At 42.6% G+C, this 67,796-nt stretch overlaps 1 protein-coding gene across 6 annotated transcripts; it reads right to left on the bottom strand.

The window, feature by feature from the left end:
• Positions 1-8,277: 8,277 nt before the first annotated feature.
• On the bottom strand, positions 8,278-55,397 carry KATNAL1 (katanin catalytic subunit A1 like 1). 6 transcript variants are annotated; one of them, XM_061628480.1, is made up of 13 exons: positions 54,745-54,929; positions 54,164-54,342; positions 50,092-50,205; positions 48,430-48,605; positions 47,627-47,787; positions 45,338-45,503; positions 37,999-38,126; positions 34,094-34,199; positions 27,776-27,934; positions 25,218-25,344; positions 23,522-23,656; positions 10,570-10,696; positions 8,278-8,636 (listed from the first exon to the last, which is right to left on the bottom strand). In XM_061628480.1, the coding sequence occupies exons 4-13, from the start codon at positions 48,589-48,591 to the stop codon at positions 8,438-8,440; spliced, it is 1,470 nt and encodes a 489-aa protein (XP_061484464.1). In that variant the 5' UTR covers positions 48,592-48,605; positions 50,092-50,205; positions 54,164-54,342; positions 54,745-54,929; the 3' UTR covers positions 8,278-8,437. The 6 variants fall into 6 exon arrangements, with proteins under 6 accessions (XP_061484464.1, XP_061484462.1, XP_061484465.1 ...); XM_061628478.1 differs by lacking the exons at positions 50,092-50,205; positions 54,745-54,929 and adding an exon at positions 55,169-55,258; XM_061628481.1 differs by lacking the exons at positions 54,164-54,342; positions 54,745-54,929 and adding an exon at positions 55,169-55,254.
• Positions 55,398-67,796: the final 12,399 nt, after the last annotated feature.

Below are 67,796 nucleotides of genomic sequence, written 5' to 3'. Positions count from 1 at the left end.
TTGAGAAAGTGGATAGAGAAAAGTTCTTCTCCCTCTCTCATAATACTAGAACTCGTGGACATTCAAAGAAGCTGAATGTTGGAAGATTCAGGACAGACAAAAGGAAGTACTTCTTTACTCAGCGCATAGTTAAACTATGGAATTTGCTCCCACAAGATGCAGTAATGGCCACCAGCTTGGACGGCTTTAAAAGAAGATTAGACCAATTCATGGAGGACAGGGCTATCAATGGCTACTAGCCGTGATGGCTGTGCTGTGCCACCCTAGTCAGAGGCAGCATGCTTCTGAAAACCAGTTGCCGGAAGCCTCAGGAGGGGAGAGTGTTCTTGCACTCGGGTCCTGCTTGCGGGCTTCCCCCAGGCACCTGGTTGGCCACTGTGAGAACAGGATGCTGGACTAGATGGGCCACTGGCCTGATCCAGCAGGCTCTTCTTATGTTATGTTCTTTAACTCTGTGATGCAGTCTGAGGTTTGGGACACTTCCAGATGCTCCTCATGCTTGTAAATTTTTCAGTGTCCACACTACATCATTGGAATCAAAATGTCAGCCCATATTTCACCGCCACCAAATCCGGATTTATCCCATCCAGGAAAAATCTGGTAAATTGAAAAAAACCCTGTTGCCAATAAGCCATTTGCGATATCTGAATGACTTCGTTACAATACTGAGCCCCCATCCAGAATCACCTTTAGCCAAGCTCATATCAGATGTTAAAGGAATCCCTCCTCTTCCATTACAGACAACAGGACATTAGATGCACTAGAAATTGTGCTGCTTTGTGCAAGCATATATATGGCAGAGCCTTTTGTGCCAGAATGACTTCCACATATTAATTCATCTTCCCCTCTCCCATGGGAGGCAAGGATTGCCCAGCTTGCTTGTGGTACCCTTCCATCCCACTTTTCTTCCTTCATGGTACTCAACGTGTCATGCACAGTCAAGGTAGCATGCACAAGATTCCTAATTGGTTTCCCATCCCGGCGTTGACCAGACTCACTCTAGGTGCCAGGTGGCTGCATCATGTACTCAATCTACAGTTCCAGGCCAGTGTAGATTAAAATGAAGGCAATATATAAGGTTTTCGCTTTTGTTCTTCCTGTGCCTTCAGTCACTACATAACAGGCACAAATCAGCTTTTCCAGTTCCTTGCATTTCTATTTTAGGAAAAGCTTCACCTGTTGAATTTCTGCCCATCAAATAGGTGTTAAATGTCTCTACAGTAAAGAACCTGGCAAGTCTAGCACTGTAGTTTACAAAGTCCAGATCTGATTATGATGTGGAGCCGAGTATTAAAGAAATCCCCATAAAGATCTGCCAAGATAATTCTGTGTTTCCAAAGATATTATGCTCATACAAGTTAGCCTCTGTATTAAATTATAGGTTGGATCAGTATGACATTTGTTTGACTACCAATGTTGATTCAGGTTGCCATGATAGAGACTGTAGCTACTGACAGCCTACTATTGCTTCCATAGCAAACTAAGGCTCATAGAACCTATTTTTCACGACCTACCTCAAAACACAACTGAATTTGTCTCAGACGTGCCAAGTCAGTTTGAATAATATTTTAATAGAAAAGCAGTGTATACATTGTATATTTTTGTTGTTGTAAACCCCTTTGAGACCTATAGGGTGAAAAAAAGGATATACCCATTTTAAAATAAACTGTTAAAATAAAATAGTGGTGGTAGCAGTGTCACTGCTAGAATTAATGCCTCAGATTGGACAAGCTGTAGCAATGAATGACAGGAAAATTGATGCACACCATGCCCTTCCTTCACCTTGAAAATACACATGCACACCCACACATACACATATAAAGAAGGGATCATTCTCTTTATTTCTTGTTGAGAGAGGAGTGTGGATGTAGCCAGGCTCGGTGGAATGGCTTAAAGTTTACAGAAGTGAAAACATAGAAATCCCCTATGGAGCGGGGGGGCAGAAGACCCCCCCCATTATAATAATCCAATGAGGACTGAGCATGGTCAGTGCCCACAGAATGATGACTACTGCTGCAAGGAGGGGTGGAATGGAGTATCCGGGGGGGGCAAAACTGACTGTCTGGAACACAGGGGAGGTGGTGGAGGCAGCATGCAGGATCAGGCTGGGAGCAGGGCTGTGTTCATTCTGATTCTGCTGTCAAGCATTCAATTAAGAGGTGCTTCCAGCTGATGTCCTTAGAATTGCCATTAGGTCAAGAAACCCCTAAGAGGTACAATGCACAAGTAGCCAATGAAGTAAGCAGACTGAGCCCTGGTCCACCACACAAGCCATTTTATGAGGCAGCTAAGATGGCAGAATGGAATATTTGACTTCAGACTACAGGTGAGGCACGCCACTGTTGATGACTTCCCTAAGCTAAAAAGAAAAACATGGCAGGAAAGCAAAGAGCGGCACGATAGAGAGAAGTTCTCGTTCGCCCACTCCCTGGTGCCCTGGTTTTTCACATGCAAGGAATGAATAAACACTGCAGTCCATTCAAAATTTGATCACCTGCCTGCAGCCCCAAGTGGCTCAGTCCTTTCTCTCTCATTCTGTCACATATATGTAAACCAAGCCCTTCAGCCACTGGCGTGGTTGTTGCACACAACAAAATGTGCTTGCAATTCCCAGCTACACCAAAGCTGCGGTTGCTGCATTTCCAACAAAATGTGTATGCTGTGTTTCTGGCTGCCACCCACAGCTCAACACTTTTACAGGAGTCAGCGCTAGGAAATGAGGAATGCAATATTGCAAGGCCCAAGCTTCAAGCACTGCAGAAGAACCAAGATAATTAGAGCAAATAGATATTTGCACACAACTCTTTAGCAGCACGCATACACATCGTCACATCAGAAAAAGCCAAGTGGTTGTGCCATATGCTGGTAACGTGTTAATTTTCATCATCTTTAATCTTTGCATGCTGAAAATAAATTCTTCAAAGTGCCCTCTAGAGGGTTGCATGTGCCAAGTTGAATTGAATAAACCAGCAAAGGGTGCTTCCAGACTGTCACTGTTTTCAGGTGGGATTCAATCACATACCAGCAAATTCAGCTTGCAGAATTAAAGTTTATTTGGAGGTCTTGTGCAACAAACCCACTTCTCCAAAAGATCAGAGTTTTCACAATAAGGAAACTGAGGGGGAAATGCACTGGATAGTGTGGGATAACAATTGATTGAGGCAACATCGTCTCACCTCCCTGCCAGGACCGGTGCCAGGCATGACTGGGCCCTTGGGCACCAGCCTGCCCCAGGCTCATGGCGCCGTAGCCCAACACCCACCATACAGGCAGTGTGGGGCTAATGAGACAGCCCACATGCTCCACCTACCTCTCGTGTCATGTGAATGACGTGTGCAAGTAGTGTGTATGCCTGCCATCAACCAAGATGGCGGCCAGGGCATTAACCCCTTAGGGAAGCCCCTGCCACCAGCTTGGGTGATGGCAGTCATGCATGCACAGCACACGTGACATTCATACTGACAGGAGAGGTAGGTGGGGTGTACGGTCAGGCTTATTGAGGCCCGTGCTGTCTGGGCTGCAGGGGCCCTCAGCCAGGATCCAACCTGGCCACCCTCTGGCACCAGCCCTGCTCCCTGCAACCAGATGAATGCTCAAGAAACAGGTCATCTGGAAGCGACCGAAAGCTAAATTTAAATGAACAGGGTTCAAAGGCCAAAGGTTCCCTACACCTGTTTAAAGGATTACATAAAAAAGATGAGAAAAGGGCTTCTGCCGGACAGCCTGGACAGCCACTGCCATGCAGAAAAGATAGTACTGGGCCAGATGGATAGACAGACTGACCTGATATAAAGGCATCTTCCTACGAGCAACACGTTGTTTCAGTGCCCTAATTGTCCTCTATTTGAAGCTGGCAAATCACAATCAATAAGGTCCCTACAGTTATCAAATATAGATCTTCCTTTTTCTCTCTCTAAATCAGAGATACCATTTGCTAACACCACATCCTCCTGGCTGGCACTCATGTACATTGCATTAATTTTCTCAACCTGGGTCCTGCAGTATTACCTGTGAATCCTTCAAGTAATTCACTTAGCTTGCACTATATTTATAAGAGTTGCTATGGTTTCCATTACATTCAGCCCATTTCAGCATACAGTTCATTTCTTATCATCATCACCACAATGACTTCCCCTTTGCTAAAATCTTGCATGCAATCATCTGTTCAGTTATAATCCATGCCACAAAACTATACCACCATACCCACAGTTAAGCAGATCTCCACTGGGCCAATAGGTATGAGAATGAACACTGGTGATGAAAAATGTAATTTCAGACAAGCAGGTCTCATGTAGGGCAATGCTTTACCTAAGCTAAAACTGACATTTTATTGATACTTCACTTTCATGCTTCTATGTGTACAAGACATAACAGACTTGGAGGGGGCCTTACAGACTCTCTAATCCAACTCCCTACCCACTGAAGGAAATCTAGAGCTAGAGCCATCCCCAACATATGGATGTCCAACCTCTGCTTGAAGAACTCCAGGAAAGGAGAGTCCACCACCCCTCTCGGTAATTGGTTCCGTTGTCAAACTGCTCTTACTATCAGAATGTTTTCCCCAAAATGTTCAATGAAAATCTATGCTTCTGCTGGAATCTGCGACTGCATCTCCTATGTTTTCTTTTGAATAGCTGAAGGCGGGAGTCCAGTTTCGATGGGGCAGTGACACCTGCAAAGAGTTAACTCCTCCCCCCAATGATGTTTTCCCAATCTAAAATCACCCCAGAAGCTGCTATTATTTTCACAGGAGAAAAAAATATATAGAGGCAAAATACAGATTTTTTCCTCTGTTTCATCACAAACAGAAGCTTCAGGGAGAGGGATTTAGATCAGGAAAAATGACAGGTGGGAAAGCTTATCCCCTTCCCCCAGTACAACAAAGAGTCTTGCAGCACCTTAGTATTTATTATTTTTTAATTCATTGAATTTATATCCTGCCTTTCCTCCTGAGGAGCCATGGGCAGCAAACATAAACAAAAAAAAGAGCAAACTAAAAACAGTTTAAGACATTCCAAAACACAATTACAGTTAAAAACATTCTAAAACACAGTTTAAAATACCTATTTATTTACTTTATTAAACTTATATCCCATTCTTCCTCTCAGTAGGCGCCCAGGGCAGCAACAGTCTAAAGCACAGTTTAAAAAGACAAGCTAGTTAATTAATTAATTACACTTACATGGGCTGGAGTTTATTTCATGAGATGCTTTATGGTATTGATAAACTTGTACGTCTTTAAGGTGTCACAAAACTGTTGTTTTTGCTGTAATAGACAAGCACAGTTACTCCTCTGGAAATTACAGAAGGTTCTTTTGCCAAGTGCACTGCTCCAATCCAAATTGGAGCCCCTCACAGCTGCTATAAAGTTAGAGAAATAAAAAGTTGGGAGATCTGATCATGGATCTCCTCCATCACCTGTTTCAGCCCTGAATTCTTACTGTCACAATGACACATTGCTAACTTTGCTGGCATCAACAAGAACATCCTATTGAATGCGGTCATGGCTTGGCACTTCAACTCACTGGGTAGCTTGGTGCAAGCTGTTTCTCTGTCCCAGTTTGCCAGCCATACAAGATTATTGTTTGAGGGGAAACTGTAGGACTGAAACCAACTCCAAATACTACTAACCAAATACTTTGTCATCAATTGTAATAATAATACAAATCAGTTAACAGCTGACATGTTACTTTTTTGGATATTATGTTTATGGAAGAACTTGAAAAAAGGTAGTCCAATGAAACAGAAAGCATGGCTGGAATTTATAATGATGTTAAATAGTTCTTGATTTCTACTGTGAACATTATATCAGTGGTTCTTACAATATTCTCTCAGGCAGAAGGCAGGGAGGCTAACAGTAGATGGAACTAGTGAGCAGACAACTAATTCTGATTTTATCCCATTCCTCCTCCCTGGTGAGTTCTACAAAGGCAACACTAAGGAGGAAGAGACTGCAATCTTCTGGACTGGTTGTAAATAAGGAGGCAGGTGGGAGGGGGTGCTGGCTGACGATAGACTGAGCTTGGTGAGGCAGTGCCCTATTCACCCTAATGGACCAGTCTTCAGTGTAGTCTCAGTACCATCAGTGTCCCTGGTACACTTTCAAGACCACACTGAAAACAGAAGAACGCTAGCAAACTGGAAGAGTTTTTTTAAAGGTTCCACTACAGACACAAGGTGAAATCCATTCCCCACTGCCCAGTTTCTTCATTAAAATTTAAACTGAAAAATATCTTGCATTTTCAGAAGCGGAATGGGAATTTCAAAGAAACTCCTGGCTCTTCCCTGTGTACATATAGCTTTTTTTTTTACTGCAGCTGCAGAAGACAAATGCTGCAGCTGATTTTTCAGAGCATTCTCCAGAGAAAATATAGCCAAGAGCAAAACAAAGTTTTAAGAAATGCTGTGTTATGGTATCTATAAAGCAGAATAAGAGTTACATCAAAGTAACTGGAAAAACTAAAGAAAATATAGTCAAATTGACAATCCTGTAATGTGTATGATGTAGTTTAATCTGGGAAGATTGTTTTTTAACTTAATATATAAAATACATTCTGTTAAACCTATTCACAGATAGTTTTATCTTTCCCATGACAGTCCTTACATTCCTTAAGTACTTTGACGCTGGTACTTGCTACCTTCCCAAAAGGAGACAGCGAGAGGAATTGTTAGAGATGATGCTGTCAACACTGAGAAGCTCCATGAGGTGCTGTGCTCCTCTTATGCTCCCAGAGCATCACTAGCAGCACGAGCACAAAAGAATCCTAAGATCTGTACACAAAACACACACCACCACATAAAAGAAAAGTGAATCATCATTAGGATATTTATTGTGATTTTCTCCATTCAAGGGTAGAGCTGCCTTTTGTTGGAAATGAATACAATGTATCATTCACAGTCTTGATCCAAAATGCCACCTTCTATGTAAAAAAAAGAAAAGAAATAACCCAGAGACAAACAGTTGCAAACGCAACCTGTGTAGCTGGCCACCTTATGGTATGGTAGGACTCTGCCATGTAAACATTGTTCCTCCTCTATTGAACCAAGTCAATCTGCAGCTCTGGACATGCCCAGCAAGTGCTATGCTGAAGAGTTGGTTATCACAATGAATAAGTAGCAACACAAGCCCTTCTAAAGCAAATGCTGCTGGGCAGATCTTGTGTCAGTAAGTCGAGCCACTGTTGTGAAACTCTTCATGTGTGCTGACCATTAGAAAGATTCTGCAGAAATAAGAACCAATTTGCCATATATGAGGAAACTGCTGAAATGTGCTGAAAAGATATAAAGCACCAGAAATAAAGAGGGGGGGAGGAGGGAGTATTCCTAGATGTCAGAGACAACAGTTCTATACCTTCAGGTTTAGTTTCCACAGTGTTCCACTTTTGTATCCTATACTGCAACAAAGATGCAACTAGCACTTACAAATAAGAAAAAGGCTCATCTGAAGCATGAACAAGGCTGAAAAAGTGCACCAGTTTAATATAGACAGCTCCGGCAAGTTAAGCCACTGTAACCTCTGATTATATCTACCCTTACCAGGCCAAAGTATCTCGAGAAAGCTAATCTTTCCTTTTGCTTACAGTGGTATAGAATGGAAAATCAAGGATGGCAGTAGATCCAGTGAAATCAATGGACTTATGCCAGTGTAAAATTGAAACAAGAACAATATTGGCCCTGAGATTTCAAACAAGGCTGTGATGCAACAGGATCTCTATGACTCCACACTTTATGCAGCAACTGTGCTTGATGCACTTACACCAATGCTGGCTGCAGCAAACATGGAAAGAATGAAAAATATATGTGCATTTCTATACAATTTCTATGCAGACTGGCCACAGGCATACATTACATATTTTAGAGACACGTGTCTCTCCTTCACATTTTATATGATTATTAGTATTCCAGCAAATACCAGTGTAGCCATGGCAACACGACTGCAGTGTAAAGTGATCCTCAGTATTTTCAACTCAGATCATACTGCTGAGCTCTCTAAATAGGAGGGAGGCAGAAGCAAAGAATAAAAACTTCAGTTCTGCATTCACAGAGGGTAGAACCCGATTCTAACTAGACTTACAATATGACTTAACACCGGGAGTATAGGACAATATGTTTTGTCATTTTCCCCCTGCACAATCCCATATCTGATTGGCAGGTAAAAGCTACGAAAGGCTACCAGGACACTGAGAGTCACTATTAAAAAGTGCAGGCAACCAGAAATATATAGGATTTCCCTTGCTACATTAATAGTTTTTAGTATTCATCCATGAAATGCCATGATCTGATTGTGTAACATTTTATTTCATTCCCTTTAAAGTGCAAAAAAAAGTTTAAAAGGGGTCCTTGTCCATAGAAAAAACTCAAGCCATAAGTTTTCTAAGTCCTTGTAACATTTTATAACTGAAAAGCTAAAATTCCTTGTGAAATGATGCCTATGTGGTTAAGCAGATCCAAATTCTGACATCCACTTCTCATATTTCTCCAGATCTGCAGCTGAAACAGATTTGGAGATTTTCTTCAGAGCTAGGTCAAAGTCACCCTTGGTAACAGGCATTTGAAGCTCTTCTTTAGATAATGCACGGATCTCTTCTGGTGATAAGCCATTAATGCGCCTCCTCATTGCCATCAAGGAAGCATCCCTGAAAAGAAAAGGAAAATTCACAAGAACTAATTACAAACAGTGTGTGCTAGGAACTCTATTGACTTTGATTACCTCTCTGTGTTGCAGGCCTCTGGCAGGAAGGCAGAAGCATTTACTCTTAGCTGCCTCATCGTTCCCCTGTGGTGAGGCAAGCTCGCACATCTCTAACATCCCCAACGTTAATGTAACGTAAAACGACACTTTAGAAGCGAAATCCACCAAGGCATCTGGTAAATGTACAGAAGATAATTAAACCTATAAAAAAAACCACCCACCACTTTTACAATGATTTATGGAGGTACGGAAGCAATTTTTCAGCTCATGAACGAAAATGCAACTCAACTGCTGCGGAGCCTTCCACCTCTGGATGCCACCTCCTCTGTACGGAGCAAAAAGGTCACAAATGGTCCAATCCAATATATGCAACTGGATATGGAGCTAAGAAGCAGGCTTCTACACTGTTCACTTGCAGCTGTTTCAGCCACAGAGCAACTGCAGGCAGAGAGGATGCAGGAAGACCCTAACTGAACTCATTAATTAGAACAAAACAGCTCAAGTGTCACATTTGCCTATAAGCTGTTATTGTGGAACAACTCTCCTTCAAACAGTGTTAGGGCCATTGCATGATCCCGGATAGTGGCTGTATCTGCTGCTGCTACCGCTGCCACTTGCACTTTCCTTCCCCAGACACTGAGGCAGGTGCCATGATGAGAAGAACCGCAACTCAGCCCTGCCACAATGCTGGAGATGGGTATATTATGATGTTTAGGAAGCTTTTGACCCAATCCCCAAAATATATCCTAGCAAAAAGGCAGGGCTCATCTGCTCAGGTTATACTCAGTGGTTGGGCTCTGTGCATTTTCACCAGAGATGGGGAACCTATCGCCTTCTGGATGTTGTTGGCCTCCAATTCTCATCATCCCTGGCCACTGGCCATTCTGGCTGGGGCTAACGGGAGCTGGACTCCCACCAACTTCTGAAGGACCACAACTTCCCCATCCCTGCCTTACCCACTGATGGTGGGTGTATGGTGTATCTGTAAGAAACACAAAAGCTTTTCGTATGGGTGCATGGACATAGGTCTCTCCCTAGGGAAACATGTCTGGCTTCTTTTTTAAAGATCTTTTGAAGGGACAGGTGGTCAGCTATTTTGATCCTGGCTGTTTCTTGTTTGTTAATTCTCCTCCTGTTGCCCTTTTATCTACTGTGGGGAAAAAGTGCACCAGAGGAATGTCATGTATATCTGCCAAAATGTCCTTTTCAGTACTTTGCAAGACTTTGAGAAGCAGTTCTGTAATTCATAGTGTAAAAAGAAACTCCCAAGCCCAAGCCCAATTTTGGCTGCAACCAAAGGTTTTGCTATTAATTTTACCGCCCCTTGATTCTCATCCTTGACAATATTTAACAATAAGGGAAGGAGTTGTCACAGTAATCTTTCACTCTTTTTCTAAAGATAATCTCTGCAATTTGAGACCAATGCTTACTTAACAAATAATTATCATTTGCAGCATTGATCATCTAAGGAAGTAATTTTCAAATTGTGTTCTGGTGAACCCCCGATTCCTTAGAAACTTATCATCAGGAGATCCCCAATGATACAGAGCGCAGAGGAATGCTGAACGTGCTTTAGGGCTGGCAGTTCACAAGGAGCAACAGAAAGACCCAAGAAGCCTAATCTGCATCTTGTGTGAACTGAGCATGTGCCTTAAAACAGTTCCTGAGATCTTCTGCAACACTTCGGGTTTCTATGGTAAAGATGCCGGTTCCTCAGCAAACCATTTGATGTGGAAAGAGTTCCCGAGAAGGAAAGTTTTAAAAGCACTGATGTAAAGATTGAGAGCTCAGCAATGTACTCAAAAAAGCATGCGGTAAGTGTCGTTTGCCTAGCAATTCCATTTTTCTTTAGCTTGCAAATGCAGGAAATAGGATACCTGCAAACATTAGTAATATCAGCACCAGAGTAGCCTTCTATCTTCTCAGCAATTTCTTCCAGGCTGATGTCAGGATCCAGTTCTACTTCCCGAAGATTAATCTTAAGCAGCTCTGCTCGGCCTTTCGCTGCAAAAATAAAGGCATTTGATTAGAGTGGGCTTGCAAACATGTAGACCAGTTTTTGCCAACCTTGTGCCCTCCAGATGTTTTGGGCTACAACTCCCATCAGCCGTAGCCAACACAGGTAGATGTAGCCTAAAACATCTGGAGGGCACCACATTGGCAAAGGCTGATATTCAATAACATTTAACCTTGTAATTTCATTTTATGGGTGGAAATTAGTAAACAAAAGACGCCTGGAAGCAATTTTGCTGATAACAATTGAATGTTAAAGAGAGTGCCACTATACTGTCAAAGAAACTGATGTGCATTTTAAAGAAAAATCAAATCTATAATTTTAGTGAATTCTGCATGAAGAGGTGTCTGTGCGCATGTACAGATATATAAGGTTATGTAGAAAGTAAAAGCCATTTTGCCATTAATTACGGAAACATCCTCATAACATTCCCCACCCCAGCCCTAGAACTTTTTAGCAAGCATTTTATCAAATGTCAACAATATCTCAGAACCACCTTTTCTGTGCGGCTATCCTTTTAATGTTGATATCAAGCTTCAAGAACATGAAATGATATTATGTCCATGCTCTTCTCTCTCTCCCTTTTCCCCACTGTGAGGTTTTGACTGCAAGGTCTTTGTGAGCAGAGAGATATCCACTTTGCCTGTGTTAACTCTGTAAGGCACCACGAACACTGACAGCACAGTATAAACAGGAAAAATAGAAAACACATGAGCTTCCTGTCCATTGAAGGGCGCCTCCGGCAAGCTTTGCTGTACTGGTACAGCAACATTCCATGCTCATGTCGCAGTTAAGAGTTCTGTACTGTGTCGGCAGTTACAAAATATTAGTGTCATGAAACGCAGAATAGTAACTCTGATCTTTTAGATGATCCATGTCCCACTATGGGTAACTTTAGACAATGCCTAAAACAGCAACAGTGGAAGTATGCATGAATCATGAGTTTTCCAACACTGGTCGCTTCCAGATGACCTGTTTATGGAGCGCTCACCCTGACTTGTTTGCACAAAGTTGGTGAGGAGATTATATAACATCAGGTCAAGCAACTGTTATCCCATGCTTTCTGAGGCATTTTTTTCTTATCAATTTCCCTACCACACAATATCTGAAGATTTTTTGGTGGTGGTGTGTTAGTTATGCAACACCACCAAAATCCACTTTAATTGTGCAACCCAAATTGCTGGGTGTGCACATGAGTCCCACCCACAAAGCAGCTACAGTCTAGAAGCGCCGCTGTTTCCAAGTCTCACGTGAAGATGAGAATGGGGGGTGGGGAGGAGAGCATCTACACCTTAGAAGATATACTTTCCTCATTGCATAGACAGAAGCAGGAATCAACAAAGACAGAAACTCTGATTAGGTACTTTCCACGCACGAGTTTAAAGTAGTTCTTGTTTCATCAGACAGAATGCTTATTCATATTACATGTCATAAGAACATAAGAACATAAGAAGAGCCTGCTGGATCAGGCCAGTAGCCCATCTAGTCCAGCATCCTGTTCTCACAGTGGCCAACCAGGTGCCTGGGGGAAGCCCGCAAGCAGGACCCGAGTGCAAGAACACTCTCCCCTCCTGAGGCTTCCGGCAACTGGTTTTCAGAAGCATGCTGCCTCTGACTAGGATGGCAGAGCACAGCCATCATGGCTAGTAGCCATTGACAGCCCTGTCCTCCATGAATTGGTCTAATCTTCTTTTAAAGCCGTCCAAGCTGGTGGCCATTACTGCATCTTGTGGGAGCAAATTCCATAGTTTAACTATGCGCTGAGTAAAGAAGTACTTCCTTTTGTCTGTCCTGAATCTTCCAATATTCAGCTTCTTTGAATGTCCACGAGTTCTAGTATTATGAGAGAGGGAGAAGAACTTTTCTCTATCCACTTTCTCAATGCCATGCATAATTTTATACACTTCTATCATGTCTCCTCTGACCCGCCTTTTCTCTAAACTAAAAAGCCCCAAATGCTGCAACCTTTCCTCGTAAGGGAGTCGCTCCATCCCCTGGATCATTCTGGTTGCCCTCTTCTGAACCTTTTCCAACTCTATAATATCCTTTTTGAGATGAGGCGACCAGAACTGTACACAGTATTCCAAATGCGGCCGCACCATAGATTTATACAACGGCATTATGATATCGGCTGTTTTATTTTCAATACCTTTCCTAATTATCGCTAGCATGGAATTTGCCTTTTTCACAGCTGCCGCACACTGGGTCGACATTTTCATCGTGCTGTCCACTACAACCCCGAGGTCTCTCTCCTGGTCGGTCACCGCCAGTTCAGACCCCATGAGCGTATATGTGAAATTAAGATTTTTTGCTCCAATATGCATAATTTTACACTTGTTTATATTGAATTGCATTTGCCATTTTTCCGCCCATTCACTCAGTTTGGAGAGGTCTTTTTGGAGCTCTTCGCAATCCCTTTTTGTTTTAACAACCCTGAACAATTTAGTGTCATCAGCAAACTTGGCCACTTCACTGCTCACTCCTAATTCTAGGTCATTAATGAACAAGTTGAAAAGTACAGGTCCCAATACCGATCCTTGAGGGACTCCACTTTCTACAGCCCTCCATTGGGAGAACTGTCCGTTTATTCCTACTCTCTGCTTTCTGCTTCTTAACCAATTTCTTATCCACAAGAGGACCTCTCCTCTTATTCCATGACTGCTAAGCTTCCTCAGAAGCCTTTGGTGAGGTACCTTGTCAAACGCTTTTTGAAAGTCCAAGTACACTATGTCCACTGGATCACCTCTATCTATATGCTTGTTGACACTCTCAAAGAATTCTAATAGGTTACTGAGACAGGACTTTCCCTTGCAGAAGCCATGCTGGCTCTGCTTCAGCAAGGCTTGTTCTTCTATGTGCTTAGTTAATCTAGCTTTAATAATACTTTCTACCAGTTTTCCAGGGACAGAAGTTAAGCTAACTGGCCTGTAATTTCCGGGATCCCCTCTGGATCCCTTTTTGAAGATTGGTGTTACATTTGCCACTTTCCAGTCCTCAGGCACGGAGGAGGACCCAAGGGACAAGTTACATATTTTAGTTAGCAGATCAGCAATTTCACATTTGAGGTCTTTGAGAACTCTCGGGTGGATGCCATCCGGGCCCGGTGATTTGTCAGTTTTTATATTGTCCATTAAGCTTAGAACTTCCTCTCTTGTTACCACTATTTGTCTCAGTTCCTCAGAATCCCTTCCTGCAAATGTTAGTTCAGGTTCAGGGATCTGCCCTATATCTTCCACTGTGAAGACAGATGGAAAGAATTCATTTAGCTTCTCTGCAATCTCCTTATCGTTCTTTAGTACACCTTTGACTCCCTTATCATCCAAGGGTCCAATCGTCTCCCTAGATGGTCTCCTGCTTTGAATGTATTTATAGAATTTTTTGTTGTTGGTTTTTATGTTCTTAGCAATGTGCTCCTCAAATTCTTTTTTAGCATCCCTTATTGTCTTCTTGCATTTCTTTTGCCAGAGTTTGTGTTCTTTTTTATTTTCTTCATTTGGACAAGACTTCCATTTTTTGAAGGAAGACTTTTTGCCTCTAAGAGCTTCCTTGACTTTGCTCGTTAACCATGCTGGCATCTTCTTGGCCCTGGCGGTACCTTTTCTGATCTGCGGTATGCACTCCAGTTGAGCTTCTAATAGAATGTTTTTAAACAACTTCCAAGCATTTTCGAGTGATGTGACCCTCTGGACTTTGTTTTTCAGCTTTCTTTTTACCAATCCCCTCATTTTTGTGAAGTTTCCTCTTTTGAAGTCAAATGTGACCGTGTTGGATTTTCTTGGCAATTGGCCATTTACATGTATGTTTAATTTAATAGCACTGTGGTCACTGCTCCCAATCGGTTCAACAACACTTACATCTTGCACCAGGTCCCGGTCCCCACTGAGGATTAAGTCCAGGGTTGCCGTCCCTCTGGTCGGTTCCATGACCAACTGGTCTAGGGAATAGTCATTTAGAATATCTAGAAACTTTGCTTCTTTGTCATGACTGGAACACATATGCAGCCAGTCTATGTCCAGGTAGTTGAAGTCACCCATTACTACCACATTTCCTAGTTTGGATGCTTCCTCAATTTCATATCTCATCTCAAGGTCTCCCTGAGCATTTTGATCAGGGGGACGATAGATCGTTCCCAGTATTAAGTCCCTCCTGGGGCATGGTATCACCACCCACAACGATTCTGTGGAGGAGTCTGCCTCTTTTGGGGTTTCGAGCTTGCTGGATTCAATGCCTTCTTTCACGTATAGAGCGACTCCGCCACCAATACGTCCTTCCCTGTCCTTCCGATATAGTTTATATCCAGGGATAACCGTATCCCACTGGTTTTCTCCATTCCACCAGGTCTCCGTTATGCTCACTATATCAATGCTCTCCTCTAAGACCAAGCACTCCAGTTCTCCCATCTTGGTTCGCAGGCTCCTAGCATTAGCGTACAGGCACTTGTAAGCAGTGTCTCTCTTCAAGTGTCTTTGGCACTTGTGGTTAGGCCTGTGGTAATTTTGCTCTTCTGAATTTATATCCTGTGCCCCTGCTCTCACAATGCCTACTTCTAGGCCTACCCCTTTTAAAATTTCATCATTTCTTTGGTTTTTATCCCAGGGGGGAGGTTTATTCCGAACCGGACCTTTCTCAGCTCCTGTCGGGTTTCCCCCCTCAGTCAGTTTAAAAGCTGCTCTGCCACCTTTTTAATTTTAAGTGCCAGCAGTCTGGTTCCATTCTGGTTCAAGTGGAGCCCGTCCCTTTTGTACAGGCCCGGCTTGTCCCAAAATGTTCCCCAGCGCCTAACAAATCCAAACGCTTCCACCCGACACCATCGTCTCATCCACGCATTGAGACTGCAAAGCTGGGCCTGTCTGGCTGGTCCTGCGCGTGGAACCAGTAGCATTTCAGAGAAAGCCATCTTGGTCTGTCTGTCTGGAATGTCTGTCTTTAACTTTTCCTTTTGCATTAACAATAAGCAGAAGTTTAGATCAATAGGAGGATAGGATTTAAATTGCCTTGCAGATATCTGTGTAGCAAAAAACCCCTGATCAGCCATAAAGTCAGGCCTCCCATTACAAGCTGGAGCTTCGATTAATCAAATTTGTATTCAACGTTTCCTCCAAGTAGCTCATGGTGGTGTATGTGGTTCTCCCCCAGCCAACCAGTCATTTTATCCTCACAACAACCTTGTGAAGCAGGTTAGGTTGAGAGATGGTGACTGGCCCAAGGTCACCCAGTGAATTTGTGGCTGTGTGGGGAACTGAACCCGAGTCTCATCATTCGTCGTTTAACACTCTGACCACCACACGTTACAGACAACACGGAGCAGCCACTCAAAGCGGAATCTCTGTGTTGAGCACTTTCCCTCTCCTCTGTAATATTTTGGAACACTCATCATGTATCATGACATCACATGGTGAGATCCCCCATTCCACCAGCAGCAACCAAGGATGTGCAGTGGGGAAACTCACATCAAAGCCATCATGAAAAGTACAAAGTGATCCTAAACATTACAGGGGAGAGAAGAAGAATGTGCCATGGAGATGCCATTATTGCCAGCAGCCCTATGCTGTGCTTAAATGTGTCATTCTGACCCTTAAGAGTTTATAAGCTTCCAGAGTCAGGTTGTACAGCTATGAAAGTCCTTCCGTTCACCAAGCTCAGTCCCAACTGCTATCACACTGTACTTTAGTGTCATCAGCAAACTTGGCCACTTCACTGCTCACTCCTAATTCTAGGTCATTAATGAACAAGTTGAAAAGTACAGGTCCCAATACCGATCCTTGAGGGACTCCACTTTCTACAGCCCTCCATTGGGAGAACTGTCCGTTTATTCCTACTCTCTGCTTTCTGCTTCTTAACCAATTTCTTATCCACAAGAGGACCTCTCCTCTTATTCCATGACTGCTAAGCTTCCTCAGAAGCCTTTGGTGAGGTACCTTGTCAAACGCTTTTTGAAAGTCCAAGTACACTATGTCCACTGGATCACCTCTATCTATATGCTTGTTGACACTCTCAAAGAATTCTAATAGGTTACTGAGACAGGACTTTCCCTTGCAGAAGCCATGCTGGCTCTGCTTCAGCAAGGCTTGTTCTTCTATGTGCTTAGTTAATCTAGCTTTAATAATACTTTCTACCAGTTTTCCAGGGACAGAAGTTAAGCTAACTGGCCTGTAATTTCCGGGATCCCCTCTGGATCCCTTTTTGAAGATTGGTGTTACATTTGCCACTTTCCAGTCCTCAGGCACGGAGGAGGACCCAAGGGACAAGTTACATATTTTAGTTAGCAGATCAGCAATTTCACATTTGAGGTCTTTGAGAACTCTCGGGTGGATGCCATCCGGGCCCGGTGATTTGTCAGTTTTTATATTGTCCATTAAGCTTAGAACTTCCTCTCTTGTTACCACTATTTGTCTCAGTTCCTCAGAATCCCTTCCTGCAAATGTTAGTTCAGGTTCAGGGATCTGCCCTATATCTTCCACTGTGAAGACAGATGGAAAGAATTCATTTAGCTTCTCTGCAATCTCCTTATCGTTCTTTAGTACACCTTTGACTCCCTTATCATCCAAGGGTCCAATCGTCTCCCTAGATGGTCTCCTGCTTTGAATGTATTTATAGAATTTTTTGTTGTTGGTTTTTATGTTCTTAGCAATGTGCTCCTCAAATTCTTTTTTAGCATCCCTTATTGTCTTCTTGCATTTCTTTTGCCAGAGTTTGTGTTCTTTTTTATTTTCTTCATTTGGACAAGACTTCCATTTTTTGAAGGAAGACTTTTTGCCTCTAAGAGCTTCCTTGACTTTGCTCGTTAACCATGCTGGCATCTTCTTGGCCCTGGCGGTACCTTTTCTGATCTGCGGTATGCACTCCAGTTGAGCTTCTAATAGAATGTTTTTAAACAACTTCCAAGCATTTTCGAGTGATGTGACCCTCTGGACTTTGTTTTTCAGCTTTCTTTTTACCAATCCCCTCATTTTTGTGAAGTTTCCTCTTTTGAAGTCAAATGTGACCGTGTTGGATTTTCTTGGCAATTGGCCATTTACATGTATGTTTAATTTAATAGCACTGTGGTCACTGCTCCCAATCGGTTCAACAACACTTACATCTTGCACCAGGTCCCGGTCCCCACTGAGGATTAAGTCCAGGGTTGCCGTCCCTCTGGTCGGTTCCATGACCAACTGGTCTAGGGAATAGTCATTTAGAATATCTAGAAACTTTGCTTCTTTGTCATGACTGGAACACATATGCAGCCAGTCTATGTCCAGGTAGTTGAAGTCACCCATTACTACCACATTTCCTAGTTTGGATGCTTCCTCAATTTCATATCTCATCTCAAGGTCTCCCTGAGCATTTTGATCAGGGGGACGATAGATCGTTCCCAGTATTAAGTCCCTCCTGGGGCATGGTATCACCACCCACAACGATTCTGTGGAGGAGTCTGCCTCTTTTGGGGTTTCGAGCTTGCTGGATTCAATGCCTTCTTTCACGTATAGAGCGACTCCGCCACCAATACGTCCTTCCCTGTCCTTCCGATATAGTTTATATCCAGGGATAACCGTATCCCACTGGTTTTCTCCATTCCACCAGGTCTCCGTTATGCTCACTATATCAATGCTCTCCTCTAAGACCAAGCACTCCAGTTCTCCCATCTTGGTTCGCAGGCTCCTAGCATTAGCGTACAGGCACTTGTAAGCAGTGTCTCTCTTCAAGTGTCTTTGGCACTTGTGGTTAGGCCTGTGGTAATTTTGCTCTTCTGAATTTATATCCTGTGCCCCTGCTCTCACAATGCCTACTTCTAGGCCTACCCCTTTTAAAATTTCATCATTTCTTTGGTTTTTATCCCAGGGGGGAGGTTTATTCCGAACCGGACCTTTCTCAGCTCCTGTCGGGTTTCCCCCCTCAGTCAGTTTAAAAGCTGCTCTGCCACCTTTTTAATTTTAAGTGCCAGCAGTCTGGTTCCATTCTGGTTCAAGTGGAGCCCGTCCCTTTTGTACAGGCCCGGCTTGTCCCAAAATGTTCCCCAGCGCCTAACAAATCCAAACGCTTCCACCCGACACCATCGTCTCATCCACGCATTGAGACTGCAAAGCTGGGCCTGTCTGGCTGGTCCTGCGCGTGGAACCAGTAGCATTTCAGAGAAAGCCATCTTGGTCTGTCTGTCTGGAATGTCTGTCTTTAACTTTTCCTTTTGCATTAACAATAAGCAGAAGTTTAGATCAATAGGAGGATAGGATTTAAATTGCCTTGCAGATATCTGTGTAGCAAAAAACCCCTGATCAGCCATAAAGTCAGGCCTCCCATTACAAGCTGGAGCTTCGATTAATCAAATTTGTATTCAACGTTTCCTCCAAGTAGCTCATGGTGGTGTATGTGGTTCTCCCCCAGCCAACCAGTCATTTTATCCTCACAACAACCTTGTGAAGCAGGTTAGGTTGAGAGATGGTGACTGGCCCAAGGTCACCCAGTGAATTTGTGGCTGTGTGGGGAACTGAACCCGAGTCTCATCATTCGTCGTTTAACACTCTGACCACCACACGTTACAGACAACACGGAGCAGCCACTCAAAGCGGAATCTCTGTGTTGAGCACTTTCCCTCTCCTCTGTAATATTTTGGAACACTCATCATGTATCATGACATCACATGGTGAGATCCCCCATTCCACCAGCAGCAACCAAGGATGTGCAGTGGGGAAACTCACATCAAAGCCATCATGAAAAGTACAAAGTGATCCTAAACATTACAGGGGAGAGAAGAAGAATGTGCCATGGAGATGCCATTATTGCCAGCAGCCCTATGCTGTGCTTAAATGTGTCATTCTGACCCTTAAGAGTTTATAAGCTTCCAGAGTCAGGTTGTACAGCTATGAAAGTCCTTCCGTTCACCAAGCTCAGTCCCAACTGCTATCACACTGTACTTTAGTGTCATCAGCAAACTTGGCCACTTCACTGCTCACTCCTAATTCTAGGTCATTAATGAACAAGTTGAAAAGTACAGGTCCCAATACCGATCCTTGAGGGACTCCACTTTCTACAGCCCTCCATTGGGAGAACTGTCCGTTTATTCCTACTCTCTGCTTTCTGCTTCTTAACCAATTTCTTATCCACAAGAGGACCTCTCCTCTTATTCCATGACTGCTAAGCTTCCTCAGAAGCCTTTGGTGAGGTACCTTGTCAAACGCTTTTTGAAAGTCCAAGTACACTATGTCCACTGGATCACCTCTATCTATATGCTTGTTGACACTCTCAAAGAATTCTAATAGGTTACTGAGACAGGACTTTCCCTTGCAGAAGCCATGCTGGCTCTGCTTCAGCAAGGCTTGTTCTTCTATGTGCTTAGTTAATCTAGCTTTAATAATACTTTCTACCAGTTTTCCAGGGACAGAAGTTAAGCTAACTGGCCTGTAATTTCCGGGATCCCCTCTGGATCCCTTTTTGAAGATTGGTGTTACATTTGCCACTTTCCAGTCCTCAGGCACGGAGGAGGACCCAAGGGACAAGTTACATATTTTAGTTAGCAGATCAGCAATTTCACATTTGAGGTCTTTGAGAACTCTCGGGTGGATGCCATCCGGGCCCGGTGATTTGTCAGTTTTTATATTGTCCATTAAGCTTAGAACTTCCTCTCTTGTTACCACTATTTGTCTCAGTTCCTCAGAATCCCTTCCTGCAAATGTTAGTTCAGGTTCAGGGATCTGCCCTATATCTTCCACTGTGAAGACAGATGGAAAGAATTCATTTAGCTTCTCTGCAATCTCCTTATCGTTCTTTAGTACACCTTTGACTCCCTTATCATCCAAGGGTCCAATCGTCTCCCTAGATGGTCTCCTGCTTTGAATGTATTTATAGAATTTTTTGTTGTTGGTTTTTATGTTCTTAGCAATGTGCTCCTCAAATTCTTTTTTAGCATCCCTTATTGTCTTCTTGCATTTCTTTTGCCAGAGTTTGTGTTCTTTTTTATTTTCTTCATTTGGACAAGACTTCCATTTTTTGAAGGAAGACTTTTTGCCTCTAAGAGCTTCCTTGACTTTGCTCGTTAACCATGCTGGCATCTTCTTGGCCCTGGCGGTACCTTTTCTGATCTGCGGTATGCACTCCAGTTGAGCTTCTAATAGAATGTTTTTAAACAACTTCCAAGCATTTTCGAGTGATGTGACCCTCTGGACTTTGTTTTTCAGCTTTCTTTTTACCAATCCCCTCATTTTTGTGAAGTTTCCTCTTTTGAAGTCAAATGTGACCGTGTTGGATTTTCTTGGCAATTGGCCATTTACATGTATGTTTAATTTAATAGCACTGTGGTCACTGCTCCCAATCGGTTCAACAACACTTACATCTTGCACCAGGTCCCGGTCCCCACTGAGGATTAAGTCCAGGGTTGCCGTCCCTCTGGTCGGTTCCATGACCAACTGGTCTAGGGAATAGTCATTTAGAATATCTAGAAACTTTGCTTCTTTGTCATGACTGGAACACATATGCAGCCAGTCTATGTCCAGGTAGTTGAAGTCACCCATTACTACCACATTTCCTAGTTTGGATGCTTCCTCAATTTCATATCTCATCTCAAGGTCTCCCTGAGCATTTTGATCAGGGGGACGATAGATCGTTCCCAGTATTAAGTCCCTCCTGGGGCATGGTATCACCACCCACAACGATTCTGTGGAGGAGTCTGCCTCTTTTGGGGTTTCGAGCTTGCTGGATTCAATGCCTTCTTTCACGTATAGAGCGACTCCGCCACCAATACGTCCTTCCCTGTCCTTCCGATATAGTTTATATCCAGGGATAACCGTATCCCACTGGTTTTCTCCATTCCACCAGGTCTCCGTTATGCTCACTATATCAATGCTCTCCTCTAAGACCAAGCACTCCAGTTCTCCCATCTTGGTTCGCAGGCTCCTAGCATTAGCGTACAGGCACTTGTAAGCAGTGTCTCTCTTCAAGTGTCTTTGGCACTTGTGGTTAGGCCTGTGGTAATTTTGCTCTTCTGAATTTATATCCTGTGCCCCTGCTCTCACAATGCCTACTTCTAGGCCTACCCCTTTTAAAATTTCATCATTTCTTTGGTTTTTATCCCAGGGGGGAGGTTTATTCCGAACCGGACCTTTCTCAGCTCCTGTCGGGTTATTCCGAACCGGACCTTTCTCAGCTCCTGTCGGGTTTCCCCCCTCAGTCAGTTTAAAAGCTGCTCTGCCACCTTTTTAATTTTAAGTGCCAGCAGTCTGGTTCCATTCTGGTTCAAGTGGAGCCCGTCCCTTTTGTACAGGCCCGGCTTGTCCCAAAATGTTCCCCAGCGCCTAACAAATCCAAACGCTTCCACCCGACACCATCGTCTCATCCACGCATTGAGACTGCAAAGCTGGGCCTGTCTGGCTGGTCCTGCGCGTGGAACCAGTAGCATTTCAGAGAAAGCCATCTTGGTCTGTCTGTCTGGAATGTCTGTCTTTAACTTTTCCTTTTGCATTAACAATAAGCAGAAGTTTAGATCAATAGGAGGATAGGATTTAAATTGCCTTGCAGATATCTGTGTAGCAAAAAACCCCTGATCAGCCATAAAGTCAGGCCTCCCATTACAAGCTGGAGCTTCGATTAATCAAATTTGTATTCAACGTTTCCTCCAAGTAGCTCATGGTGGTGTATGTGGTTCTCCCCCAGCCAACCAGTCATTTTATCCTCACAACAACCTTGTGAAGCAGGTTAGGTTGAGAGATGGTGACTGGCCCAAGGTCACCCAGTGAATTTGTGGCTGTGTGGGGAACTGAACCCGAGTCTCATCATTCGTCGTTTAACACTCTGACCACCACACGTTACAGACAACACGGAGCAGCCACTCAAAGCGGAATCTCTGTGTTGAGCACTTTCCCTCTCCTCTGTAATATTTTGGAACACTCATCATGTATCATGACATCACATGGTGAGATCCCCCATTCCACCAGCAGCAACCAAGGATGTGCAGTGGGGAAACTCACATCAAAGCCATCATGAAAAGTACAAAGTGATCCTAAACATTACAGGGGAGAGAAGAAGAATGTGCCATGGAGATGCCATTATTGCCAGCAGCCCTATGCTGTGCTTAAATGTGTCATTCTGACCCTTAAGAGTTTATAAGCTTCCAGAGTCAGGTTGTACAGCTATGAAAGTCCTTCCGTTCACCAAGCTCAGTCCCAACTGCTATCACACTGTACTTTTATTTTGTTATCTTGAGGCCTCATGGAGGAAAGCAGAAAGAAGTATCAAGAGAAGACACAGCTTTACAAAGCTACAATGATAGTCTTGAAATTAATAGCATATATGATTGACAGCCAGGAAAGGCAATATATGATAAGGCATCCTTAGGCAGGAGAACAATCAGAAGGCTACGATCTGAAAGGCTGGAAATCTAGTCATAAAAAGCCAGGCAAGAGTTGATTTACAACATTTCAAGCCTGAGAGTGAAAATTCGTGGATCCGCTTTTCTACATTCATCGGCAAGTGCATGGAAGTGCATTGGCATTATTTCTTTAAAGATGTCTTAAGGCTGCTTTTGATGCTAATTCAAGGACTGTTAAACATTCAAAACAATTCCAAGCTAATTAAAATGACGTTGCTTTCAAAACCCACAATCCCTGTTATTAGGTCTGCAGTACTGCAACCTTTCATTCTGAAATGTCAAACCTTAGAGACAGACAGAGAGAGAGAGAGAGAGAGAGAGAGAGAGAGAGAGAGAGAGAGAGAGAGAAGACAAGTTATTAACTTCTGAAAATGCAGAGTTTGTAACCAACGTGTCAATGAATTGTTTAACAGTCCCCAAGGAATCTACAAAGTATAAGAAAAGTGTATTTAGAAGGAAATGATTACAGCACTCTCACCTGTTGGCAATGGTATATAAATCCTTTTCTCTAGCCTCCTTCTCAAAGCTTCGTCAATGTCCCAGGGAAAATTTGTAGCAGCTAGCACCATCACCATTCTCGAAGGGTCGTCGTTCTCCAGAGCTCCACCTACTCCTAAATCAACAAAAGACACAGCTGTACAACATAAGATATATGGATACATAGATTTATAAATCAGACACAGGCAATAACTGAGCTTCCCTGTGCACTAAGGAAACAAAACAACAAATAATTAAAACCAAGCAAAGATTCAAATTCAAATCACATAATACAAGCTAGCCATAAAACCCTCCTCAGCTAAAAAACACTGACCTAAAACCATGAAATACAGAGGTTAAGGTTCCAAATTTTTCTGGGCCTGAGGGACACTGAGAAAGTGTTGTGAGCACAATCACAAAACAGCTGACATGGGGGCCTACCTGGTCACAAAATGACTGTTGAGGCGACCTAACTTGTCACAAAAAAGACAAATAACTTCAAGAAACTGAGTACAAGGCAGAGGCTATATCTGAGGCCCAATACCAAACCACATATTTGGATTTGCTTCTATGAAGCACCACAAAATTACCCTTTCCCCAGAAAGAAACCGACAATGCTCAGAGAAACCCATCCAAACCAACAAGCAAAACCCATCTACACACCCCAAAAAGCCTCACACACACACACAACACAAGCCAGGCAAAACACACCCCCATTCAAAAAAGCCACAAATAGGCAAATCTACCCACCCAAACAAGCACTCCAAGAAACAGGCAACACGTTCACACCAGGCATTCTCACACACACAGAGAGAGCTGCATGTGACCCAGACACTGCACTTGGTGCAAAATGCTGCAGCAAACTTGCTGACAGGAGTGAGATTCTGTCAACATATTACACTTGGCTCAAGAATGTCAGTTTACTAATAGTATACAAAGGTCTCAACAGCTTGGGACTAGTTTACTTAAGGGATTGCCTTGCCCCATTATGTGCTTATTCAACCACTTTGATCTGCAGAGCTTGCACGTTTACTGATTTGACTGTGTTTTAAGGATTATGTATATTTACTTTTAATTGTTTTGTGGGTTTTAGCTGTGCTTTATTTACAATGTTATTTGTATGCCATGTAAAGTATTATTATTATTAATAATTGTAACTGAGAGAGCTCTTTGATTAAGTGGTTTATAAATCTGCTAAATAAATATAGATAAATAAAAGAAGCAGGCTTCCTCTCCCCAAACAGGCAAACACTTCTCCCAAGTCGACTCCACACACACATCCCCAAAGCTTACCAAGGAGCAACAGGGTCCCTTTTCTCCCTTTCTTTTAAGGAAAAAAATGAGCAGAGAGGCTAGGCATTAGTCTCCAGTCACCCCACCCTTGTCCTTTCCTTGGCTGAGAAGCATGTCTCTGGACCCATATGAGGCCCAAAGACACTCTGGAGAAAGGAAGGGAAGAGGGTTGGGGTGCCTTGAGACCTGCACGTTGCTTTTTAGCCAGCCAAAATAAAAGAAAAGGATAACAAAATTGTACAAAAAAAATTGGGAGGACTGGGGTCCTCTGCACTCATTTCCAAAGCGAGTCTACAAGCAGTTTATAAGACTGAAAAGGAAGCTTCAGTGCCAATATCAAACATCTACAAGCAGTTTATAAAACTGAAAGGGAAGCTCCAGTGCCAATATCAAACATTAATTACCATCCATCTGAACAAGAAGCTCAGACTTGACCCGGCGGCTTGCCTCATGTTCGTCGGAGGTGCCTCTGCGGCTACAAATAGAGTCTATTTCATCAATGAAAATGGTTGTGGGTGCATAAAAGCGGGCCTTGAAACAAAGCAAACAGTTATTAATACATCACAAGTATTCATAAGATCCCATCACATGCAAGATGCCACGGTGTTACAGTCAATTGTTCAACAAAGAAAGACTGTTCAACAAAGATAGTGACGTGCTGTCAAACTTACCATATGACAAACACTTTAGCAATACCACCCATGTATCTAATGCTAAATCTAAGCCAATTTTGGAAATTCTTTTAGAGCTACTTGTGTGGATGCAGAAAGACAAATAATATATCAAATTAAAGCATATATACAGAAAAACACTTTATGTCAGTGTATCTCCAAAAATTGGGAGAGGGTAAACAAAATGAAAAAACTTTAGGCAAGACGTTTTTGAAACATTTTTGTTAGGTATAGACCACAGGTGGCCAATGAGATGCTCTCCAAATGTTATTGGACTACTATGATCCCTAAACATTGGCCATGCTGGGTGAGACTGATGGGAGTTGGAGTCCAACAACACGTGGAGGGAACCAAGTAGGCTACCCCTGCTATAGGCTGAAAGAGCTCTGGCTTCAGTGGACCACTGGTCAGCTGGTAAGGTGCTATAGAATGTTCATTAACACTGCACATGCTCAGAAGTTTTTTTTTTTTTAACTGTCAGCACAAAAGACATAGGGTTGTGTTGGTGGTGGGAAGTGTTTTAGCAGAACAGAAACCACTACTGCAGCATTGGTCAAGTGTAAGACACTCTGTGTGTGTGTGCGTGTGTGTGTGCATGCGCACGTGTGAAAAAAGAGAAAACAGACACAGAAATGGTCCACCATACAAAAAACCCACCCCATATTTCATGATTATTTGCAGATCTCCTCTTGATAAAATTATTTTGGCATTTTATAAAATTTGACAGATTCTGTCCTATTTGTGTGTCTGCAACATAAGTTCTAGCTATTGTTAAGAGTCATTTCTAAAACGTTCTCAGTCAGATAAGGTACATAGCTTTGACACAATGTTCTAAGAAACAGAAGACAAAAACAAATTATTTCCCACTGTTATGGGCCTATGATGAGTGGTTAAGTATCACTGTATTTTATATACATATTCATATATTTATCAATGAACCCCCTTTGTACAACGGGTATTAAAGCAGCCTTGTTGTTGTTATATGCCTTCAAGTGGATTACGACTTATGGCTACTCTATGAATCAGCGACCTCCAGTAGCATTTGTTGTAAACCACCCTGTTCAGATCCTGTAAGTTCAGGTATGTTCCTTCCTTTATGGAATCGATCCACCTCTTGTTTGGCCTTCCTCTTTTTCTACTCCCTTCTGTTTTTCCCAGCATTATTGTCTTTTCTAGTGAATCATGTCTTCTCATTATGTGTCCAAAGTATGATAACCTCAGTTTTATCATTTTAGCTTCTAGTGATAGTTCTGGTTTAATTTGTTCTAACACTCATTTATTTGTTTTTTCATAGTCCATGGTATGTGCAAAGCTCTCCTTGAACACCACATTTCAAATGAGTTTATTTTTCTCTTATCCACTTTGTTCACTGTTCAGCTTTCACATCCACACATAGAGATTGGGAATACCATGGTCTGAATGATCCCGACTTTGGTGTTCAGTGATACATCTTTGCATTTGAGGACCTTTTCTAGTTCTCTCATAGCTGTCCTCCCCAGTCTTAGCCTTCTTCTGATTTCTTGACTATTGTCTCAATTTTTGTTAATGACTGTGCCAAGGTACTGATAATCCTTGACAAGTTCAGTGTCCTTGTTGTCAACTTTAAAGTTACATACATCTTCTGTTGTCATGACTTTAGTCTTCTTGACATTCAGCTGTAGTCCTGCTTTTGTGATTTAAAGCAGCCTACCTCACAAGAATTATGTAAAGATGAGCAACATAAGATTTAGAAAACATTCTGTCCATTACAAGTGCTGCAGAAAATGAAATGGAAAATTGCAAAAGATAAAATGAAAAGAAGAGAATATCTAAAATAAGAACCAAAACACAGAAGGCAGAAAGGTCAAGACGTATCAGGCTTTGACGGTGATAAAAGTAAAACATTAAAGAATGTTTAATGCCACCCTGGGCTCCTGCTGGGAGGAAGAGTGGGACATAAATCAAATACTAAATAAATAAATAAAAGAAAGCAGTGAAAGATTTTAGACTACCTAACCCCCCCCCCCCGCCAATAATTGGTCTTTCTGAAAACAGATGTCATTCGTTCTAAAAGTTATGGCTACAAGCACTGAGTAGCACAATGCTGCTGGTAGGTTCAACATGCCTGACAACTGCTGCTAAGAAGCCTTGGTCCAATTAGCAATGATAGTTCTAGGACTTTTACACTATTTATTCATAAGGACCATTTAACCTAATGATTAATTTGTTTCTGAGACAATGTGTTGGAAGGACTTCGATGTCTGCTATTACACAACAAGATTCTGTGATACTTGTGCATCAGTAATACTTACCATTTCAAACAACAAGCGGACTAATTTTTCAGACTCCCCTCGATACTTTGATGTCAGAGTGGAGGAAGAAACATTGAAGAAGGTTGTTCCACACTCTGTAGCGACAGCTTTTGCTAGCATGGTTTTACCAGTCCCAGGAGGGCCAACCATCAGTACTCCCTAAAATGAAATGCAGACAACTAAATGGATACAAACAAGCAGGTGCAACAAACACAGAGTAATTAGATTAAATTGATTGGTCTAAACATAGCCTAGGATTGTCAAATCCAGTTGTGCTATATGCATAAGAGCATCTCTGCTTTTTGATTTATAAAGGCCATCATGGATTTCATGAAGGCAAAGCTAACTGTTACTAGACATCTGAAAGGTAAGGTAAGATGAGAGGGAAAATGCCTCCTCTAGCTCAACATTTCTGTAGTTACTACTGTAGATATATTTAGTCGAAATACCATTACAGCAAATTTCAACACCACTACATTTATTTTGCCACTGGAGAAATGTCTTGTATTAAAAGAAATGGATGTGTGGGTTTAATGAATGACATGCCACAATCTCAGATTCTTGAGACCTTCCTGCAACGTAAAGGCACTCTCTGCTTTGAACTGCCTTCCTGAACACCCTGCAAGTTCTTTCCTGGCACTGTCCAGTAAGCTCAGACGCATCCATCACTATGCACAGAATTTAACTATAGGCAAATGTTCAGGGGGAAACAATATTTCGTATATAAATCCTATCCATGCAAGCAAGTGCCTATGTAATGGCCTGGTTTGGACAACCATTCCATGGTTTATGAAGACAGGAATGAGCATCAGGGCCAAGTGCTCCACCCCTCCATCCCATCACGCACCAGTTTCTGGCTTGCATTGAGCCATAGTTCCCCATCAGACCCAAACTGGGGAACTTGGGCTTAATGTTGGTTAATACCAAGAAAATAAGCCAGGATCACTTCATGGTTTATGAAGCTTGGAACCATCATTTAAAATAGGCTAATATTTTGAAGCATTTCTGCAGGAAGATACTAATGGGCAAGGGGAGTATAATCTGTTCTGACAAGATAGCAAACTTCTGAGTTTCACAGAACTCTATCTTCAGAGATGGAGCTACTTGCAAAGTATAGTCCAATAATAAAAATATAACTGAAGCTACTCTAAAAGGATCAATTTAGGAGACAGATATTAAAGCTTCTTCACCTTCTGATTACAAGGACCCAGAATGGACAAAGCCTAAAAATTGTATCTTCAAGGCCTACTTGATAAAGCCGCAATTACCACCATGTCCTCCCTTTCTAAGACTGTAGCCCAGCTTCACCTCTTCCTCACCCCACTCAAGCTAGCCTGAAGCCATAGATTTGCCACTATCCAAGCCTGCCCCCTGGGGTCCTCAAGGTTTCCCTATGCTGGCCTACCATCTTCCACCTTCATCTGCTGGGAAGTTTAGGGATTGGAAAGAAAGCCAACTTCATTCACATAAGCTTTTCATTTTTCTCCAATTCACATTATTGAACTGCTGACAATTGACATTCAGATCTATTCAAAAGTCACCTATTGCTCATGAATGAGTTTTGCCATTTGTGGCAAAGGCTGGGGTCTTACTATGGAGGATTACATCCCATAAAGAAAGGTACAGCAGACTCTGTCATCATGCACTCCCCTGTTACTGCATATCTTTCATTCCCCTGCAAACATAACATCAGATTAAGTGCTAACAAGAACTTGGATTTCAGGGTAATAAAATTAGTTGAAATTAGAGTTGCACATCACAACAGACTTTATGCAATTAATATCTTACATAAAACACCACCACAATAAAATAACCAGTTAAAACCTATCCACACTACAAATTAAATTTTGTCTGTTCCTGGGGGTGAGGTGTGGGGGGAGACTACTCTGAAAGAATGACATGGGGAAGACTTGTAAAAACAAATCAACCGAAAATGCAATTATTCAAAATTGTTTTCCCCTCCCTGATTGTTTGGTTATAATGGACTCACTGTGTCTAGATTTCCCATTAACTCTTACTACCTCTATAGCCATTTAAGAACTTTTCTAATGTAGGCTCTGAAGTAAATTTATGGGTAATTAAATCACAAGTGTTCATATTCTTGCTATACAGCTGGTATTTAAATGGCACTCCTAAGGCTGCAGAAATTCTCTTGAAATTAAAGGTAAAAGCTGCAGAAAATATAAAGTGCTCTAAAGTCTCCTGCAATATCACTAAATACTTGGCCACCGTGCTGAATTGGGCTCTGATGCAAAAAAAAAGGATTTATTTCATTTGGGGGGGGGGAAACATACACTCTACTGTTCAGCAACAATTACAAAAAAGAGAATAAACCCTAAAATCCAACCCCCGCCCACAAGTTTTAATAAAATCATAGATGCAAGAGAGAAAATACAGGTAAAAACCTGAAAGAACAAAAATGCGTCCATAGACAAGTAAGCGCTTCCACTAGTGCACCACTTGCGCAACAAAACTTTTCTTTCTTCTCCTCTCCCTGCCCCCCCCCAATCTGCTCTGGAGGGTTGGGGAACCTGCAGAACAGATTTAAGGGGCGCCTAAGAGGAAGAGGGAAAATTTCCTTGCGCAGCCAAAGTCCTTGCGCTAGCTAGCAAGGGCACTTTGTAGGATGCTGACCATAGTCTTTGCTTAGAGCTAAATTGATCGTCATGTTGGCATCAGGCAGACTGTCTGAGGAAGGAATCGTACAGGTAGGATGCTACAACTAAGAAGGCTCTCTCTGGTTAGTGCCCAACTCATATCAGATGGTGGAAGCATGGGGAGAAAAGAGCCCTATGGATGACCTCAAAATAAGAGCCTGGGATCAAGCATTACTTCAGGTACCTGGGTCATAAGACATATAGCACATTCTTCACCACCTTTATCACCATCGAATAGGCATGATAATGTGTTCTTATTTGTATTATATTGTATTAACATTAAGCTTTACACCACCTGTGTTTTAGCTCATCTGTTCATTTGGTTTATCAATCACAGTTCCTTGATAAACCAGGGAGCAGATCGAGCTGTGCCTTAAGGAAGAAGAGTGACAGTACCAACCATCCAAGTCATCTTAGCATTCCACAGAGAGATTAGGATATCGACAGGGGTGCCAACCATATCAACTGGCAATTCCCTGAGGGCCCTCAGGAATCCCTCAGATTCCGTCTACCTTTAACTATATGAATTGGTCCACTAGCCCTGCGGGGAGGGAAAAGGCCACCGTAAATGTGAACTTTATCAAGACATGATTTGACCATGACAGAGTAAAAGAAAACTCCTCCCCAGCCAGATCACTAGTTTCCTACCAAGGCATGAATATCAAGTTGAGAATATGTCCTGCTATATCTGTTGGGCTAATGACAAATTAGGATAGCTCCACGATTGCCATAGCAGCCCTGAAGTTCTCAGCAACTCTAGATAAATGAAAATAAAAATACTGGGAGATCCAGTCATGGAAATGCCATCCCCCGCATTTTCACTCTTGAAACTCATACCTATATAGCAGGACTGGGGAGTTGTGGCCCTCCAGGTGTTGCTTAATTACAACTCCCATCATACCTGATCATTGGCCATTCCTCTTATGGCTGATGGGAACCTATCATCATCTGGAAGGCAACAGATTTTCAGTTCCTGATTTACAGGAATCCAGATGCTAATCTGTATTGTATTCCATTCCACATGGTTGGAACTGGCCTATTTTTCAGAGCTGAGCTGTTTCATAAAGTGAATTTCTGCAATACCTGGCTACATTCTTTATGAGAACTATCAGTCCAGCAGTAAATGTCTAGTTAAAATGCTTTACACAAAATTTGTCCTTACATCCTGGCTCTGTCAAAACTAGGAATTTTCCACTCAGATGCTCAAGTGCGCTGCAGGGGGTGGGCGTTTTGATGGAATCACAGCAGGGTTATTCCTTGCTGTTGTAACAATTGCCGGTTGAACAGTGGGAAGTACAGCTAGAGTCTGGCCCTTCTCAGTTCAAAGAACACTTCAAAGGAAGCAAAACTGGCAACTCTCTGATGTCCACACAAATATATCTATCCATGCTTGCTCTCACCTGGGAGGAGAGCTGTCTTTTTCATACCAAGTGCCTATCTTGGCAATAAAAGCAGCTGTCCCAAGAATTGTTCTCAAGAGAGTCTGAGCATACATGAGCTGGCTGGTTGCTATCCAGGTTACTATTTGGAATGACTAACACCACATGCTGTTTATTTCTACTCTTCCAATGACAGTGAAATATCGCCCTCTCACAATCAGAGGACAAAAGTAGAGAGATCATCCCCAATTCTCCTTGGCTTCTGGCTTTATTGTTTATTAAACATTCTGCATTTAGATTTATAGTTCACTGAACAGCTGTCAGGTCCTTTTGTGATATGTCGTGACATAGAAGGCTGAAGAAAGGTCTATCAGGCTCTACAGGGTGCAATTTCCACATTGGTGATCAAATCCATAAGCAGTATTTTTTTTACTATACCCAGATTGAAAATTAGATTGGCAAGAATCCTGGAAGTTGATGGTATTATATAACTATTCAAATAAAGAGAGAAATATCATCCTTCCTGTTAGTCACAGGGCGGCATACAGAAATAAAGCAAATACAAACTTAATAAAAAAACTCTACCAAATTACAATTACAACACAACACCATAAAACAATACAACAGGAAAAAACTCATCAATTCATCCAAACCATCCTACCTACGTCCAAAAGGTTTGTAGAAGAAGCATCTTTACCTGTCATCTAAAAGAATGAAATGGCAAGATGTACCTCAGTGGGGAGGGAATTCCATAAACATGGAGCCACCACTGAAAAGGCCCTTCCCTGGGGCCTCCACACCTTGTTATCTCATCCAGTGCATGGACCATTAGGAGAGCCTCATTTGCTGATCTAAAGAGGTGACCAGGTTGATATGGAAAAAGGCACTCTTCCAGGTACTTGGGTCCTGGGTGTTTTAGGGCTTTAAGAGTCAATGTAAGCACCTAGAATTGCACCCAGAAGACAACTAGCAACTGGTGCAGCTGTTTCAAAATAGAGTTTATGTGGGCACAACTTAATGAGCATACTTGGAGTTGGACAACCACCACTTGCTCAATAACTTTCCCCAGAAATGAAAGGCTAGGCTTGGAATCCACATCCTATGTAGGTCTTCTGAAGCAAGAACTAGACAATCACAGATTTAAGGCTTTCTGGAAACTTATATTCTCTTCATGTAATGAATCATGCTAGCCAGCGAACAGCTCAGCCTCTCCTAACTGACTTTCATTCACCAGGATGGGGAGAGGTCCCGCTCGCAGGTGTCTACCTTCATAACCCCAGCCGTATGCTTCATTTCAGCAACAGAGACTGAAGCTGATTTGCATAAAAAGGACTAAGCCTCAAATATCCCCAAAATTTCAACTGTCTCTAAAGTTGTGACTCCCAAATAAAATCAAATGTGATTAATTTTGCCTGCACAGAAGGTTGCAAATTCATCCACAATGGACTAATGTTATTTCAGTCTTTTGAAAAGTGGCATAACAGAGTTCACTAGGCCATTCACAGCCTGAAACAGTTCTAATGGATGGGACTTTGCTGGAATGGAAGTGGTGAAGAAGAGTTTCTCTAAAGCTAACGCTGTCATGGTATGAAGCCTTTTCTGATTGTTCCTCCACAATCTGTTAACTGGAGTAGCATCAGCATAGCCATATTAGTAACCCCAACGTTCCAATACTACTGAGTGATGTAGGAAGCCATAATACAATGGCAGCCACACTGCTGGGTAGTAACAACAGGTCCATAGACCTAGCATTTTGTATCTATGCTGCAATCTGTCAGCTTCAGCATAAATTGAGAGCCACCTGCCAACTCCTATCTGACTTCATCTGCTTTAGGTTCTCTGTAAAGCACAGAGACGTATGCCATTGAAGCAATGGGAGACAGCACCTGAAAAAAGCCACATACATGGCCATAGTCAACCTGCTATTGTTCAGTTAACCAACTGAATAGTACCCGTCAAGACTAGCATGTATAATACAGGGAATACTGAGACCCAGCTGGTTCCATAGGGTTATCGAAGCAGACCATCATCCTAAGTGTGGACTGCTACCCTGACATAGAATGGCAACAAGGATGAGGTAATCTGCCAGTGACAAAAGTATCATCTCAAAACACATCCAATAATCAGACTACCTGCTTGCAAACTAATACAAAACATCAAATTAAACATGCATCCCTGCATTTGCATAGGGCCCATTATAGGAGGAAATGTCTAAATACGCATTACAGTGTTATACACATCTATAACTGCACAGACATGAATAGTAGCTCGACAGCTCTCACCTTCCAAGGTCGCCTGATCCCCTTGAAAAAATCCGGCATCCACATTGGAAGAACAACTGCTTCCCTTAATAACTTTTTGGCTTCTTCCAAATCTGCTATATCATCCCTGTGAAAGATCAACTGAGATTTAGAAGGGTCACACTGAAAATATTCTGCTTGAATAAATGAAAGTAAAAGTAACATCTTTCATTTATTGTAAAATAAGTCACAGCATGTTCTTACGTTGGATATAAGTATAAGCCAGTGTCCTCAAAATGACCTTTCATGTGAAAGGCAGCCAGGGGAGAGATGTCTTTCAGTTAACCCTATCACAGGGTGTTGAATTAAAAAACAGGTTCCCTGAAAACATGATTACCAAGGAAACACTTTAAAATGTGCAAAAACACTCAAGAGCATTTTAATGAGTATCTGTAATCAACCTTTTGCTCATGGTACCATTTAAGAACAAAAATCTTGCTTTATGATCTGAACAGTACACAGTGCCAGAAGCTTTCCTGATAAGACAGAACAGGAACGAGCAACTCCAGCCAGCTGCAGCATGTGGCTGCCATCTAGGCTATGGAGGCAAGTTACATGTCTGCTTACAACAGCAAATCAGGCAATAGCAACAACATCCATGGTCTAAATGATGCCACAATGTCATGACACACAGAGCTGACCCATCCACTCAGTGATTGAGACAACTAGTCCCAGATGCCCAAAGATCTCTTTAGACTTCCTTTAGTTCAGTCTCAGGCTGAAAGGGGATTGATGTAATCTGGGACCCAGCAAAATGGGAAAGCTGGTAATAGTCCTGCAGGGTGGAAAGGATTAGGCTAGTGCTGCTGTTTTATGGGAGGGAGGGGAGAACAGGGTCTGAAGGTGAACACACCCAGAGTGCCCTCACTGATCACATTTTAGGAGGTAAAAGAAAGTGTCAAGCCCAAACCTGTTTCTTAAATGTAATCTCACTATAATGCAAGCCAGAGGGCTGGGTAAGATAGCATCATGCAAGACCCTGGTTAAGATTAGCTTCTGATCCTCAGTTCTTAGGTGGATTACATGTCCCATCCACTACTGGGGCTAAACAGGCCACAACGGCCATGAGCACAGGGGGGATTGTACATAAAATGTCTTCACAGATCTCATGATCACCTCAGCAGTAGGAAGAACTAAATACAGTTTTAGAAACATCCCTCTTAAATAATTCTAACTCTTTCCCCATCCCAAACTTTCATGCTCCCTGTGCAGGTCCCTGGCAACAACATGAACGTTGCTGGAAATGGTTTCATGTTTCAGTAGCTCCACACGGCACTTGTAACATGCAAGAGCCAGACACTCTTGGATGAGACCGATTATCTGGATCCATTTCAGTCGGGTTTCAGGCCTGGTTTTGGCACGGAAACAGCCTTGGTCGCCCTGTATGATGACCTCTGTCAGGACAGAGACAGGGGAAGTGTGACTCTGTTGATTCTCCTTGATCTCTCAGAGGCTTTCGATACCATCCACCATGGTATCCTTCTGGGACAACTGGCTGAGTTGGGAGTGGGAGGGACTGCATGGCAGTGGTTCCGCTCCTACTTGGCGGGTCAGCTCCAAAAGGTGGTGCTTGGGGAACATTGCTCAGCCCCATGGATTCTCCAGTATGGGGTTCCACAGGGGTCAGTTCTGTCCCCCATGCTGTTCAACATCTACATGAAACCGTTGGTATGCGGTCATCTGGAGTTTTGGAGTGTGTTGCCATCAATATGCTGATGACACGCAGCTCTATCTCTCCTTCTCATCCACTTCAGGTGAGGCTGTCAATATGCTGGACCGGTGCCTGGCTGCGACAATGGACTGGATGAAGGCTAATAAACTGAGGTTCAATCCAGACAAGACTGACATGCTGTCAGTGGGTGGTTCTTCTGACCACATGGTGGATGTCCAACCTGTCCTGGATGGGATTGCAGTCCCCCTGAAGGAGCAGGTTCGTAGCTTGGGGGTTCTCCTAGAACCATCTCTGTCACTTGAGGCTCAGGTAGCCTTGGTGGCACGGAGCGCCTTCTACCAACTCCGGTTGGTGGCCCAGCTACACCCCTGTCTGGACAGGGATAACCTAGCTTCAGTTGTCCATGCTCTGGTAACCTCCAGGTTAGATTACTCTCTATGTGGGGCTGCCTTTGAAGACGGTTCGGAAACTGCAGCTTGTGCAAAATGCAGCAGCCAGATTGGTAACAGGGACCAGATGGATCAAACATATAAAACTGAATCTGTCCCGCTTGCATTGGCTGCCTGTATGTTTCCGAGCCCGATTCAAGGCGCTGGTTTTAATCCATAAAGATTTGGACCACAATAAATGATGGAACGCCTCTCCTGATGCGAACCACCCATACACTACGCTCAACATCCAAGGCCCTCCTCCAGGTCCCTACTCGGAGGGAAGCTGGGAGGCTGGCAACAAGGGAGAGGGCCTTCTCAGTGATGGCCCCCAAATTATGGAATGCTCTCTCTGATGAGGTGTACCTGACACCAACACTGTTATCTTTTCAGCGCCAGGTCAAGACTTTCCTCTTCTCCCAGGCATTTTTAACAGCATTTGAATAGCATGTGTTTTAACTTGCCTATCAGTTTTTATGGGTTTTAATTTGGTATGGTTTAAATTTGTATACTTGTTTTTAATGTTTTTAATTTTTGTAAACCACCCAGAGAGCTTTGGCTATGAGGCGGTATATAAATGCAATAAATAAATAAATAAGAGCCATTCTCCAAGTCAATTGTCACCACTGCATGGAGAGCTTGTACACCAGTGTTGCATATGCTCCACTTAATGGGATCATGTGGAAAGGGATTCTCTTGGATGCCACCTGGAGCCACTGCAACCTGGATGTGTTTCCAGTAATGTATTTCCATGTGCCAGGTTTAATGTAAGACTCAGCCTTCAGTTTCTTGTAGGAGATGGTGACCTTACATGACAACATTTAAGAATGAATTAAAAACTTTTCCTCAGCTTCACACCATCACAGTTTCATGTGCTGATACAAAGAGGAGCCAAATCTTTGGTTTCCATATCCGAAATTCTACTGTACAGGAATCTCTTCTTTGAGGCACCAGTTTAACAGGACAACATGCTCTCACCACACAAACTTACCCAAATATTTTAGCCGATAGACTGTGGTCTGGTTGGCATGGCACAGTAAGCCAAACTATGGCTTACTAGAACCACATGAACAAGAGGGCTCCTGGAGAGGAGCTCGCAACTGCTTTGCTCCTCCCCAGTCTTTTTACTCCTGCCTCCACACCGCACTGAGCTAAATTAAAGTTTGGTGTAGCATGCCATCCAAACCCGGGCTTGTGGTGAAGCTCTCTCCTCATTAACCACAAGACATAGTCAAATGTGAGTAAAAAAGACCAGGTAGGTACAAAGTGGCTGTGAGCTGCTTTCTAGCAGCCTGCACATTCACGCACTCCTGGTAGGCCAACGTTTGGATTACAGTACCATGTGAACCAGACATATACCAATTTGAGCTTCATTCGAGCCACGGTTCACTGAGGCTCAGCCTTGGAACTTACTTTGAATATCAGAAATCACAGCTATAGAATCAGTCACTATCTTGTATTTTCAGGCAGGAATCTGCCTTTCAGTATGTCCAGAGTGCTCCAAGTAATCCTAGTTGTGTGAAGAATGAGTAGTGAAGAAAATGTAGTCTCAATACAAGTTTCAGAAAGGGAGCTGTGTGTTTATTTTTGCACTAAGGCTGTAGCCCACTAAAGCTTATGCCATCACAAATCTGTTAGTCTTTAAGGTGCCACAAGGCTCTTTTGTTGTTTTTTCCTCAATATGAGTTTTCAAGAACCACAATTGCCTAAGTACCAAGATTAAGATACATGGCTCCTAGGCAGTTAAGAACTCTAGCTTCTCTCACTTTACAAAGTAAGCACCGTACCAATGAATACTTAGATTCCTTGACACGATGTCTCTTTCAAGAGCTTCAACCAGATCTTTGTCATATCCTGCTCCATCAAACTTCTGAATTTCACCATCACCAGCACCATCCTGGGGGATCTTCTTTCCCTAGATCAAGATGTTGGGGGAAAAAATAGCTGAAAGCTAAAACAATTCTGCAGCTACATTTCTTTTTCTTCCCTTGAACTGTTAGCTAGGACATACTCCCTTTGTCATCATATCTCAACCAGACATGAAATCAATAGGCAAAAAAATAAAAAATATATATAAATGGATACATTCCAAGGGCCTTTGAGATGAAAAAATTAAGGGGAAAGTCAAAAGCGTGTACATCAACACACATTTTATTGACATCTAGAATGGGCAAACTGGGATCGCTAACAGAATTGTAAACACCATGTAAATGTAAATGTACTACTTTCAAGTCGATTCTGACTTATGGAGACCCTATGAATAGGGTTTTCATGAGGTTTAGAGGCAGTGACCGGCCCAAGGTCACCCAGTGAGTTTCATGGCTATGTGGGGATTCGAACCCTGGTCTCCCAGGTCATAGTCCAACACCTTAACCACTACACCACACTGGCTCGTAAGCACGATAACCAAATAATAATTCTCAGGTTTTGTCATCTGCCCGCTTTGTCCATGTTGTTTTAAAGGGAAATATAAACTCTGAAAACGAGGAGGAACTGCATATAATTAAAAGCAGGGAGGTGAATGGTAATGTCACAATTAGACTACAAATTATTTTATGTGGAACTACCTTTGCGCTTGGTTCAGAAGCTGCAGCTAGATGCAAAATGCATCTGCTAGGGTGCTTAGAGTGATACCTGGGACATTACACTAGTGTTGAAAGATCTGCACTGGTTGCCCATTAACTTTTGAGTCAGGTTCAAGGTTTTGTTGTTGACGTTTAAAGCTCTAAACAACTTGGGACCAGGATACCTTGCAGACTGCCTTCCCTGGTACAGAGCCGACCTTTTAAGATTGTTTAAGGAGACCCTGCTGGCTGTTTCACAACCAGTGGATTGTCTCTTAGTGACAATATGGAAGTAGGCCTTCTAAGCAATAGCACATACCCTTTGGAATGCCCTCCCTCGGTTAATTCATGAGACAGCCATGACCTTTAAATACCTCTTTAAAATATAATCTTTACCCAAGCTTTCCTACACTCTGACTTTTACATTTTAATTTTTTATTTTGTATACTGCTCAGCTTTATTTGTGATATGCAGTTGTGTGTTTGTCCAGTTTTTAGGTAATTTTATTTAAGGTTTATTTTTGTATTTTTATTGTAAACTTCCTAGAGATTTTTATTAATCAGTATTTTTTTTTAAAAAAGTAAACTAATGCAGGATAAGTTTGGGTCAGAGGCTGTATCCATCAGTAGAACACATTACAGATATTGGAGTACACTCAGTAAATAGGCTATTGGGAGGTGGCTCAAAATACTCATGGACTTATGTTATTTATACATCTTTGGGAAGCACAGAGCAACTTACACAGTGCTCCCAGTAGTTTTTCATACAGACACTTCTATACCTCCTGAGCTTCAGCAGTGCTATAGGAGTAGTTGTACCCCAAGTATTCAGGGGTCCTCTGATAACAGCTGTCTGCCAATGGGTACCATATCTTATATTTCATAGAACAGGGATGGGGAACCTTTTCTGGCCAGAGGGTCAGATCGTCATCTCCCCAACCCCAGGTGGGCCAGAGTTAACAGGTGGGCAGGGCTTCCTGCCTGTCAGTCACCTGATGGCATAGTGTGATGTTGTTTAGGTTGGTTTTATTTTTGTGTGTTTAAAATGGTTGTAGCCTGCCCTTTGGGTAAAGGGCAGGTGGTAGTGGTGGTAGCAGTAGTAGTAATAATAATAATATTGTGGTAGTAGTAGTGGTGTCAGGTGATGCTTCCCTTTGAAGCCCTGATTTTTGGGACTTCAAAGACAACCTGCACTACAGTCTACCCATCAATTGAAGGGCTGATGGGAGTGCGTCTTCAAATTCCCACAGAGGTCTGAAGGAGAAGGATGGAAGGGATTGAAAGCACCCTCTGGTGGGCTCATCAGCTGGTGGGCAGATGAGAGTTTGCCTTCAAATTGCTTTTGAGGCAGATCTCACTTCAGCATCTCAGTCCTCCCTCCCTGAAAACAGCACCCAAATAATCCAACTTGCAGCACCACTTGCCAGGTTAAGACTTCCCTAGAAACGCTTGGTTGTTTTCAAGAACCTTTAAATCTATGGACCATTGTGGTGATGATATCCCTGTCCAGAAGCATTTGTAGCTGGTGCACCAATCAAAGTTGGTAATGGCCACCCCTGGGCCTCTAGCAATGGATCTAGGAGCATCCCCAAACTCTGTACAAGCTCTTTCAGAGGGAGCGCAGCTCTACCCAGAGCTGTACACAGCCCAGTTACCAGACCCAGAGCCTCCTGTCCACAAGGCCGCCGCCTTGTCAGGATTCAGTTGTAGTTTATTAGTCCTCATCGAGACACTGCCTGAGGACATACACAGTCTCTCCAGATTCAGATGTTACAGAGAAACAAAGCTGCCATGAATATGTCAGTTTTGGGCTTTTGGTTTTCCAATCTTCAGTTCTTCACATTTCCTTATGAAAATTCATCAGGGTTTGGGGGCTGATTTCTCCGATATACACATTTTTTTGGAAACCAATTTTCCCTAACATAATGCATCTTCTTACTTATTTTCGCTAATATATACACTTCTATGTACACTTTACCTTAGTATATGCATTTTGTACATTTTGGAGGATGGTTGTGTTTCAGTTTGCATATTGCTTTCAAAGGCCAAATCCGGTATGTTCACCTTTAAACGCGAACTGAATCCGATTTCTCCCCCATTCCTATGTGCCAGTGATCTCTTCATTTTGTTTATAAACCAACATAGTTCACAGCATTCCTATAAATACTTCAGGTAGGTAGGTATAGTGAAGTTTATTGGACAGCAGCAGCAGCACTCCAAATTACACCACAAATATTTCAAAAAGGTCCTTTTAGCTGCCATGTGAGTTTACAGATGTTGCCCAGTGGTGCAGAAAACCAGCTGAAGGTTGGTTTGTTTTTTGACTGAGTTAGACAGAGGTAGGAGACAATTTACACTCTATGTACTTCAAACCAGAAAGTGCTTGTAGCTGTTTGCTAGAAGCAGCTAATGAGAAAGAGAACAGACACAGTCTGTGGATTGTGAGGCATAGATAAGGGAGATGACAGGGGAACAGAAGCGTGTGCAAGTGGTAATTTATGGTCCTCCCTTTGGTGCTATTTATTCCCAAGCCCCTTTGGAAAAAGGATGTGCCTCTCTGGTCTTTCCAAGCCCACTTTTTAAAAATGAGACTGAGAGTGAAGCTATTCATACATCTCTGATCAATTTTTTTTTTTGCATAGGAAAGCTACACTAAAAAATCTCATGTAAAACAGAAGATTGTTGTGAAAAGGATGCTGGACCTCAACAGGCAAGAAAATAGGGGAAGGCTGTTCAACTTGTGCATGGCTGCAGGCAACTTTGTCCTCTGGATGCTGGCTTCTTCTCACAAAGCCCACCTATCATCAGTGCACTGTGGTAGCTCAATGGGCAGGAAACAATATACTGCTGTAACTCACAATGGTGCTTGTTCATGCAGTGGCTCAAGCCATGCATGTTCACAGAGGGATTTCAAAATAGAATCCTTACTCCATTCTGCAATATTAAGTGTAAGCCATTTCCTTTCTGCCACCTAGTGACCAAATTCTTTGAATGAAAAAACCCAGATTGAAAGGGAAGCAGAAAAGTTTCATATCATGAAAAATCCTTTGCACAATGGCTCTGCTTTAGAATTACTATTCCCAGTAATAACAGCATTCCAGTGGGGGTTGAACCCATGTACAAGTTCTATAATGCATCTCACCAGACACCCCCAATTGAATTATTTTATACTCATTACGAGTATGCATAATTTTATACTGGTTACAAGTAAATTCTGGACAACTATATATAATTCTGGTGCACTACAACATCTGGCAATATTAGATCTTGCCCTAGATAATCCACCAACAGCTCCTACATGACATCATTGTGATGTCAGAGAGCTGTTCTGATTATCATGGGTGCATCTAAAGGCCATCTAACAATCAGAACCAGCCCAGACGCTGCTTATTCTGGCCCCATCCCTGGCTTGGGGACCACCCTTCCCAGAGGAAAGGGGAAGGAAACAGCATGGCCCCAGCATGCTGTCTGTAAGCAGCTAGACAGACAATGGCAAACTCCAGTGTCCAAGTTTGGCTGGGGGCAAAAACACCTTGGCGGTGGGCTACAGAAAAACGAGCTGTAGACCACACACCCCTTTTCCTCTAAAAGTCAAGCCTCACTCCCTACTTTAAATGCGAGGAGGTTCAGCACATCTAGTATGTCCCTTAGTAAGCCTCAGGGTCCACAATAGTTGCCTGTGTGTCTATGCAGGCACACACACCATAGGGTAGGAAGGACTCCCACATGTTGCAGAAAAAAATAGGTGGAGGAGATTGCAATGACCCTCCATCTCTCCTAAACCCTCCATCAAGCCTGAGGGTTTGTGAATCTATGCTTTCTTCATCCCTGACTGCAGCTAAATTTATACCCACAGGGGGGAGGATTTTCTTACCTAATGCAAAGTATGCACTGTTGGGTTCTATGACAGCTGACTATAAGATGGGGTTCTTAACCTGTGGTCCATGGATCTCCTAGGGGGTTCATGAACCAGGCGCAAAAAATAAAATCCATTTCCAATGCAATAAAATGAATGATATTTATTTATGGGGATCCATAGCTTTCATCAGATTCTCAAAAGGGTCTGTGACCCAAAAAAAGGTTAAGAACCACTGCTGTAAGAGCTTTAGGGACACAGTAGTAGGCATCCATGGGATCCCTTTGCCCCAAGGCAACCTCTCAAGTCTCTACACAAAAGGGTCTCTGTGCTATCTAGTTACCATGTTCTGAGAGCTCTCAGGATGCGGCAAGAAGCCTCCCTAGAGTTCAACTTCAGAGCACCCTGCCAATCTTACTGCCGTGTACAGATAAGGAGATACACAGAGGGGAAGTGAAGCTGGAGGAAAAGCAACTGGAGAAAGAAGGATAATGAGTGGGAAGTGGAATAGAAGGAGGAGGAAAATAATGCATGCGAGGTGGGTGAGGAAGAATCAACACGTATATATACGTGTGTGAGAGAGAGAATGAGAATATACATATCAACAAGCTTTTGAGAGAATGCCGCTTGTGTGGAGAAGGAGCGCAAAAAGAAAAAAAAATCTCCCCTAACATGATAAAGGTTTTAAGACAGCTGCCAACTTCCAGATAAGCAAATGGCAGACATACATCTATCTCTCAAAAAGCATTTTCATGTGACCATGTCTTTTTCCATACTAATCATGACCCTAACTTTCACCATGGCATTGTTGATCTATTCAGCCTAAGGTTCTGCCACATTGCACTTAAGAGCTGCTTTATGCACAACCTTCCTATGTGGAGGTCACCTCCCTTCAAGCAAAAGCATGTACACATCATGTATGACAACCCTACTGGCCATATATGCACAGCACAATAATTAGGTTATTCATTCCATTTGTATACTGCCCTACCTTCAAGGAGCTCAGAATGACATTCATGGGGCTACCTAATTTGATTCTAGCAGGAATCCTATGGGACAGATCAGGCTAGAAGATGGTGACTGTCCCAAAGTCCCACAATGACCTTCATGGATTAGCATGTATGTGAACTCAGATTGACCTAGTACAACTCTTGATACTCAGTTCACCACTATACCTCACTGGTATAGAGGTGTGAAATTCTTTTCTTTTTTTACTATTCATCTTAACTTTTGGAAAAGCATTTAATGACAACAATAATTAGAAACACTGCCATCACTGGCACAAAACCAGAAATAAGAGAAAACTGTTTCCCCCTTTTACAAACTGACTGCACAGATAATACCTAAGATCTCAGCATAGAGATTATAGGAGCCTTGGGCTCTTGCTGGGAGGAAGGGTGGGGTATAATAATAACAACAACAACAACAACAACAACAACAATAAGTGTTCTTTTAAACACCGCATAAGCTAAAATGTATATCTATGTTCCAGGTGGTAGATTAAATTGTCAAAAAGAGCCATCATTGACAGAGTACAGCTATTTACCAAACACTTTTTTAAAAATCCAGAAAATAGGGCATAAATATAATCCATGAATCATATTAACAAAGACATTTCCGTCAACTGATAAAAGCCATACCAAAGTAAAACAAGTCTCAGTTTATCAACACAAAAATATTATTTGGCGTTTAGTGGCTGTAGATAGAAAGAATCTGCCTCACTATGATTACCTTACATTCATTACATTTCAAGTTATTTTTGCCTTTCCTTCTTTGCACCAATTTCACTTGATCTTTAAGGCCTTTCCACTTATAAGAATATTTCAGACTTTTCTTTGCCACTGCTGGCATAGAGCAAGACTTCCAATCTCATGCACTTTCAGCTGTGGCAGGTTTAAAGACCTATGGCAGACAAGAAAAGATCTGCTTGTACCTAATAGTTTAAAACAGCTCTAGCTTCATCTATATCTACTGGCCAATCCAAAATTAGATTAATTTGATCACTTATGTCAAAGTTATCTTGAACGCAAGGACAAAACCATGAGACGTGCAGCTAACTGCCTTTCTGAGAACTGCTCTCAGAGAACAAGCTCCCCCCATTGGGAAAACTTAGTGTTTTGAAGTAAGTAGCTATTTTGAAATTCAGTTCTCAATTATAAAATTCAGTTGGCACATAGCAAAACAGATTCACAGTTCATATTGTGATCTCTGCTTTCTTTGGAGATTTATTTATTTATACATTTAAATCCCACACTTCCTCCCAAAAGGAGCTTAGGGAGGCAAACAACAAGTGACAAAACACTAAAAACATCTTTAAAACAAAACATCAGTCTTGCAAAAGTAGTTTGGCTTAGAAAGCAAAGAACATAGTAGCAACCTTTTCAAAATTCTAAATACTGTTGATTATTTCCTGTACAAAGGAGGTGGTAACTCTCAAAACCCTTCTTTTAAGATCTGATGTCATTATATCTGAACCAGTTGTAAATAGTGGAAGAAAGGGACTTTCTGCAAATACACATTAATTACACAACACAGCATACACGTTTTTTCCCATACAGAAGAGAAATCCATGTAGGAAAATAGTCATATATGAAGCTGCCCAAAGAAATATATGCTTCATGTGTTGCTTACAACATAGGCAAGACACCTCTGTGGAAATGTTCAAGAAAGGCACCTCCCTGCCGCCACCTGTCTCCTAAATTCTTACCTTTTCATCTTTTCCTTTTACTCTACATTCCCTCTCTCGGCTGCTGGCAGGTTTGTCACTTTTTGATATTGGTTGAGCTCTGCCCACGGGTCCCCGCTGCAATCCTGGTGATTCTCTTCTCAGAGGCTTCACTTCTCGATTAGGTCGTTTTATTTGAGGTGGGGCTCTGTCAAGCGAAGGACACACGATGCAGGAAGAGAAACCAAATGTTTTACTATAGTACTTTGCTAGCCAATTCAGTAGAAAAAAAACTGATGTTCAGCTCATATAAACTGATCCACGAGAAGCCAATGGGTGAATGGCCATGCTTCAGGACAAAAGGTTGGACTGGAAACTTCCAGCCCACAAGTCAAATTAGGCTAAGCAAGGATCCTAATTTGGCTCACGAGGGCATTTTACTCAAACCACGCACACCCTTACTTTCAATTGTTCTAATTGTCAGCAAGCCACAGTGGGATTAGCTACCTTACAGAATTCCCAGATAAGAGTTCTGTACCACAGCCAATCCCTGCCCAAAGCAGGGCTCACTGTGAACGCAAATATTACTTTGCATCGCCTGCTTGAATTCAAACAGGCAATGCAAAGGATGTCCCTTTCTGGTGGGGCTTAAGCTGTGCCTGCACAGGAAAAAAATTACTTTGGGTCCCACCCACCTGTCAATATGGCCTGCAGGGAGATTGAAGGTTAGGATCAAGCCCCACCAGCTGGATCCTGTTCCCCATCACTGCTGTAAGTATGGAAATGGAGCCATACACTAACAAAAGGAAAGCCAGGGGAAAACTAAGGTGAGGAGCCAGGAATATTGTCCAGTCACAACAACTAATGAAAGAGGGGAACCAGAGTCAGACATTGCACCAAACCATAATTAAGGAAACTTAATTATGGTATGATGTGTGAAATCACAAATTAGGACTTGCAATCAGCAGGCAAACCAGAATCAGAAACTATGGCTAGACATAAATTTAAAAACCATGATTGGCAAAAAGATGGTTTGACAGGATGCGTTGTAATAATCTAGACAACAGAAGTTAGGCTATACCTGTCCAGATAGGGACATAGCTGGGCCACCAGCCAAAACTGATGGAAGGCGTCACCGAAGCCACCTGGGCCTCAAGTGAAAGTAGTGGATCCAGAAGTACCCCCAAAGATACATATCTGTTTCTTCAGAGGGAATATAACCCCAACCAGAGCAGGCCATGCCCCACCCATCTGGTCTAAGGAACCAGCCACCAACAGTGCCTCATTCTTGTCTGGATTACGTTTTAGTTTGCTTGCTTTCATCCAGTCCATCACCGAGGCACTGGCCACCAGTGAAAAATAAAATGGTTTGTGAAGCAGGAGACGGTCAGTGTTGATGTTGCATTAGAAATGACATGTCTAACGTATTTGGTGGAAATGTCCTAAAGTGGTGAAGTTTTGGAAGAAGTTCACTGAAGTTCTTAAGTAACATTTTCATATTGTTGTATCATCTCATCCTCTAATGTGTTAACTGAATTTCACATACAGAACAACAAAATAATGTCAAATATAGGTGTTGTATATACTCAACTTAGCAAGAATTTTGTATGCCAGTCAATGGATAGGAAAACAAAAACCAACTAAGTTAGAACCTATTAGAAAGTTGTGGGAACAGTTGGGAATAATTACAATCACAGAGATGACAAAACATCAAGTGAACTATAAGGAAACTTTAAGTAAATGTGATCTGGAAATTTAGTATATTAAAAGAAAAGTTATTAATTCCTATGACTAATATTCTATGCTATTTTAGAATATTTTAATCATAACAAATAGATTTCTAGCTAAATTAAATCTACATATTTTATGTTTTGTATAACAAAGTATATTTATTGAATAGTGTAATTTGTTATAATAGTGTTTATCTTCTAATACTCTTGTCTACTGAAAATAAAAGGTATTAAATTAAAGAAAGCTCTGCCTCCAGACGTAGCTGCATCACAGAAACAGCACTGTAGAGCATACAAAAACTGAAAGCAGACAAACAGGTATAAATCATAGTTTTTCTCTATGTTTACATGCTCAAGCCATAGTTTGGATTCTGAACAACAGTTCACAGAGACCACTGTTGTTAGGTATACTGCCTGAATTGATCCACAGAAAAGTAAAGTCAAAGCCATAGCTTGGAAACAGGCCTAAAGGAGCCAGAGAAAGGAAAGGAGCAGTACGAGGCTGGAAATAAACCTCTTAGCTGCTATTCCACACTCTCTCTATAATGTGAATTGATTAATCTACCAATAAAACTTACAATCCTATTACAAACCCAATTACCTGTGCTCAGCTGGAACAGGAGGTGGCCAAACAGTTGGATCCCTAAAATGTTCATCTTGATAAGATACAGGAATATCCGTAGGTTTGTCTATTTTAAAACTCTCTAAAGTGTTGACAATGCTCTTAACTTGCTCATATTCTCCCAATAATTCCTGCCGAACCTTGAAAATAAACAGATTATGATACCCTAAAGCATTCACAACTGTGTTTTACATAATTAAGGTATAAAAGGAATAGATCACCAAGGTAAGGAGGAATGATAGCATATAGTTTAATGCACAGTTGGTCCTCTGGCCAGCTTCTAGAGTAGTGGTTCCCAAACTTTTCTCTCCACAGGCCACTTGAAACTTGCTGATGGTCTTGGAGGACCACAATGATTTTTCTGCAATTGTAATGTGCTACACCAGATTCTGTATGATTTTTAACCATATTTTTATCACTTCTTCAATTTCTTGTATTGTGTTTTACTGCATTACAATTTGCATTCCACAGAATACACATCACAGAGGATAAGGCTTTCTCCATAGCAGTGTCCTTACTGGGTGAGGCTAATCTGGTCAGATCAGATTTTAGGAAAATAGTAAAAAACACTTGTTAAAGGGAGGTTTTAATCTGATTGATGGCTGAGGGCATTGCATAGATGATGCAGTCCATCCTGCTCCAAATTTGTTAATACTATAACTTTTGGTATTCTTTATTTAATATTTTCAGTGTTTATATTCTTTTTCCAGCCATCACATGAGCCACTTTAAGCAGCACATACATTTTGAAATAAATTTTGCTATGCAAGCACTGTCTTATACCTGTTGCCATTTGCCCTTCAGAGCTGGGTCTCTGATGGATTGACAGTGTCTTTGAATTTGCTGGATGACACCTTGGTAGTAAACCATTGAAGAGTCGTAGTTTCCGAGAAGTGCATATTCCCTTCCTTTTTTAGCATTATCACAAATCTCAGACAAATTCATCTTCTTCAAGAAACCTATGACACGATACAGAATTACAAAAAGAAAAGCAAATTATTATTACATATGGTAACTTGGAGTTACTCTCATGGACTGCATGAGAGTCGTAAGACTGAGAGACTGTTAGTGGGCAGTTCCCCAGACCAGATGGGTGGAGTTCAACCAGTTCTGAATGGAGTACACTCCCCTTGAAAGTGCACAGCTTGGGGATACTTCTGGATCCATTAATGTCACTCAAGGCACAAGGAGCCTTGCTGGCATGGAGTGTCTTCAGTTGGCGGCCCAACTGTGACCTTATCTGGACAGAGGGGTTTAACAGTCAGCCCCTCTTCTGGGGATTGTAGCTCTGTGAGGGGAATAGGGCATCTCCTAGTAACTCTCAGCACCCTTCACAAACTACACTTCCCAGGATTCTTTGAGGGAAGCCATGACTGTTTAAAGAGGAATCAATGTCTGTTGTGGATGTGGCCAGGGAAAGCTTTGGTTTAAATTTCGGTGGAAGACTACATGCATCTGCTGTAGAATAAAAAGGTGGGGGAAACCCTGGGGGGAAAAACATGATACTGTTCACAATGTTCTTCTTTTGGAAAGGAAAAAGGCTTTCCCTCTGCCCAGTGCCCACCCTACAATCTCCTCCCCTTCCACCTTTCTTGCCCTCCTCCTCCTTCTCCTCCCTTCCCCCTCTTCTCCCCTCTTTGTCTCTCCCCCAGCTCAGTTTTACCTATCCTAAGCATGATTGCACAGGAGTAAATCCCACTGAACTCAATAAGCAATGATCAAACCTGCTCTCCTTCTCCCCCTTCCTCCTATCCCCTCCCTTCCTCCTCCCCCTCCTCCCTTTTCCACTCCAGCTCTTCCTCCCCTTCTCCTCTTCCCCTGTAGTCAGATTCACCTATCCTAAGGATAACTGTACAGGGGTAAATCCCATTGAACTCAATAAGCGTCCAAATGATCAAACTTGCCTCTCCCCTGCCCCCCATGGTCAGTTTTGCCTATTATAAACATGATTGCATGGGAGTAAATCCCACTGAACTCAACAGGCATACAAATGATCACACCTGCCTTTCACATCCCCTCCCCTCCTTTTCCCTTCCTCCTCCTTCTTCTAAACCCCTCCCCATTCCAGCCCTCCCTCCTTCCCTCCTCTTTCCCTGAGGTCAGTTTCCCCTATCCTAACCATGAGCACAGGGGAGTAAATTCCATTGAACTCAATAAGTATGCAAATGATCAAACCTCCTTCCTCCTCTTCCTCTCCCTCTCATCCCTCCTCCTCCCCTCTGCCCTCCCCTTCCCTGTCCCTGCCCTCTCTCCTCCCCCCCCGTGGTTAGTTTCACCTATTCTAAGCATGATTACCCGGGAGTAAATCCCATTGAACTTAATAAGCATGCAAATGATCAATCCATTCTCAGCACACTTGCACAGGATCCCATTTCTTACATCCCAGATTAAAAAGCAGATAAATTCACTAACAGGAAAAAAAACCCTTGCGGTTTAAGAACGTACCTATAGCCAACAGATATTTCTATCAACCTTTTAAAAGCAGGGAAATTGGGCAGCTTTACTGAATGCACCAGGGGAGCAGGAGATCTGGCCTCTTCTCTGAGATATTGGACTGCCCTACAAATTTGGAAAAATGCAAACACAATTTCCGTTGGTTTATCATGGTCAACTTCACTTGCTGTGTAGATTGGAAGAATCTGGAAACATGCTGAATAAATATTGTTGGAGCAGCATGTTTAGGTACTGCATTTTATGAAAAAATGAAATGGACTGCCTTCAAGTCAATCCCGACTTATGTCTACCTTATGAATAGGGTTTTCATGGTAAGCAGTATTCAGAGGGGGTTTACCACTGCCTCCCTCTAAGGCTAGTCCTCCCCAGCTGGCTAGGGCCTGCTCAGCTTGCCACAGCTGCACAAGCCAGCCCCTTCCTTGTCCACAACTGCCAGCTGGGGGGCAACTGGGCTCCTTGGGACTATGCAGCTTGCCCACGGCTGCACAGGTGGCAGGGCATGTAACCCCTGAGCCACTCACTGTGGGGGTGATCTTTAGCTGGCTGGATTTTATACAGAGTTTTAATGTCTTTTTTCTTGTACGTTGCTTTGGGACATGCTTCTGTGTTGAAAAGTGACTAATAAATGTAGTGGTATTCTAGTGAGTCCTGTCAGTGCAAGGATTTCCCCCCTCCCCCCTTGCGTGCCCCACACCTTCCTCAAAACTGCTCCAGAGGGTGGGGGAACCCCTAGAACAGATTTAGGGGGTACACGGAGGAAAAGAGAGGGAGAATGTTTCACAGTGGCAGCAGAAATCATTGCACTGACAGAACAATTACCTTAGTGCTATGTTGAATTCCACCCACAATAAATAAATAGTAACTTAGTCCTATAACTCCAAGTTTTACTATTCTGCACAATTTATTGTTATTTTGCTATATATGAAAACCTACAGCCACAACTGGAAATCTTATCCAGTCTGCTGGCTTCTGGAATTTCAACATGGATTGCCCACATATCTTCAAGCATCTATTAACAGACTTAAGGATCCTTTTTTAAAAAAAGAAAAAACCTGAATTCTGGTTCAGTACATTTTGCACCTTTTCTTTCCTCCAGCAAAACTGCAGCATACCTAGCACCCTACCCAGTGGCTTTCCTATACATCACAAGTAAACAAAACTTACATCTGACAAGTAGGATCCAATGCTGGCTCTCCGATATGTGCATAATGTGGTACATTTATTTCCAAACATCTGTTGTCTCATTCACATATTACCTTTTGTTAAAAGATATTCACATAAAAAATGTGATCTGTGCATAAGACCGAAGCACACAGAGCAATGGTTTACCCAATGGAGATCTAACAGCAATATTGATGCATATGAGGACCAACAATGGCAAGGATACAGCTTTCTGCCACAAAAGCATCTCATCAATAAAAACAGTCTCCAACCCTTTGCTCATTTATACAGGCTCAGGCTTTTCAGATCTTTCCAAAAAACTAACCCACACAACAAGCTGGCCTTACCATGTTTTTATTCATTCTAGTTCTCATAAAAGATGCCTTGCTGAATGACAGTTGTTAAAGCAGTCAAAACATGGGCTACATTGTAAGTTTTGGCCAAGCAATGCTCTTTTGCTTTAACATACAGAGCTGTTGATTACTTGTAGCTGGTCTCTTTCCAGACAATCATCCAAACAAATGAATGCACTTGAGATACAGTAAAGCATCCTCCAGGATGCTTCTGAGAACACAGTAGGATGATGTCATCTAGATATTTCTGGCACAAGGAAGACACAATTTCCTATTACAACATATATCCTATTAATAACAAACACAATAGGAAACCTGCCTTAAAAGACATACCTGGACAGTTCAAAGTCCACCATATTCACAAGCCAAGAGGACAAACCTGAAAAGGAGTGCTGCCCATGTCCAAAAATGCTCTATAAAGCTCTCCTCAATTTGGAATGAATCCAAGACAACCTTTACAAACAGCCTACTCACTCAGCATCCTCTCACAGTGGGTACTTAGACCACTGCTCTCAGTACTTTCTCTACTCATTCTGCTTCTAGAGCAGTGGTTCCCAACCTTTATGAGTACAGGACCCCCCTTTGTAAGCTCAAACAATTTTGTGACCTCCCCCCCCCCACGAATTGTAATTTAGTCTCTGTTAATTGAAAAAATGGTGTGTGGCAAAATCACATCTCCAAATATCCCTTTCCATAAAAAGCTCCCTGCAGACAGAAAGGTGTTGCTTTCTTTTCTTAATGCAAAGGTCCAATCAAAATGGTATACCACCCCCACACAGTCTGAAGATGTACAGTCCTGTCTCCCAACATACAGTGTTGGACTAACATCTAGATTCAAATCCCCACCCAGCCATCAAGCCCACTGGTTAACCTTGGACCAGACACAGTCTCTCAGTCTGACCTATCTCACAGGTGTAAGGATAAAATGGAAAGGCAGGAAACCATATGCACCGCTTTGACCAACTTGGAGGAAAGGTGGGATATAAATGCAGTAATAAATAAATAAATACATTTCAGCTGCAGTATGTGGACCCCGGCCTCAGCCAACCTGCTGATCTTTTTAAAAATCATCATCACCATCAAGCAATGTGGTAGTGGTGGAGATGGTAGATTTTGAAGACAAAAGGGTGCACAGATTGAGGAGGGGGGTTAGTGCCTTTAGGCCTTGGGATGATCATCAGAATTGATGACTTGGTTAGTATGCACTTGGGGAATGAGAGTGGAACAGATCAGCACATGCACACACACAAAATACCTGCCCCTCCTGCAAGCATCTGCAGGCATGTATGTATTTGGGCACGTGGGAGGGGGGAAGCTCTCAACTGCTGCAGCAGCTTGGAGGTAACGGTTGGGGGGGGCAGAGTGTAGGTGGAAGAAAGGGGGGACACTGGCGCACACACACTTAGCCTCAGAAATGGGGGGGGGCGAGCAAGTCCTGAGCTTCTTCACTGCTCCTTGGCTCTGTCTGGGTCAAAAACAAGATCTGGGCGGCCTCGCATATAAGAATAATTTGTAAAAGGAGATGGCAGCAAAGCAGCAGTCAAGAAAGGCAGGCAGGCTGGCTGCCAGGAAGGAAGGGGGAAAACAGCCTTTCCTTGCAGCCTTGCTTCTTTTTACTCCATGAAAAGCACTCTCCTCTCATTCTGAGTAAGCAGTGGCAGTGCAAGGAGACAGGAGTCAGGATAGTAATTCCCTCTGCTTCCTGGTAGCAGCTCCCTCAGCCTCCTTTGGCATCTGCCATATGTGGTATGGGCAGATGCCTGCCCTCGGTGTGCCTGAAAGTTGCTCTGGCAACTTCAGCAAAGTCCTCCCCTCTCATTTGGAGCAAGGCGGAGGTGTCAACTGCAGCGGCGTTCGGGAGCAGGCAACATCCAGGGAGTGAAGACTTTTTTTTAAAAAAATAAAAACAATTCATTTATTCACTGTTCGCAGCCCCCTCTGGATTACTTCATGGCCCCCAGAGGGTCACGGCCCCCAGGTTGGGAACCACTGTTCTAGAGTGTGTGCAAGTCACTGTATCTTTTGGAACTGGAACAGCAGAACACAACTGGTCCTGTTGAGTGATAAACAACATGCATCTATCATGTTGGTCCCACAATTGGCAACTGCAGGAACCAACTTTGTTACTAAGTATGGTCTTCTACATGCCATATTTCAAATTAACATTCACTGTGACCATTACTTCATTCTATTTCTAATCATTTTCCAATCAAGACCCAATGGATACTGTGTGACAATAATCCCCTCATTTTAGCAAACATTCCCACTGCATTCAATCTAAGTCTGTAGACTGTTCTTATTCACAAAAACGGTCGCATCCATTCAGCTCATGCAACAGACTGCTGTTGTCCTGCGGAAACCTCTGGAACAGATTTTGGGGGCACACAGAGAGATAAAAGGGAAGTCCCACTGTACAAGTGGAATGCCATTCATACAGTACTGGATAAACCCCTAAATGTTCCTTGCTTCAACCATGAAAACAGAGATAGCAGTTTTTAAAAAATTAACATAAAGTACAATGACACCACTTTGACAGGAACACAACTCACACTGATTCATGAACATCACTCAGAATTTCATCACTTGATGACTCCAGGGTGATTATGCAAAGCGCTTCTATTGGAACAAAATGTGTCTGAGAGACTACAAGAGTTCTACTTGTGGCATTCAGTTGGTGGTGGCAGTTTCACACATGCAAACCATCACATCCATGTCAGCGATCACATCACTGTAAGCACAAAAGAACTCTGAAAGGGAACAGCTTTAGAAATATGCGAGATTGCAGCCATCTTTCACCCAGTTGAAATGAACCACACCCAAAGAAATTCTTTTTAAAACGCTTCAACTTTTGCTGTTGAAATCTTATCGTTAAGGAAGCCAGTGTTCTAATATAAAATGAATCCATTACTACATTACTCATTGTGTTATAAGGTACCAGCCTTTTGAGTAGCACGCCTGAGAAATGTCAAAATTTAAATATAAAAGTCATCACATCGCAGTCAGAAAGGGAATAACAAACTCCATCACAAAAGGTGAAATGGGTATTAGGTTTTATGTCCTTTATCATTTAACGGAGTGATAAACCCCAGCCCCACACAAATCTATTCAATAGAAATTACAATAAGTATACCCTCCTCTTTTTTCCCGCTCCTTCCCATCACTTAAAGCTATAACATCATTATCCAGCCCGAAATTATACGGCCTCTTAAAAGACAAGAATCAAAGGAGGGGAAGGGCCTCTTTACACCGTTATATGGGCGCGGTCTCTGATTGCGGCCGCTCCCCCACTATCCAACTTCACCTCCCCACAAATTTAGTCTGCCTCTTCCCTCAGACCCTCCCTCTTTCCGACCCGACCCTCAGAATAAAGAGGGGGGAGATTCACGGGCAAAAGAGCCACACGAAACGAATACCCACAAGTCGCTGGGATTTGTAGTACTTTCAGGTTCGCGTCTCCTTGGGCTACCAGACAATAAGGTACCCACAAAAACTACAACTCCCATCATGCCTCGCGAGAAAAATTCCTTTCTCCCTGGACCTATTTGCTTGCTTACCTGCGGCGGGACGTATTTTATGAAATACTGTGGCTCGCGATTCTTGGTTGGGGAAGGGGTTTGCCTCGCATCCTCCTTTCACAGGGCTGATGATCCGGTGAGAAGCGGTGGAAAAGGATGGAATGGCTGGGCCGCGTCCTCTCGGGCATGCGTGTATGCGCGCGTGCGGGGATGGGGGGGCGCAGTCCTCCGGTTCCCTCAGCCAGTTGGTGTGCGCGCGCGGTAGCAGCAGCGATTGGTTACCATGGAGGCAGAGGGGGAAGGGCGCCTTGAGGGCTCCTTTCGCTCCTCCTCCTGTGGTGGGGGGAGACCTGAGTCTTCGCGGTCGAAGGAATACCCCATTTCTGCCGTCCCTCAGCACAAACTCACTGCGCGAGATAAGCGAGCAGCAGAATTTTGTGCTCAGGTCAAAATTTTAAAAGAGAGAGAGACTTTGGGTTGGATTCAGATTCAGTCGTGCCTAGAGTAGAACCATTGAAATCAACGGGCCTTAAATTAGCCATCACTAACTTGTGTCATTGATTTCAGTGGGTCTGCTCTTAAGCATGACTAAGGCTGCAATCCAATACACACTTACTTGGGAGTAAGTCACATTGAACCCAGTGGAGCTTACTTCTGAGGACATGTATGCATTGGATTGCAGTCTGGATCCAACCCTGGCTCTTTAACATTTATAATCTACCTTTCATCCTACCAAGGTCCTCAATGTAGATCATGGTAAAATATTAAACTTTCCCCTGGTTTGTGCGACTATAATAAAATTTGTTGTTGCATTAACTTTTACAAATCATGGTAAAATTAGCTTGTAAACTTCTTGTGGGCAGGATCCCTGCCTTTCTTTTCTTTACCCATGAAACCAGTGCTGTGTACATTAATAAGGCTGTATAAATATAATCATTATTACCAATTACCGTACATCAAGTAGAGTACTTTTTAAACCACAAACTTGCAATTACGTTGCAGTCCCTGACAGTAAATCCCACTGAACTATAATATATATATATTATAATATAAATATATATAAATATAATATATATAAATTCAGAAGAGCAAAATTACCACAGGCCTAACCACAAGTGCCAAAGACACTTGAAGAGAGACACTGCTTACAAGTGCCTGTACGCTAATGCTAGGAGCCTGCGAACCAAGATGGGAGAACTGGAGTGCTTGGTCTTAGAGGACAGCATTGATATAGTGAGCATAACGGAGACCTGGTGGAATGGAGAAAACCAGTGGGATACGGTTATCCCTGGATATAAACTATATCGGAAGGACAGGGAAGGACGTATTGGTGGCGGAGTCGCTCTATACGTGAAAGAAGGCATTGAATCCAGCAAGCTCGAAACCCCAAAAGAGGCAGACTCCTCCACAGAATCGTTGTGGGTGGTGATACCATGCCCCAGGAGGGACTTAATACTGGGAACGATCTATCGTCCCCCTGATCAAAATGCTCAGGGAGACCTTGAGATGAGATATGAAATTGAGGAAGCATCCAAACTAGGAAATGTGGTAGTAATGGGTGACTTCAACTACCTGGACATAGACTGGCTGCATATGTGTTCCAGTCATGACAAAGAAGCAAAGTTTCTAGATATTCTAAATGACTATTCCCTAGACCAGTTGGTCATGGAACCGACCAGAGGGACGGCAACCCTGGACTTAATCCTCAGTGGGGACCGGGACCTGGTGCAAGATGTAAGTGTTGTTGAACCGATTGGGAGCAGTGACCACAGTGCTATTAAATTAAACATACATGTAAATGGCCAATTGCCAAGAAAATCCAACACGGTCACATTTGACTTCAAAAGAGGAAACTTCACAAAAATGAGGGGATTGGTAAAAAGAAAGCTGAAAAACAAAGTCCAGAGGGTCACATCACTCGAAAATGCTTGGAAGTTGTTTAAAAACATTCTATTAGAAGCTCAACTGGAGTGCATACCGCAGATCAGAAAAGGTACCGCCAGGGCCAAGAAGATGCCAGCATGGTTAACGAGCAAAGTCAAGGAAGCTCTTAGAGGCAAAAAGTCTTCCTTCAAAAAATGGAAGTCTTGTCCAAATGAAGAAAATAAAAAAGAACACAAACTCTGGCAAAAGAAATGCAAGAAGACAATAAGGGATGCTAAAAAAGAATTTGAGGAGCACATTGCTAAGAACATAAAAACCAACAACAAAAAATTCTATAAATACATTCAAAGCAGGAGACCATCTAGGGAGACGATTGGACCCTTGGATGATAAGGGAGTCAAAGGTGTACTAAAGAACGATAAGGAGATTGCAGAGAAGCTAAATGAATTCTTTCCATCTGTCTTCACAGTGGAAGATATAGGGCAGATCCCTGAACCTGAACTAACATTTGCAGGAAGGGATTCTGAGGAACTGAGACAAATAGTGGTAACAAGAGAGGAAGTTCTAAGCTTAATGGACAATATAAAAACTGACAAATCACCGGGCCCGGATGGCATCCACCCGAGAGTTCTCAAAGACCTCAAATGTGAAATTGCTGATCTGCTAACTAAAATATGTAACTTGTCCCTTGGGTCCTCCTCCGTGCCTGAGGACTGGAAAGTGGCAAATGTAACACCAATCTTCAAAAAGGGATCCAGAGGGGATCCCGGAAATTACAGGCCAGTTAGCTTAACTTCTGTCCCTGGAAAACTGGTAGAAAGTATTATTAAAGCTAGATTAACTAAGCACATAGAAGAACAAGCCTTGCTGAAGCAGAGCCAGCATGGCTTCTGCAAGGGAAAGTCCTGTCTCAGTAACCTATTAGAATTCTTTGAGAGTGTCAACAAGCATATAGATAGAGGTGATCCAGTGGACATAGTGTACTTGGACTTTCAAAAAGCGTTTGACAAGGTACCTCACCAAAGGCTTCTGAGGAAGCTTAGCAGTCATGGAATAAGAGGAGAGGTCCTCTTGTGGATAAGAAATTGGTTAAGAAGCAGAAAGCAGAGAGTAGGAATAAACGGACAGTTCTCCCAATGGAGGGCTGTAGAAAGTGGAGTCCCTCAAGGATCGGTATTGGGACCTGTACTTTTCAACTTGTTCATTAATGACCTAGAATTAGGAGTGAGCAGTGAAGTGGCCAAGTTTGCTGATGACACTAAATTGTTCAGGGTTGTTAAAACAAAAAGGGATTGCGAAGAGCTCCAAAAAGACCTCTCCAAACTGAGTGAATGGGCGGAAAAATGGCAAATGCAATTCAATATAAACAAGTGTAAAATTATGCATATTGGAGCAAAAAATCTTAATTTCACATATACGCTCATGGGGTCTAAACTGGCGGTGACCGACCAGGAGAGAGACCTCGGGGTTGTAGTGGACAGCACGATGAAAATGTCGACCCAGTGTGCGGCAGCTGTGAAAAAGGCAAATTCCATGCTAGCGATAATTAGGAAAGGTATTGAAAATAAAACAGCCGATATCATCATGCCGTTGTATAAATCTATGGTGCGGCCGCATTTGGAATACTGTGTACAGTTCTGGTCGCCTCATCTCAAGAAGGATATTATAGAGTTGGAAAAGGTTCAGAAGAGGGCAACCAGAATGATCAAGGGGATGGAGCGACTCCCTTACAAGGAAAGGTTGCAGCATTTGGGGCTTTTTAGTTTAGAGAAAAGGCGGGTCAGAGGAGACATGATAGAAGTGTATAAAATTATGCATGGCATTGAGAAAGTGGATAGAGAAAAGTTCTTCTCCCTCTCATAATACTAGAACTCGTGGACATTCAAAGAAGCTGAATGTTGGAAGATTCAGGACAGACAGAAGGAAGTACTTTTTTACTCAGCGCATAGTTAAACTATGGAATTTGCTCCCACAAGATGCAGTAATGGCCACCAGCTTGGATGGCTTTAAAAGAAGATTAGACAAATTCATGGAGGACTATCAATGGCTACTAGCTGTGATGGCTGTGCTCTGCCACCCTAGTCAGAGGCAGCATGCTTCTGAAAACCAGTTGCTGGAAGCCTCAGGAGGGGAGAGTGCTCTTGCACTCGGGTCCTGCTTGCGGGCTTCCCCCAGGCACCTGGTTGGCCACTGTGAGAACAGGATGCTGGACTAGATGGGCCACTGGCCTGATCCAGCAGGCTCTTCTTATGTTCTTATGTTCTTATGAACTCAGTGGGACTAACTTCAGAGTAAACAGGTTTAGGATTGTGCTGTTAATAATTATAAATAACCAGTTGGAAAAAATAGTGCAACGCTAAACATGTTTATGCAGGAGTAAATTTCACTGAGTTCACTGGTAAGTGTGCATAGCCCAAATGTTTTAAATACTTCCCCCCTGTACTGGTTCTTTAAAACAATGTTTAAAATCCAACTAAAATAACAAAAGTGGCTCAGATCCAACTAAATTTAGTCATGCTTCATGCTTAAGTCTCATGAGGGGTTGGGGAGTGATGGAACAATTTTGTCATTACTAACATAAGGCCTATTGATTATGTGCTGCTCACTGCTATATTTGAAGAAACATCCGTTTTCATTTTGAAGAGGAAAGAAATCAGGACATTTCTGTCATTCATATCAATTGCTGTTAAATCAGTCTTGCATTGCATGTGAGGAACAACATTACAAGATGTTTTGGGGTTACTTAGAGAACTGCAGCTCAGATTTCAATAATAAGGGTTACTCCAGCCTGAGAAGAATTTATTGTCCACAGTGATAGTCTAAAGCCAAATCTGGTCACCTCTGAGACTCTGCAAAAGCAGCAATTAGGCAGCATTTTATTGGGCAGCATGGAACACATGGAAGATGCTGTCAAACTAATCTCGAGAGTTTAGACACAAAATTGGTTTCCTGGAGAGAAAACAAGAAATCTGGCAACCTGAAGATATTTAAAGAGCTTAAGGCTCTCTGGAGATAAGTTTAAGTTATTGAGTTGGAGACAACTGAACATTTACAAAGAAAGAAAAAAAGGGGGTTCAGTGAACAACACCAAAGTGCACTATAATTTTGGTGTAGCATCTAAAATAGCAATGAAAACCTCAGCTTGCAGCTAAGGATTCAATGCAAGCCTCTAGGCCTAAAATAGCAGTTTCCCAGCTATGTATCAGATGAACATTATTAGGCTCTGGAAATGTCTAAAAACGCAATTGTACTCATTGCCCTAGAGTGTTTCTAGGGTTGTCATCTTCCAGTGAAAGGTGCACCTTTGAGCTAAGCCGGATGTAATGCACAAGATCCATTATCAGATCACCTGATATTTACTTTAAATATGGGGGGAGGGAAATGACTTAACTCCAGGCCTCCTGCCCCCCATCCCAGCTCAAAGCTGCTATTGGCTCTGTTTGGAGCAGGATAGATATTTCTTTTGCATGTCAGAAGCACATACATCAAGTTTTTATAAAGAAGTGCTTTTTTTCCTGGGCAGATCGGTTGGGAGTGCTCAGTGCTGATAGTAAAAAAACTGAAGAATAAGAGTTATTGGTTGATGGACGGGCTGGTGAAATCCTATACATGCATGTCTATTTAGAAGTAAGCCCCATCATGTCTTTTGTCTGTCTTTTTCTTCTTAGTGAATCTATTAGCAGCTTCTGGTAGCAATCCTGGAAACACAGCAGGGGGTGGGGGAGGTTTAAATACCCTGTCTTACAGAGACGCTATCCCAAGCCAAGCTACATGTACACAGAGAACTGCTTTTAAGCTTTAAAAAAGTCACTAGGAGATCTGATCACAGATTTTTCACAGCACATGTTGTTTGGCCCTCAGGTGCTATTTACAAAAGAAAATAGGTCTGTTCAAATCTCTACCTCCATTCAGTTTGCACATGGCCTTTGTAAGGCTGGGAATAAAGCAAAATAAAGCCTGTCATCTAGATCTAAAGCAAAATAAAGCCGGTCATCTAGGCCATGGTAAGTCACTTTCTTTTCTGACTGAGGGCACCAGCCTCCCACACCCTCTTATATAAGCCTTCTCCAGGTCTTACCTGGCCAGGTCTCATTAGCAAAATCTTGTTTTCTCCCACTGTAATGCTGCTGCTATGGTTGTAGCAGAGCTTGGAAAAGTTACTTTTTTGAACTACAACTCCCATCAGCCCAATCCAGTAGCCATGCTGGCTGGGGCTGATGGGAGTTGTAGTTCAAAATAGTAACTTTTCCAAGCTCTGGGTTGTAGATCCCCATCCACTTTCCATTCCAGAGTGTGGGGGCAAGGCTATCTTCCACCCACTCCGCCGTTTGCCAATGTGGACTGCCAACTGGTTCCTTCTGGAAATGGAAAAGGTGGAAGAGTTTTTGTAAGATGGGCAGGAGAAAAAAGGGAAGGCCTACAAGCCTTTAGGTGAAAGTGGCAGCTAGTATGTCTGGGACACTGAGATAAAAAGGAGAGGTGAAGGACCAGGCCAAGGTTAGTGTTTTGCTCCTCTTCCCTTGTACGAAGCTTCTGAACAAACAGAAAATGAGGATTTGAGACAAAGGGTTCCAAATTGATAATCTGTCAAGGTTGCCTAACATCCATCACCTTCTGGGCTCTGCCACACACCTTGAAAGCAAGCTATGTTCATCTGAAATGTGTTTGTTTGCCTGATTTTGGACCTGATGGTTCATTATGGAACACGGAGGTAACAATAATAAAATGAGGATAACAAGCGAGTGGATGATTTATACAAACACATATGAGAAGAGTGTTTTATGGCCTACATTTTCCAGTATTGATTATGAATAACTTTGAAAGTTTCCAGAATTGCAGATCTCCTCCCCCACGGAAAATCATACATGTTTTACTGCAGGCTTAAACACATTACCCCAAAGAAGGGCTCACAGCATCAGTTTCTCCTAGCAATGTAAAGTACGGCCCTATTTCCTTTCTTAGCACATTCTCCTGATGAGTCCATATGGCCAGGGCTCCAACAAATGTGCTCCCTAGGCCTAAAAAAGACATCAGCTGTTCTTGGTGATTAGTGGGTGGTCTCTGTCCTTTTCCTTGTGACTAAAATGGATTGCATGCTTGTTGTAACTCACATCATGTAACTGCAAAGCCCTGAGCTCAGAAATCAATGCAGATGTAATGTTTTAGAGGTAAGGTACTCTGCTATTCAGTTTTTGCTCTGGCTTTTCCTGGCCATCCAAGATGACGTTATTTCTTTAAATAAACCAAGTCAGTAAATTGCTGTCTGTGCTGGTAGGCTTCAATTAACTACTTAGGAAAGAAGAAGGTATATTGGTCCACATATCCTTAATGTGGGTCACCAACCTTTTTGGGTCTGTGGGCATATTTGGAATTTTGACATAGGCACCAGTCACAAAATGGCTGCCTTGGGATCTTTGGCATAACAGAAAATGGCTGCCACATCTACAAGAGTAGAAGACGACACAGGAACACAAAATGGAGGTGACATTTTGGTGAGCCACAAAATGGTGTCTCTCCCCAGCCCATCAATGGGGGGAAAGGCACCTACATCAGCCACCACCACCCACTACCACCCTCATTCACAGAGAGAGACTCTTTGTCCCTCTCAGAATGGAAAAGAGGGTAAGTGCTCAGTCCTGTTCTCCAATGAAATTCAGACATGTTTAAAAGAGCATGTTCAATGCCAGAGAGAGTAGAAAGAGCAAACAGTCTCTTGTGCATTGTGATTTTTTAAGGGAATATTGACTGGGACCTTTTGTGGGCACCATAGAAGGTACTGCTAGGCACACTGGCGCCACGTTGGTGACCCCACTTAACATGTGGAAGTGGGGATTTTTCACTGATGACGATGATGGAAGTGGAGTGTCATTTGGAACAGGATATGGGAAGAGCAATTCTCTCATCACCCAATCTCACAAACCAAAGGGAAATTTGACTCAACCGCAAAATGATCCATGTATAGTCTGATGACAAAAGACAATTGCATCCTTACCCTAAATCTAATTACTTAGAAATCAGTTGGAAACAAATGGGCCAAGGGCCAAACCAGATGCAAACTCACTTGAATTCATGCTATTATTTTTTGCTGGGAAAGCCTGAGCAGCCACAGATCTAGGGAGCAAGGGGAGATTAGTTTAACTCTCTCTCCCTGCATAGTCCCAGCAAAAAAAAAGCCTCTTTGAAGCTGATATTTGCATTTCAAAGGAAGTTTCCATTAGTGCCCATAGAGCAGCCTTTCCAGTGGCATCACTAGCGGCCACTCTAAGACCTCTAAGACACCGGACCTCCGGTGCGCGCCCTCCCAGGGGCATGGACGAGGTGGCTGGGCTTGCGTGCGTGCGCCTGTGCGCGCGCACTCGAGGCCAGCCACCCTGTCTATCCCCCTGGGAGGACGCGCGCCAGAGGGGCACCCAGCCGCAGAAGGCCTGGGAACGCCCGTGCGCCTCCCTCGCCCCGCCAACGCTGCTCCTGCTCCCGCTCTCGTCCACCCGCCCGCCTCCGAGGAGGAGTTGGCGCAGCCTTGCCGGGCAACGGCGCAGGGTGGGGTGGCTCTGGGTGTCACCCCCCTCATGATGACACGCGGGTGCGGGCCGCACCCTCCGCATCCCGGTAGGGACGCCCCTGAGCCTTTCCCAACCAGTGTGCCTCCAGATGTTGTTGGACCATGTGATGTTCCTGTATTAATGTATATATGGTAAGTGCTGTTTGTATAGAAGATACATGGTAAGTGGAATGAAAGAGGAGGGGGGAGTAAATGAGCAGTAGAATGCTGGATTATTGGCTGCGTGTTTGAATGGCTGAGAGTATAAATGGAAGGATGACAGTTGAATCTGGGTGGACGTGAGTGGGTTGTTTTGGTGGAGTTGGGAGGTGGGTGTGAGTTGGTGTATGTCAGGAGAGTGTGGAGAAAGAGGGAGGTGGAGTTCGGATTAGTAATAAGTCAAATATCACAGTAATAGATGAAACCATAAGCTTGTAGATCATTATCAAAGTTATCTTGTTATTAATGTTATTTAATAAATACTATTTTGGTTTACCAAAGGCCTGATCCTTGGCTGGGGTTTCACAGACCAGAAGGGAGGGTAAGGTAATGACCAAGGCTGAAGGGAAACAGTAACAAATGGTGGCAGCGGTGAAGAGGAGAAGATAACACTATAAGTATCCAGAGCAACCCCGAGTTATGAGTTATCTGCATTGATACAAGGGGGTTGGCAACAGCATAGGCACACAGTCATGAATGTAACCGGATAGAGAGACTCAGGCAAGGTCTCTGGGAACATTGGTTGCAGAACGTGACTGGTGGTGCTGCCTAGCAGGGGGATTTATTGAGATCTGTGCTAGAGCGGAGAGAGAAACCATAAAAAAGGACAGTCCAGACTGGTGGAGTCCCTGGTGGTGCCTAGTGAAAGGCAGTAGCCACGAGCAGGTAGGAACCTGACAGGGAGAGCCAGGGAAGGGCGTCACAGACCACAACTCCCATCAGCCTCAGCCATTGGCAATGCTGGCTGAGGCTGATGGGAGTTGTGGTCCAACAACATCTGGAGGCACACTGGTTGGGAAAGGGGACTGCAGGAAGAGAGGCGAGGGATAGACGCAGCCCAGGGAGCTCCCTCTGATCGTTTACAAAGGGGCCTAATTTATTATCTTATAACTCACTCCTCGCTGCCTTGCTGCCGTATGCTGACCTCCCCTCTTTGACTGCTGCATGCCTGCACTATTTTTTCTGGACTTTCGACCTTAGAGGGCAGTTTTGTGAAGATAGCATTCCTCCCCCTCTGCCTTGGCTTGCTCTGGCCAACATCCATACTGAGTGAGTAAACATCGTTAGCCACAGATAAGGAGTAATCCTTCAACTACCCGGCAACAGTAACCTCTGAAGGTCCTTAGGATTTTTGCACCATTTCCCTGACTCTTCCATTTGGTCATTGTTTACAAGCTCCAGTCTGCAGTGTACATTTTAATTCGTTTTATCTCATTCACTTCAAGGTTCACGGATATGGACGAAATGAATTAGCAGCCTTAAAGTAACAGGGCTGAATTTTCTATAACTATTTTCTATAACTATTATTATATGTTTAGTTTAAGCAGTTAATCCTGGAGAACCTTTTATACTAAGGGCAATGGTCCTTACCAGGAAGGGCTACAAGTGGCAAGGCTTAGTCCCCATTCAAAGTGCTGGTTTTGACCTATAAAGCCTTATACGGCGTAGGTCCAGGCTATCTGTTAGACCGTGTCTCCCTCTATGAACCTGTCCGGATTTTAAGATCATCCGGTAAGGCCCTCCTTACTATTCCATCTTTCTCGCAAGTTCTTCTTGCTGAGACACAGAATAGGGCCTTTTCGATGGCTGCCCCTAGATTGTGGAATTCCCTCCCTAGCGAGGTTCGGTTGGCTTCCTCGCTATCATCCTTTCGCGCCCAGGTGAAGACTGTTTTATTTACGCGGGCTTTTAACTGAAAATGTTATAGTTTTAATCTATTTTGATTTAATCTATTTTTAATTGTTTTTAACATGTATATTGGTTGTTCTGATTGTTTATTGTTTTTTTTTTTTTTTTCAATAATTTTTATTCAGATTTTCATAAAACATACAAGACAAAATCATAAAACATTCAAAGACAAAAAACAAAATCAAAAATAGTTAAACAAAAAGAAAAAAAAAAATAAAAAATAAAGAGTAAAATATTGACTTCCCATTTGTCAAAGATCAAATCAGTTATAAGTCTATAATATATAACAATCCTGTCTCTTAAGTCATATTATAAAATCACTTTCCTCCAGTAGTTATCTTACTTAATCATCAAATCTCATAAACATTACTTTATTCTTTCCACAAAAAGTCAAAGAGAGGTTTCAATTCTTTAAGAAATATATCTATCAATTTTTTTTTTCCAGATAAGCATATCGATTAATCCATCTCATTACTAATTATGATAATCTTATTGTCATAACCATAGTCAAAATAAACATTTCAATTAATCCATCACATCAGAATCTGTTAGGTTCAGTAATTTCAGTAGCCATTGTTCTATTATCCCTATTAGTTCCATTTTCCATCTTCCATCTTCAGTAGTCTTGTTAAGTCCAATAATTTCAGTATCCAATCTTCCATTATCAGTATTCCATAATAATCTTGCTGTCAAAGCCATAGTCATATAGTAAGAGTCTGATGGGAATTACCTCTATCCCAAATATTTTCTTGCCATCCATTCTGAATAGGTTGCTGAAATACTGCTGTAAAATCATATCTCTGTTCTTTTTTTCAAAATACACTGGGTCATCTCTTGAAAGTTTTTCCATTGTCACATGGCTGCAGTTAATTCCATAGATTTTCTCTATATTGGGCTCCATCACATCATTCCAGTCCAGAAGATTATCCATGCCATTGATAACTTTATCTCTAGAATCTTCATTAATTTCTTCAGAGATAACATTGAGTTCCAAACAATAGATTTTATTTCTAAAGTCCATAGACTCCAAATCTTGTTCCTGTTCCACGTTTGTTCCAATCTCCGGGATCTCCTCTCTCACAGGGACCCCTGTTCCAGTCTCCAGGGTCTCCTCTCTCACAGGGACCCCTGTTCCAGTCTCCAGGGTATCCTCTCTCACAAGGACCCCTATGTCTTTAATCTCCTGTGTCTCCAAACAATAAATTTTGTTTCTAAAGTCCATAGACTCCAAATCTTTTTCCTGTTCCACGTTTGTTCCAATCTCCGGGGTCTCCTCTCTCACAGGGACCCCTTCCAGGGTCACCTCTCTCACAGGGACCCCTATATCTTTAATCTCCTGCTTCATTTTACTCAATTCAATTTTCAGCTCCTTACAACCCTGTCGCAGGTTTTGTTTCGTTATCTCAATCTCATCCATTATTTTCTGAAACATAGTTATTTCCAGCTTCTCAGCCACTTTCTTAATTGCCATTTTAAAAAAAAAATATAGGAAAACCACTTCTTATTTCAGCAACAATTGGGTTAATACTCCAAACTTGGTGACATCACAGTATAAACAGAGCAGACAGCCTTATCTCTCCATGCTTAAGTAAACAAAATGCAGTTCCCAGGATCGAAACAATTAATGGCGGTCGTCAGAAAACAGATTCGTCAAAATAAAATAGACCAAAAAGAGAGTAGTCTCAGACAATATAATATTCTTCAAAATAAAAATCTGGAATAGAAATCCCTCTTCTGTGTATATCTTTAGAATGCAAATCCAGGACAGCTTTTTGCAACAAAAACAGAGATAAGCTATTAATTAGTGAGTAGCAGAGAGAAGTTATGGCTCCCCAGTGAGATGTCAAAAACCGATCAATCTGGCAAATCTCTTTTAAACAGCAACAATTTAAGTCAAGTAAAAGAAAAATATAGAAAGAAGGGTGCTTGCCTGTTAGTGCGTTCTCTCTTAGAAGATAAGATGAACGTTCGCTTTTCCAGATAGAGCTTGTTGTTAAAAATCCGTCCCACCTTCGTCGGCTGGACCTCGTCCCATAAATTAATGAGATCTGGTCGTCCCAACAAAAATAGGCTTTGAGGTTAATCTCTTCGTTTCTCCCTACCCGGGAGAAGTTTAATCAGTCAAAAAAAAGAAAAAATCTGACTGATATATCTGAATAAGCTTCTTTTGAGGCAGGAGCCCGTCTCAAAAGCAGGCACAGGCTAAGTCACCCTTCCCGGAAGTGATTGTTTATTGTTTTAATTGTGAGCCGCCCTGAGTTCCTCGGAAGAAGGGCGGGGTATAAGTATTTTAAATAATAAAATAATAAATAATGGTAGAGGACAACCAGTTAG

The sequence above is a fragment of the Rhineura floridana genome, chromosome 5 (assembly GCF_030035675.1).
Source record: "Rhineura floridana isolate rRhiFlo1 chromosome 5, rRhiFlo1.hap2, whole genome shotgun sequence".
Taxonomy (NCBI): Eukaryota; Metazoa; Chordata; class Lepidosauria; order Squamata; family Rhineuridae; genus Rhineura; species Rhineura floridana.
The sequence above is the reverse complement of the archived record's forward strand: the minus strand, read 5'-3'. Positions and strand labels throughout refer to the sequence as shown.

Bases quoted from the DNA above. Each gene is read 5' to 3' on its own strand.
- KATNAL1 (XM_061628478.1), bottom strand. The intron at 34,200-37,998 runs GTACGGTGCTTA...GATCTTTCACAG, and splicing joins AGGAATCTAAGTATTCATTG to GGATGATATAGCAGATTTGG. The intron at 27,935-34,093 runs GTGAGAGCTGTC...ATTTCATTTTAG, and splicing joins GGATCAGGCGACCTTGGAAG to GGAGTACTGATGGTTGGCCC.